The following is a 72,089-nucleotide window of genomic DNA, read 5'->3' as shown; positions in this document are numbered from 1 at the left end:
TATTGAGGAGGGCACGTTCTGCATGAAGCACTGGGTGTTATGTACAAGCAATGAATCATGGAACACTATATCTAAAACTAATGATGTAATGTATGGTGATTAACATAACAATAAAAAATAAAAAAAAAAAACCAAGCAAACAAACCAAGTGCATGACGGAAAGAAAAAAAAAATACCTTTACTGACCTCTTTTGTTAACTCCATTCCTCTTTCAAGATCTTCAGAACCTTATGAATCTAGTTCGTCCTCCATATGTATCTCTTTCAGTCTGTTTTGGTTAATCTTTTAAGATTTAAGGTGCAAAGCAAGCCAAATCTGAGAGGACTTCAGTCTCTGTGTGGCTTTCCTCTTGAAATCATTTCTCCTCTATCATTTCAGAAAGTAGCACTCAAGCATTCACATATTTACTAAACTGGAGGCTTGGAAGCCAGGGAATGTGTTCTGTTCTGGTCACCTGTGTACTCAGCACTTAGCACAGGTTCCAGCACAAAGATTCCTCTTCACGTTCCTGGATAACCAGCACCTTCCATGTGCCTGACAACCTGCCAGGCTCTGGGGACAAAAAGAGGAAGTAGGAGCTGCCCAGGGCTTTGATGAGCTCATGATCCAACTTCAGGCCACATGAAAAGGACAACTTATGATTCATTGTGATGAGTGCTATGACGGAAGCATGGACAAAGTGCTGGGGACACACAAAGAAAAAATCTGCCTGGGGAGGGTCAGTCAAGTTTCAGGAAGAAGGTGCCATTGGAACATGGCCTTGAAGGAGTTTCTGCCAGAAGGGAATCTAAGCAGAAGAGTTCCACAGACAAATAAGCTGTCGGAGCAAGGTGGAAAACAACAGTCTATTAAGAGCAAACATTCAAAGACAGGGGTCCTGTCTTTGTTATGTTATAGTCAAGATCTTGGATATGTCACTTATCTGTGTTCCGATTTCCCATCTTTTAAATGAGAACGACACTAACAGAATCCCAATCAGAACTTCTGTGAGGATGGGGGCACCCGGGTGGCTCATTGGGTTAAACGCCCGGCTCTTGATTTTGGCTCAGGTCATGATCTCAGGGTTGTGAGATTGAGGCCCACATGGGGCTCTGCACTCAGCTCGAAGTCTGCTTGAGATTCTTTCCCTCTCCCTCTGCCCCTCCCCTCCCCCCCGCACTCACACTCTCTCTCTAAAATAAATAAATAAATACAATCTTAAAAAAAAAAAACTGTGAGGATATTACATGAAATGATGCATGTGAAAACTCACTTGTAAATTTTAAAACACTATATGAAAGTACTTTAATTTTAATATATGCTGTACATATGCCATGAAAGTTTATATTCCCTACTTGAAAGCCAATAGACAACATTTATGATTATAAATGATTTTAATAATATATATTATTATAATATTATATAGGTTATATAATATATAGTTATATTTAATTATATAATTATATATATGTAAAAATTATATATAATTATAATCTGTTATAATTATATATAAATTTAAAAATATTATGATTTAAAACATCAATCCCTAGGGAGAGAAAAACACATTATTTAGAATTATGGATGCATAATAACAGAGGAAATATCTGAAAGTATATGCCTTTGGGGAAAGGGCTTGGTGGAGAAGTGTGGAGCAGATTAACTGTTAGGTCCTACTTGACCTTTAAAACATTTGATTTAAAAAAATAAAATACAGGGGCGCCTGGGTGGCTCAGTCGTTCAGTGTCTGCCTTCAGCTCAGGTCATGATCCCAGGGTCCTGGGATCGAGCCCCGCATCAGGCTCCCTGCTCAGCGGGAAGCCTGCTTCTCCCTCTTCCACTCCCCCGCTTGTGTTCCCTCTCTTGCTGTGTCTCTCTCTGTCAAATAAATAAATAAAAATTTTAAAAATAAATAAAGTATACTAAAATTAAAAAGTTGGAATGGAGAAACACAGAGAAGGAAGCCTATTTGTGATCTTGCACCCTCCATGCCCTCAGGCCCCCAAACAAGAGCAGAGGCCCCACCCCTTAGGACCTGACCTCACACCCAGATTCATCCCCATCCTGACTTTACTGAGAGGTTACTAAGGTTCTAGACTGGTGTTTCTTAACGGAGGCCATTCCATGCCCTCAGAGGGTATTCTGGTCTTTCTTGGAGTCATCATTAGTTGTCACAATGACCAGAAGCCAGGAGGTGGGTGAGACGGGTCTGGAGGAAATTACCGGCATTTCCTGGGCAGAGACCAGGGATGCTGGACATCCTGCAATGTGTGAACAGTCCCACACAGCGTAGCATTGTCCTCCATCTCTCACGACCTTCTCATGTCCCCACTGGACATTCACATAGATTAAAAAAATCCTGCTCATAAGTTTCTTTGTGATTTTTTTTTTTAAGGGGGTGGTGATGGTGGGCAGGGGCAGAGGGAGAGAGAGAATCCTAAGCAGGCTCCACACCCAGCACAGAGACCCACATGGGCTCATCTCACCACCCCGAGATCATGACCTGAGCCGAAATCAAGAGTCGGAGGTTTAACTGACTGAGCCTCCCACGTGCCCCTACACACTGAATATTCTGAATACCTTTTGCACAGTTTTAAACATTGCGCTTAGTTTGGAACTTTAACAAGTGTTGTGCACCATTTCAGAAAACTGCATCACCAACTGCAACATCATTGGAGTGTTTGAGTCTCCAGTGCGGCTGCAGCTGTTACCACCGGTGATTCCACGCATACTCTAAAAGTATTTAACCCTGGTTTCTAAGTTTCCAGTATAAGGGGAGTATGTTACTCATTCACTGAATATACAGTTATATATATATGTATATATATATATACATATATATATAATAAAATATATATTTTTCTTATAGCTAAACTTATTTTGTGCATCCATCTACTCCATTATGTCTTCTTGTTAAGTTATGATCAAACATTTACATGTAGAAATCATCTATTATAAATTTCTTTTAAATTCTTCTGCATTGTGCAGTTAGAACAGTATATTGAGGTTTTTTTTGTTTTTGTTTTTTTTAAGATTTTTATTTATTTATATGCCAAAGAAAGAGAGAGAGAGCACATAAGCAGGGGGAGCGGCAGGCAGAGGGAGAAGCAGGCTCCCTGTTAAACTGGGAGCCCCCGATGCTGATGTCAGGGCTCTGTCCTGGGACCCTGGGATCATGACCTGAGCCGAAGGTAGATGCTTAACTGACTGAGCCACCCAGGCGTCCCAGTATATTGAGTTTTTAAAATTATGCCTGTAGTATATTATCTATAAGCGTTAGTTCAGTATAATAAAGGGGGTGTTAACAAATATTTGTTATACAAAGTGGGTGAGGCTGACCAGATCTAGTACAACTGTTCTGAGAAGGCCTGGAAGTTCTTTGCATTTGACCTGGGTCCCTTCTGTCACTGCTTAATGGTGCATTCCATTGTCAGTCATTTCTCCCTCCCTTCGGGGATGGAACAGAGCTACTCAGAACCACCTTAAAATTGTCCTTTTTTTCAAGCCCAAAGTAGAACTGATGTAATATCTTATGCTCACTAGGTTTGGCATTACAAAACCTTTTTCTGGATATAAATTTGCATGGCTTATAGTTCAAAATCCATGTTCCTGTGCAATCAGCCAAAAGATGGCAGCAGTTTTTCTGCAGTCTTTTCACGGGCAGCCTTTCTTGAGTGGCCCCCACTGGCCGGAGGAGTGGTCTTGCTTTGGATCTGTGGGGCCTCCTCTGTCTCCAACCTCAGCACTGGGGCCTGCTGCACTCTGCATTCTGGCCTTCGTACTGCTAATTCACCAAGCTAATTAGGCTAGTTAAGGGTCCATAAAGGCAGAAATCTGTTGGAGTTTAGTCTCATTCATTTCTTTTTGAAAAACTTGCAAGGAAGCTCCTGTCAGCTTTTGGAACGGGAACAGAATCTCAAAGGCTTGGCATGAGAAACAGTTGAAGGTGCCAACCTTCCAGGCCAAAGATTCTAGTCACAAAGAGTCCCAATTCAACTTTTTCCCTTGAGGCAAACTTCAAAGTATGCAGAATCAAAAAACTCACATAATGAAAATAAACCAAGGAATAACACACTTATCTGAGACTTGCTGGAAACACATTTCTCCCACTGTACCTCAATTCTCTCTGCCTCTAGAACAGCCTCATGGTACTTAATTACTTATAAGGAGGACAAGCCAGGTTTCTGATGTTCACTCACTTTACTCTTCCTGTGCCTGAAAAGTTTCTTTTGCTTGTGTTAAAAAATTGTTATTAAACAAAGTTATATAGCTTACTATGTGCCAGGTACTGTCCTAAGCCCTTTAAAAATATTAATTCACTTAATCTTCACAACATCCCTATGCTATAGGCACTTTGATTATTTTATTTTATAGATGAGACGTGTAAATACCATTTCCTGTTTTCTTATGGTGGTGTGTTTTTTTTTTTTTTCTTTGTTTTGTTTCTCTTTTTCCTACGTAAGGTTTTAGGACAGTGCGTAATTATGTTTTAGAATCAAATTTTTTTAATGATTGAAAAAATCGGAAAATGATTATAGTAGAGATCACAGCAAAGCATAATCTCAAGGCACATTGTTTGGAGTTGTGGGTTTTATGTTTTAGATGAAATATAAGCCACTTAAGGAATTCCAAAGAGGGGCACGAACTAAAACCTCTTAAGAGATTCACTTGGCCATTAGACTCCAGTTAGCAGAATAAAGAAGCACCAGAGGTTTAATCTCTTGGATCTCTCTTGTTTTTATGTACTCTTGGCATTGCCTAATTTTTTCCCCCACTAGTGAATTGCTTACCTCCAGGCTTTTTGGGGGTGGCAAGAGAAGAATAGCATCCTCACAACCTGTGTAAGGGCATTGTTCACACATCAATGCACATATTCAAAGAGCAAATGCCCAACTTTGGTGACTACCGCAGAGAGTCATTCACACTTTCTGCTTGCACCTATAGAGTACCATTTGTCTGGAAGCTTTTGTAACAATTTGATTAAAATTTAACGCATATTCAGCTAGTTGATTTACAAAATTACCAAAGTGCTTGCAAAGTCTTGGAATTTGTGGCTTGTTAAAATTAGACCTTTCGAATTGGAGCATTTTGAATTGTGCAAAAGAAGAGTACATAGGAGCTTCACTTGTTAGATCTTTCCTCATATAATTTCTTTAGGGTATTGAAATTTTTGCCATTCCTATTTTTGAATTCTGAAGCACATGTCATTTGGATTTGGATTATTGTCAACTATCAATTAGTGGAGAGAGGTGTGGGACAGCTCTCTCTTTTAAAGCATTTTTTCCATGCCACTGAAATTTTATAGCAGGCCTCCTATTAACTAGACTGGTCAGAGAATGTGGAGGTCTTGCTGCTTGGATAAGGGGAAAGTTTATGAGAAAGCCCATTCTGTTAGAACTCTTGGACTTCTTTATAAAATTAATTAGTCCACTTAATGGCCTTAGAAAACAAAGTGTGTAGTATTACACATCCCTGAGTCTTTCTTTCGGGGCAGTGTCTTGCTGTGCCTCAGGGTGTTCATTCTGAAGGGCCATTGTTATTATTTTACATTTCTGCAGTTAAGAGAACCAGGACACAGGACTCAACCTACATTGCTCCCTGGACCTATGTACTCTGGAATTCTTTTCAGTCGTATTCCTGATGGAGATTTGTTTCCTGCTACAGCCTGCCAGGGTTTAGGTTCCAGTTCCAGCATTTACTCACTGTATGATCTTGGGCAAATTAGTCATCTGTTCCTAGGTTTCCTTATCTGTGAAATCGGCCAAATCGTAGGTCCTACTCCAATTCATTAATGCTTAGGTTATGAGTATTAAATATTTGTACAAAAGTACTAAGGAGAATGTCCGGGCTTGGTGTTGGCCAAGCTGCAAAGTCTAAGAGTACAATCCCCAAGACTGTCCTCACTTCTGAGATCAACTGCAAGTTCGAGGGATTCTCAAAACCACTCCCAGGGTTGATAATGTGATAAGATTGGAAGGATTCACAGAACTCACTGAAAGTGTGTTACACTCATGGTTATGATTTATTAAGGGAAAGGATACAAATTAGAACAGGCTATAGGAAAAGACACATAGGGTGGAGGCAAAGGCAAAGCGTCCATTTTCCTCAGGATGTATTACCCTTCTGGTATAAATGTGTAGATAATACACATGGAATACTGCCAAGTTGGGATGTTCACCAGAGCCTTGGTGTCCAGTTTTTATTGGGCTTTTATTACACAGGCATGGCTGATGGATTGATTGCCCATTGATTGATTGTCCATCAGTCTCTAGTCTTCCACCTCACCCCTCCCGTCCCAATTTGGGCTGATACCCAGGCCCACGGGGTCCACCAGGACTAACAAAAACACTTCTATCACTTGGGAAATGCCAAGAGTTTAAAGGTTACTTCTCAGGAGCTTTGGGTCACGCCAAATTTTTTACTTCACAACCCGTCACAGAATAAGCACTCTCTTGATGTGTATGAGTATCATTATTGATTATCATTATTAATTATTCTCTCTCTTGTAAGAAGATCAAAGAAAAACATTGTTTCCCCACTTCTTTTCCAACTTTTTATTATGAAAATATGCAAGCATACAGAAAAAAATGGTACAAGGAGTTCCTGTATACCAACCACTAGATCTGACAATTAATATTTTGTCATATTTGTTGTATCTATGTAGATGGATATATGTATATATGTGTGTGTATGCATCTGAATTATTTGAAAATGTTGCAGTTATCAACACTTCAACATGTATTTCCTAAGAATAACTACAATACCATTTTACACCTTAAAAAACTAACAATAATTCTGTAAAATGCAATATCCAGACTACATTCTAATTGAAGGGAAAATATGGGGTAATTGAGGGACCCAGTTAAGTGCCAGACTCCTCTTCCTTGGACACTGTGCTCATCCTGTCTCTCTTTGTGGAAGAAGAATCCAGAGTAGCTCCGTGTTTCTTGCTGAATCAGGTCCAAACACTGGTGACTGCCATTCAGTGCTTCTATGGCCATGTAGATCTCACATTCCTAGCCTACAATATCACATTCCCCCATACATTTACATCACATTTCCTGAATTGTTACTGTATGCTAGGCACAGTGCTGAGTGATTCGTGTTCCTCGTCTCAGTTCTCTCTGCTTCCCACCATCAACCCTCTATTCCGGTTATTATGTCACTCCATCTTTCTGCACAAACTGTGCAAGTTGATAGCGGGGAGGAGGGGGCGTCCTGTCACCCAGACCTCCGGAGAACCCCTGGTGCAATAGTCTTCAAACTGTGCTCCATGGGCTCAATCAATGAGCATCAGGAGCCACCCCAAGGGATGAGGCGGTGGTCAAGAGGGTGAGTCATACACCTCCTGCAGTTCCCCTCACCACTAACAAGACAGAATCATTGCTATCTTACTGCTTTAAAGATGGCTTTGCAAGCCATTAATCAAGTCTAACCCAATCATTTAACAGAAGAAATGGAAGCAGGCGATGGTGAATCAACCTATTCAGGTATCCAAAACATAGTTTTGGGAGACGAACCTATTCCAGATGTATGTGATGCTAGCCTTCTTAAAAGCTGTTCCCTTGTCTGACAGGTCCCTCTGCTCCTCTCTGACTCATGCAGACCTCCTTAAGAAATCAAGAGCCTCCATGCTTTCCCCACCATTGAACCTTCTCACAGCTGCTCAAGATCGTTCTGAACCATACACATTTAACACGCAATACTGTACGCTAGAGTCTTTTTTCTTCTTTTATGTGCCATAGTTGTGTCTTCCTTTGAGGTCAGTAGTACTTTGAAAGTGGAGAGAACAGTTTGGACTTTTAATTTAGTCCGCCTAAACATTTCAATAAATATTCATTAACTACTACGTACTGAGCACCACTTAGGTGCTTCGGAGAATAAGGATGAAAAACTCCCTGCCTCCAGATACTCCAATTCTACTTGACGAAACAGACACGAAAACATCCTTTTACAGTACCAGACAAACAAAATAAGTACAAAGCATAGGTCAGGAAAGGTGCTATGAGAATGCAGAGGAAAAGAAACTCATTGTGCCAGAAAAGGTCAGTAAAGTTTTCTTTTGTTGCTATCCACCATGGGGCACATTGTAGACATTCAACAGTTGTTGATTAATGGAGGATTTTACTGAAGGTCCGTTTTGATGAATCAGTATCCAATTTCTTGTAACAACAACAACAAAATCCAGAAATGCATATAGCCAAGGCCTGTTTTATCTCTAAGAGCAAAGCCAAAATTCACACCTTTTTGGGTTTGTTAGTACTTCTGCAGCAAAGTGCTCAGAACACTGCAGCTGCATAACAGTTGCTAGGTCAGTGCAGTTCCTGGGGCTTTGTATGTGCTCAGTAAACCAGTTTTTAAGAGTATGATTCATTACCAACTTGTTTTTTAAAAATTTCTTTAGTTTTTTTTGGAGAGGGAGAGAGAGTGGTGTGGGAGAGGATCTTAAGCAGGCTCCATGTTCAGTGCGGAGCCAGACTCGGGGTTCGATCTCATGACCCTGAGATCACGCACGACCTGAGCCGAAATCAAGATTTGGACGCTTAACTGACTGAGCCGCCAGGCGCCTCATTCATTATCAATTTCTTAAATTGAATTCCATCACAAAAAGTAAGCATATATTTTTTAATCCCCTTATTCTGATTTGGAGTCTACTATAAAAAGACCTCAAAACCTGGGCAGAAAAAAAAAAGCAATTTTTTTAGAATTCAAAGGAGACTAGGCTCTAAGAGGAAAGCTACATCAGATGCCCACCAAGGTCAATCCAGTTCTGTGATTCCTAACTCTGAGGCCACTCTCCTCCCATCCTCCACGTCTTCAAAAATCTGTTTCACCTGTCCAGTCATTCAAATTCCACCCACAATTTAAGTGACTGCAGTCTTGTAGTCAAAAAGACATCAGTAGAAGAGCCGTGAGAAGTACTCAGGACCAATTATTTCCTGGAAGAGCAACTGAACATTTATCAGGCCAAGCGCAAATTGACATTTTTCACAGTTTATAGCAAGCAGGTGAATTAATACTTTAGAAAAGCCATTCAGTAAGTTAGCTTAGTTTCTTGTGGGTTTGTTTGTGGTTAATGTCTTTCTCAAAATGGAGTCCGTTAGAGGAACTACATGAAGGGTTTACCATGAAGAGATTAGAATTCTGTAATGGCTCCTGTAAATACACATTTGTTTGTGTTACTAAGTAATTAATCTTGGTTTCCTCACTAGATTCTAAGCTCCTTAAGAGTAGGGACACTGACCTTCTTACCACTGAATCCCTAATGCCTAGCAAAATGCCCAGCATGTAGATGTTCAATATATTTTTGATGAATTGATAAATCTGGAAGACAGTATTTGGTGCAGTCCTGAAGTGCTCTTTGCCCTGTAAACATTAGAGATCAGGATGAACTCACTAATGAAGCTTCCATAAGGGGGAAAAACTGAAGAGAAGTACAGGTTGAACCATGTGAAATCACTGTTTTTGAAGGTCCGTAGAAGATAGGCATGTCATATAGTTCAACCTAATTGTTTTGAAAATTTTCTGCTTCCATTTCTCAACCATCTGAATTTATGAGACTAATTTGAATGCATTACATTTTTTAGAAAGGTCTATGTCCTCTGACTATAATCCATAAGGATGTGCGAGAGAGACCAAGGTGTTTCTGAGGCAATATAACAGCTGTTTTCAGATACTTGAGGGACTGCTGGGGGAAGAATCCGTTAGCTCTATGTGTCCCTGCACCTGGTGAAAGGTATATCTTGGCTCCACAATAAGAAAGTACTTTCTAAGTCTCAGAGCTGTTTGAGGGATAACTCCTTTATGACCAGATGTAAGTCTGAGGAACTCTTTGCTTGTCCTGTTATAAAGGGGAATCTAAGCCACATCAGAGAGGAACTAGATGACCTCAGGGATTCTTCCCCTCTTCAGAGTTGATGATTTGGCTTCAAGGAACTCAACAAGACCCATTAAACTAGGTCCAGGTGTATTTATCTCTAAGAATATATAATCCCTGTTTAATTGTTAAGTGCTTTGTGACCTAGAAATAAAGGCATTGCATATCGTGCGTGGTGTATTTTTCTAGGAAAGTGAAGCTGGGTCTAAATTAAAAGTATGTGAGTACACAGCTTAAACAGGTATTGTTATAAGAATAATACCACAACCAACAGAAAAATGTTCTTAAAGTTATGGTAGTAAAGGTGTGTTTTAAAAGGCATTAGCTTAAATACAAACTAAGTGAAATAAAGATGGTTTAATTTTTATGTTAATTTCAAGGAAGACTGACCAGAATTGTTTTGCATATTTGAGCTACACCATCCAATTAGCTTAATTTGGAGATGGATATAGCAATGGTAACAACCCTGAACTTGGTTCTTCCCTGTCTCTGGAAGACCACATTCATTGGGCTTCTACTACGTGTCACAAAGGAGAGTGAGACAATGATCCCTTCCTTCAAGGACCTAACATCTCATCTGCTTCATGTTTTAACCAAATATGATACTTCCTGAACACTTACTTTGTACCATTAACATTTACAACACCCTAGACAATAGGTACTATTTTTGTTTCCATTTACAGATGGGAACTCTAAGATCTACAGAGTATAGAGAGACTGAGTAATCTGTCCATGGTCACACAGCCAGTAAGTAGCAAAGAGGATTTGAACCCAGGCAGTCTGGTTTCAGAGTTCATAAGTTCAACCATTACACTATATTGCCTTCTTTAAGTGCAAGACAATTCTTCCTTTTAAACTGTTCAAAGGAGACTGACTGGAGGCTGACTGCCTAAAACGAACTTACATGATATACACTCATCAAAGCCTACTCGGCTCATTTGTATTCATCCAATTTCAGTTCAGTTGGCATCTATGGAAAAACCTACTGTATTTTAGGCACTGCACTAAGTGATTTCACAGTGACTCTCTCATTTGATCTTAACAGCTTTTGTCAAACAGATATTAATTCTATTTTGAGGATGAGAAATTGAGAAGCAGAAGTTAAATGACCTGTTGGGGTTCACACAATTAGTGAGACATTGTGCTGAGATTTAAAACCAGACCTCCTGATTCTCAGTCCTGTGCTTAACAGTAGCCTTGCAAACGTGGTTTTTTAAGTGTACACGTCTGTGCATTTTATTATATTTACAAGGTTGTGCAACCATTACCACTATTCCAGAACATTGTCATCACTCCAAAAAAGAAACCCTGTACCTATTAGCAGCCATTCCCCACTCTCTCCTCCCTCCAATGCCTGGTAACCATGTATCTACTTTCTACCACTATGAATTTGCCCATTTTGGACATTTCATATACATGACATCATATAATCAGTGATTCGGGGGGACTGCCTTCTTTCACTTAGCATGGTGTTTTCAAGGTTCATCCATGTGGTAGCATATCAGTACTTCAGTCCTTTTCTTGACCGAATAATTTTTCGTTGTATGGATATACTTACTATATTTTGCTTATGCGCTCATCAGTTAATGGACATCAGGATTGTTTCCAGTTTTTGGCTGTTATAAATAACACTGCTATACACATTCACGTACAAGCTTTTGTGTGAACATTTGTTTTCAGTCCTTTAGGGTACGTACCTAGGAGTGGAATTGCTGGCTCATACATTAACTCTCTAACATTTTGAGGAGCTTCCAAACTATTTTTTGTAGAGGTTGCATCATTTTACATTCCCACCAGCAATGAAAAAGGACTCTAATCTCTCCACTTTCTCTCCAACACTTGCTATTTTCCATTTTCTAAAGTCATCCTAGTGCATGTAAAATGGTATCCTGTAATGGTTTGGCTCACATTTTCCTAATTACTAATTGTTGAGCATCCTTTCATTTGCATATTGGCTACTGATGTACGTTTTTGGAGAAACATCTTTCAAATCCTTTGCCCATCTTAAAATTATTTTAAAACTGTTTATTTTCAATTCATTAAGAGTTCCTTACATATTCTAGATATTAGATTCTTATCAGATATGATTTGCAAATATTTTCTCCCATTCTGTGGCTTTTTTCTTGACATTTTTGTGATGCTAATTTTTTACTTGGTGGCTTGTACTTTTGGTGTTATACCTAATAAACCATTACTTAATTCAAAGTCATGAAGTTTATATAAATATCATTTTAAAACTTGGATTTCAAAGACTTTTTCTTCTCCCATGAAGAAGAGATAATCACAAAGTTCCCTTTGTAGTTTTAAATAAGCCTGAGCTCTATTTGGCATTGGAAAATTGGGTTCATTTTTACTAGGGGGTGGGAACATTAAAATAATACAGAATTCACAAGTTTTCTCCCAAATTATGTAAAGTACTTATCACACGGCATTAAATAAATTTTAACTATTATCTTTTTAAAAATATTTTATTTATTTATTGAGAGACAGAGAGAGAGAGAGAGAGGCAGAGGCAGAGGGAGAAGCAGGCTCCCCGCAGAGCAGGGAGCCCGATGTGGGACTCGATCCCAGGACCTTGGAATCATGACCTGAGCTGAAGGCAGGCACTTAACCGACTGAGCCTCGCAGGCGCCCACTATTTATTATCTTAATCATTAAAATTATTCTGAGAGATTTAAATCAATGTTCTGAATAAAATATTAAATAGAAAATAATAATAAAAATTTGGAACTCATGTTTAAGTGAAAGGCATTCAAAAGGCATGTTAGCATATGTGATAGCTAAAAGTTGAGATGACTTCCCTATGCCTGCCAAGACTGGCAAAAGGGTAGCACTTGTACCTTGAGTCAAGAGTGAAGTCCCCTAAAATTTGGGGACAGGAAAAAAAGCCTTTGTTTCATAACTTTGTTTCAAATTCCTTAATTATGTAAATGTACATTCAAGATTTTATGGGACAGTTCACCTATTGTTGGACCAGTGGATCTTGACTTTCAGATTATCTTTTCACATAACTTAAAAATGGGAATTTCAGGGCCACTTGTCTCTGAGCCCACTCTTATTCCAGCACAATCCATGGGGCCAACTCCAGGGAGAATATTAGGACTAGCACATAAGATCATACAAGCAGTGCATTGCTTAACTACAGGGGATGCCAATGACTCAGAGTCATTGTAGATTCATAGGGTTATGATTTTCCATCAGATTAGCAGACGTGTTTTGGAGAAGGAGGCCACTTTCTTTTTTTTTTTAAATTTTATTATGTCACCATCCATCATTAGTTTAAAAAAAATTTTTTTTTTAAGATTTTATTTATTTGCGAGAGAGAGAATGAGAGACAGAGAGCATGAGAGGGAGGAGGGTCAGAAGGAGAAGCAGACTCCCTGCTGAGCAGGGAGCCTGAATTACATCATTAGTTTTGATGTAGTATGCCACTTCCTAGCATGTATAAATTCACTGCTGGGGTAAGCAATGTGGCAGTCATGGGTATGACCAAAATTTCCATCTGTTCTCAGGCAGTGTATCCATCAGATCAAATTTTGGGGAACCAAACTGGGGCTCTTATGTTATTTTGGTAGCTGTCTGCCCTACAGTATTCCCTCACTTTGTTAAAATGGTAATGATAATACCCATAAACTTTATTTTTTAATAATGTGGGGCTTGAACTCATGATCCTGAGCTCAAGACCTGAGCTGAGATCAAGAGTTGGATGCTTAACCGACTGAGCCACCCAGGTGCCCCAATACCCATAAACTTTAATAGACACATACCAATGACCTAAGAATCCCTGATCTTTGTGTATTTGAATAAAAGTAATAGCATCAGTGATCATTGTGAATAATGATATTTTTTCACGAATGATTAAAACACACTGATCCCCGACAGAAAAGTAGAAAAACCTCATAATTCACAGAAGAAATTCAAATGACCATTAAATATACGAAAAGTTCAATCTTTTTTTTTTTTTTTTTAAGGTTTTATTTATTTGAGAGAGGATGAGAGCGAGCACATGAGAGGGGGGAGGGTCAGAGGGAGAAGCACACTCCCTGCCGAGCAGGGAGCCCGATGCGGGACTCGATCCAGGGACTCCAGGATCATGACCTGAGCCGAAGGCAGTCGCTTAACCAACTGAGCCACCCAGGCGCCCCGAAAAGTTCAATCTTACTAGTAACAAATCTAAAATTAAAGCAGTAATTATTTTTCATTTACCAGGTTGACCAAAATAAGAGTACTGGCAAAGGTAAGATAAGATGGCATTTATATGCTGTTGATGGAAGTGGATGGGCACAACTCTTTGGCAATAGTCAAAATGTCATATGTACATTCCCTTTGATGTAGACATTCCACTTCCAGGAAATTATCTAGTTGAGTAGAAATATCTAAGGCAAAGCTTTGTGCACAAGAATATTTATTGCAGTATCACTGACAGCACTGCAGTATTAGAAATAATCTTTATCTCCAATTATTGGTTTAATAAGTTGAAAATAGAATGTATATAATATTCTCTCCTTTAAAAATAACATGTGCATGTGTGTGCATGTATGTTCACATATATATGTGTGTGTGCATGTATGTTCATATATATATATATATATATACATATATACACACACACATATATATACAGAGAAAACAGTGTGTGGTGTTACCTCTAAGACACAAGAGTGGGAGAGAGCAGGACTTTGACTTCTTTATGTACAATTGTTATGTCTATTTAAAAAAAAAAAATCACCTGTAGCACTTTTGTCATTGTTTAAAAAGTAGACCTGTTAAGTTCATACTGCATTTGTGAACTGGTAGCTAGCCAGCAATATAGTTCAGCTGTGTACTGACTGCACACTGAAAATATTTTCATAAAGTATTCACAGGATACCAGCTATTTTCCTTTGGGTAAAAGTGGTGTTCAGCATGTCCAACACAAATTAAGGTACATTTTATAATCAGAAGCCAAAAACAACTATGAACAGATTAAGATTATTCTGTATATAATATGGCTGGCTGGTAAATGCAGTGGATTCACAACATACTTGGGACAACCTTGGCTCACAGGTTCTGAGCCCTCCAATATACGCTAAGGCCCTGAGGAACAACGGCCTTGGTTGCAAGAGTCCTGAGCAGTGCAGGTGCTACTTTCCATCTTAAAAGATTCAAATCTTCATCTAAGAGGAATCCCTAGAATTCAGCTTTCCTGGGGTGCTCATGCAGTCTCCAAACTTCTCAGGAATGCAAAGAAATAAAAACAAATTACAAAGTGATTCCTCTGTTCCTGGCAGTCCTATGTCCTTCCCAAAAGAGGACCCCGGTATGGTCTGAATGCTGGTGATCACCCCAAGTTCCTATGTTGAAATCCTACCCCCCAGAGATGATGGTATTAGGAAGTGGGGCCTTTGGGAGGTGTTTCCACGAGAGTGGAGCCCTCATGAATGGGATTACTACTCCTAGGCAAGAGGGCCCAGAGAGCTCCTTAGTCCCTTCCTCTAGGGGAGGACATAGTGAGAAGTCCACAACCTGGAAGCCAGCCCTCACCTAACCATGCTGACACCTTCAGCTTTGACTTCCAGTGTCCAGAAAAGTAAGAATTAAGTTTCTCTTATTTATAAGACACCCAAACCGTAGCATTTTGTTACAGCAGCCTGAACAGACCAAAATAGGCTATGTTTAAAATTCAACAAAAGACCAGGTTCGAATCCTGGTTTTTCTCATTCCTGAAGGCATATATATCCAAGTCCCTATATCTTAGCCTAGAAAGGAGCTCTAATATTAACTATGCCACCTCCTTTCTCCGGTTCACGCAAGGCTAAAATGTGGTCACGCTGGGTAAAGAGCTTTCATATGGTGAAGTCCTCAATGAATGGGAAAGTATTTTAGTAAAATGTGATTCAGTGTACTTTGAAAGTGAGAGATTTTCTTTTCTTTTTTTAAATTTTATTTGAAGAGAGTGAGAGAGAGAGAGAGCACACGAACACAAGCAGGGGAGTGGGAGAGGGAGAAGCAGGCTTCCCGCTGAGCAGGGAGCCCGATGTGGGGCTCAATCCCAGGACCCTGGGATCATGACCTGAGCCGAAGGTAGACGCTTAACGACTGAGCCACCCAGGCACCCCAAAAGTGACAGATTTTCAAGGATCAGCCCTAGTTTATGGTTTTTCATCAGCTCTGGTTTAACAGAACTCTGTTCTGTTTATAAAGACCTTTTAAAAAGTAGTGTTTTATTAAGTTTATTATATGGCGATCATTGCTGAGCACTTCTGGCATCGAGTGTTTCAGATGTAATTCTTCCACGCTAGCACTCATAGATGGTTTTATTAAAAATAACAACATTTTTAAAGGCCCAGTAATTAAGAAATCATCCTGTTTGACTTACTAGAGATACCATTATGGCACAAACTGTAACTATTCTTCACGTCTTCAGCAACAACAAAATGAAACACTGCCCAAGTTTAGTAAAGACACTACTAAGAGGCAGGTATTTTGCAGGCAAGAAAACCTTTTATTTTAAACCACAAATAGTCAGCAGGTGGCCACAACTATCCATGTTTCATTAAAATCACATAAAACCTAGGTACAAAAGCACCACTGATTATTGCTCTAGAAAAACTGCGTGAAAAATTTAAATACACACAGTAAAAACACCACAGTATGCACAGGACTTGATTTTTAAAGCAAGCGCATGGAATGCTGAATCAATCTTACACACAGCTTCCAATATCAAACTGGTATTTATTTCACTTGAGGATGATGGAAATTTCCAAAAAGCACGACTATGAGAAGATAAAATGTCCATCCTTATATATTTTTGTATGCAACTAGTAGAATCCTAAAAAATTAGCATTTACAAAATACTCGGTAAAAATAGCTTTTAAAAGTTGCCCCGAGATGTACATAAAATCAACCCCAATTTTTCACGACAATTCATTCTCCCTTGTTATCTACAGATTCAGTTTTCTGTGCCTGTGAAAAAGAAAGGGGAAAAAAAGAGAGACAGTTACTATTAAACGTACTAGAAGCCAAAGAAAAGTCTCCCCAGCCAACACACACGCTTTGAACATCTGTTTTTTAGCAGCTCTATTGCAAAACCTAATTCGACTCTGGGTGTAAAACAGACAAGGCAGGAATACAGTACGCAAACACTTTGCTGCATTGATTGCTCTCTGCTTTTCAAACGGCCACAGAAGCTTTACCTGCAAGCTCCCACTGTTCATGATAAAAAAACACCACACTACTACTATCTGCTTCTAGCCACTGCAAACATGCAGAATTTTCTACTGTACCCTTAACTCTCACTGTTTCAATCTGCCCCTTTACTGACAGTGTGCTGGGTGGGGTACCTCTGGAGGTTGAGACATTAACAGTTGAGCGAGAGATGTGGATCTGCAATAACATTATGGGCAATAAAAAGAGACATTATGAACGTGCTATCACCGGCTGAAGCATTGAGCAATTTCTTTTAAGGCATTGAGTCAGTCAGTGGGAGGTATTCATGGAAAGTACCTCTTCAGCTTTAGTTTCACCATTTTCAGATGGTGCAGTACCTTCCTTTCCAGCTTCTTGCTTTTCCTCCTTCTTCCCTTTAGCACCTTTGTTAATCTTTGTTCCCGGTTCTTTCTAACAGAGGGTCAGAGCACAGGGAAACAAAGCATGTTAGACAGGGTGTGAGGTCAGTGAAAATCCGTCAGCCTCGTCCAAACACAAGGCGGAGTGCAACCATGGCTGACACGGTGGCTTTCAGGTGGGGAAGGAGAAGCCAAGTCTGCAAGGCTTCAAGTGAGTTACATTGAGGCTCTATGAGAATGTTAACGGGCTGCTTAGACGGTCCACTGACTTCCTCTTCTGAGGAAAAGATGATGATTCTCCTCATGCATTTGTTCAGTGGGCCTCCTCACTCGCTACAGACAAGTGGTTCTGCCGCCGAGAGCAGTGGGGAACTGAAGGATGAGGCAGAAGCCAGGGAAGAAGCCAGCAAGAGAAACACCTCACGTGGGGACATGGGGCTCGAGGGACGAGAAGGCTGAGAAAATGCTTGAAAATGAAGCCCCACGTGAAGAAAAGTTCCTGAATTTAATACAAGCCACAGAAGTGAGTTCTGCTTCAGAATCATCTACTCATGCCACAAATACACGTAGTTTCTTTTTTTTTTTTAAAGATTTTATTTATTTATTTGACAGAGAGAGCGACAGAGAGAGTGTGAACACAAGCAGGGGGAGTGGGAGAGGGAGAAGCAGGCTGCCCGCCCAGCAGGGAGCCCGACGCTGCGGGGCTCGATCCCAAGACCCCGGGCTCATGACCTGAGCCGAAGGCAGACGCTTAACCGACTGAGCCACCCAGGAACCCCCCAAATAACATGTAGTTTCAAAAAATTCACAACAATGCTCTGAAGGGCAGAGCACAGAAAAGCTATTTGGGATAAGTTTCTTAATAATTCTGTGCTTTTCTCCTCATTAGCAAACCCGGGTGTGTGTACCTACCTCAGTAGGACTGATGTGACGGCTTCATAAGAAAAGCAATTAGAACAGGGTCTAGCATAGTAGGAGAGCCACGAAGTGTTTGCTGATGTTGATTATTTGCTAGTATTAATTATTGTATGATGAGTCATCAGCCCAGCCTAAGACCAGTTACAGGAAGTCTGGCCCCCTCCCCCACCCCCTAGAGCTGCGGGCCACTTTGTGGCCAGGGCCCAGCCTCACGCTTTCCAAGCCGCCATGTGAATAGCATGTGGCTACCAAACCCCTCTTGGACATGAGGCTTCTCGGAGCAACATGCTCTGACTACCTTTGCCTTTACTGACCGAATGAGAAACACATTCCTGGTAAAGCATAAAACTGTGCTTTATGCCTTTTGAGAAAGAATGTTAACAATGGTGATACTTTCCTAATCATACGTTTAGCCTGAATCAGTAAATGTGATCTTTCCCTGGATGATTTTTAGATATGGAATTATAATTTATTCATTGTTTTAAAAAAGGCCAACATGGGGGAGGGACCACCTCTTACCTTAGCAGATGTTTTCCTTGGTTTAGGTTCAGGTTTGGGTGGAGCAGGTTTCTGCAAAGATAAATTAAATTATACAAATACTGAAAAAGACAACCCTGAGGACCAAAAGGCACACAGCAAGACTGCAAAAGACAACAGTCCATTTTGACTCCGATTCTGTTCATTTAAAAATATTTCGTTCTATTTTCAGCATCAGGTAACAGCATAAAGATCTGTGCATTTCATAACTATTTTCATCCTGGGTTCTCAAGTGAACAGCAGGTGAGATTTAAAAGCCGACTCATTATTCCCCAGTCCAGAGTAGCTCTCCAGGAACAGGTTTAAGCTTCCATCTCTGATGTCTCTGTACTTCCTTTGATCACAGCACAGCAGTAAGAGGAATGACTCAGGCCCTCAGCCAAATGACTCAATGAATTCGGTCACACTAGCCTTCCCAACAGTCTAGAAATCACAGCACAATCGCAGGCAAAGCCCATCCGGTAATGAAGACTGCTGCCTGTGAAGTATTTCAAAATCATTTCCACATCCTTCCACCTCTGATGTTGATTTCAAGTTCTGTAGCCAAGCTTCTTCTACTTTCATCCTCTCCAATGCCAGCTCAAGGTGAGAGAAGAATCTCTCACCCACCCAGACACTGGGCTCACTTGCTCCTAGAGCTCTTTATTAAGAACACAATTATAATAATAAAATGTCCACTGTTAGCTTCCAAAGTTTAAGATTTTTCTTAAACTTAGCCAAAGAGTCCACAAAGTGACTATTTTCCTCTTGATTCATGTGGTTCTCTTCCCCATTGCCCTGAGCAGTGCCTATCCTGTGGCCAAGGTCCCCTCCATATGGGGCTTCAGCCCTCTCCTGCTTACCAGGGCTCCTAGACCAGGGTGCACGTGGGGACACTGGGGAAGATAACGGGTTTAAGCCTCTGGTTTTCTATAGCTATTTTAGGGCAAATATTTCTCTCATCAAGCTAGAAAAAAATAAGTGTACTTCTCTCGGAGCACTAGGGAGAATGGCTTTTAAGCAGAAACCACCACCCAAGGTCTTCCCCTCTGGAGAAAAATTCCTCCGCAATGCCTCTAGGTGGTTCAGGTTCATATTGAATCTGGCCCTGTTCATCAAGGGCATAAAGGGAAATCGTAGACAGTGCAATTCCAGAAGACTGGCTGTTAGACATGACTTTTCAAATACAAAAAGAAAACGGCCTGAGAAATAAGGGGTGTTTTTATTAATCTTACCACCCTAAATCTGTAGTCTATTCCCCAAATACAGCAGCTTGCAGAGCTCCTACATTTTCAGGACTTAAAAAATTGTGTTGTATCAGGCTTTGATATATTGTATTAACATATATTTGTTTTCACAGTTTACAGCAAATAATTTTCTTTTATATTTTCTGTAAGAGATTCAGCATTCAAGCGTGTTGATGGGACAAGAAAGGATGAGGTTCTGCAGTCTGTAGTCCCACTGGCCACTGAGGAGGCTCTGTGTCAGCAGATGATCTTGGTGGAAGGTGCTCAGGCAATGATCTCGGTGGAAGGTGCTTCTACTGCTGGTTCACGGTGCTCAGGAAAAGCTTGGTTTTAAATTTTGGTTTTTATTTGATTTAGGAGGTCTACTCCCTTAATGGGCTAGAGATCCACGGACTATAGGGGCTTGTAGTATAATCTATAGTTAAGCCTAACAAAAGTTAAAATGTAACTACTGAACCCTGGTGAAAGTTAATATTGGACAGAGCACACCATCTTGAGGGGGCTGCAGAAGAATCCAGTTTAACTGTGTACACACACACCTCCCGGCTCTTAATCTTTCGGGCGACTCTAATATCGCTTCCTTAGGTTGGGACTCACGTGAAGCACTGCCTTACCCAACCCAAACTCGGCTACACCTCTGAACTTGTCAGTGCCCTAATTAAACATTTCTGCATTTATTCCCTGCTCTGTGCCAGGCACAGGTGTTGGCCGAGGATGGAAGCCATGCTTCCCTGAAGGCCAAAGGAGCGAGCAGCTCCTGGCGGCCAAGAAGCCAACGCCTTTCTCCCTACATCTCAGTGCGCAGCCTGGGGGGCAGCTATTTTAACCAAATTCCTCCACCAGTGAGCGGAGTGAGGACTGGTACACCGGCAGGACAGCAAGGAGGAGCATGAGAGCCACCAAGGAGCACAGCACGGTGAGAAGGGCTGGAACCCATTCATGGCCAAGGCTTGGTCACACCTAATGATCTTAACCCTTGTCTATTCCCCAGGCCTCACCCACAGTGGGAAACTCTTGAGTGGCAAAGTGGAATCATTACTTTTTCAAAGATTCTCTGGTTCTGAAATGAGGCTACAGCACATGGATTCTGATAGCTTTCAGCACATTCTGATGGAAGCATGAGCCGCGGAGACTCCGAATTCTTGTCCACCTTAGCACATCATGTGGAATCAGGAGGTAGGACTTGGCTTAATGTGCTTCTTTTGTTGCAGAGATCTAGGAATGTCCAACTACTTCCCGGGCTTTATACTCTTGGTAATGGGGGTGGCTGTGTGACTTTTCAATGACCTATCTGCTCAAGTAAATTGCTTGGCAACACTGGTCACGTTTGCTAGAAATTCTGACCCAGGTAATTTCCAAAAAGGAAATAAAAAAACTCAAGGGAAATAATACCTTAATCTTCCTTCTGCTGCTTCGTCCTGAACAGAGGGAACATGGACTCATAAGAACTAACAACAAGGGGGTTCTAAAGTACTCACCGCGGACAATCTGGCAGACCGTCTAGTGGGCTACAAAGGAAATGAAAAAAATATGTATTCGTATTATACCAAACCAAGTTGGTTTTTAAAAATTCATTCCTGATATCTGACTTTGTTGAAAGAGTATTATGGTATGGCTCCCATTACCCTCTCCAAGTGGGCACTTCAAGTGCCCTGGGTACCACAATACTCAAGAGGAAGTTTTCTAAAGACATGTAGACACACTATTCAAAGAAACGGCCCCTCCTAACTAAGGGTGTTGTGGGCAAGAAAAAGAAAGGAAGATTAATTTAGGTTCTGACCCATAATCTCCTTTTGTGATAAAATGAACAACAGGAGCATTGAGGAGCTATTTAAGAACTTAGTTCCAGTCTGACTCTTGTTCCTTACAAACAGAACTAAAACTTAACACATTAATACAAAAAAAGACGTATATAATTGTGTAGAAACAAAAGTAGGAGTTCCCTGACTTGTTACTATGCTAGAAAGGAGAATGATGATAAATCTTAGGCAGTTAACAAGAAAGACTTCCTTTTACCTGTAACAGGTATTTATATTTATTTATCTGCTAAATGCATACGTTTAATTAAAGATTTAAACAGAGTAAAAAGCCCACTAATCTTTTTTTGATAAAGATTTTTAAAAATTTATTCATTTGAGAGAGAGAGAATGAGCGAGAGCACGAGCATCGGGGGAGGGTCAGGGGGAAAAGGAGAAGCAGACTCCTGGGTGAGCAGACGTGGGGCTCCATCCCAGGACCCTGAGATCATGACCTGAGCCGAAGGCAGATGCTTAACTGACTAAGCCACCCGGGGGCCCCCAAAATTCACTCATCTTTTAGTTTGGACGTTTAGAAAATTTAGAAAAACTGGATTGAGATCGGTATTTTTCAGGAAATCTTTTCAAGGACAGCACAAATTAAGCAAATGAGACTGCAAAGAAAATTTAAAATAGCCAAACTGTTGTAGGCATTTCAGAAAGAAGCACACAGAACTGATACTCTACTTACCATCAGCAAAAGATGGCTCCCCAAGGGATTTCACATTCTGAAAGTACAACTGCCTTTCTTTAAAAGTGTTCCAGAAATAAATACTCCATACTTTTTGTCTGTTGTACTCACTGCTCTGTCTCTGGCAGAACACAGTGTATGTTCCACCTAACACATAGTCGATTCTCAAAAGGATGTGCTGAAAAAATGAACTCGATCTTTTGCCTAATCCTTGCTGCCTTATGCAGACTTTGCCTCATTACGATAGCTTAAATGTTTCAAATAATTGTTTTAAGGGGGTCAGCAAAAATGGTCAGTAGGAACCCATGCCACAACTGCAAGGAATTATGGAATTCTTTTTTTTTTTTTTTTAAAGATTTTATTTATTTATTTTAGAGAGAGAGAATGAGAGAGAGCACATGAGAGGGGGGAGGGTCAGAGGGAGAAGCAGACTCCCTGCCGAGCAGGGAGCCCGATGCGGGGCTCGATCCCAGGACCCTGGGATCATGACCTGAGCTGAAGGCAGTCGCTTAACCAACTGAGCCACCCAGGTGCCCCGGAATTATGGAATTCTTGAAGCCGTGCTTAGGTCAGTGCAGGTCAGCTGGTCAGGCCAAACTGGAAGAAATATTTCTTGCCATCTTCACATCTAAGAACTTTCTTCCTGAAAATAGCCGGAGGAAGCTGAATTCATCTTCCTTTCAACTACAGAAGGAAACGAAGGGCCAGAGCCTCCATGAATAATTTTAACCCTGGGGTCTCAGGGAAAAAAGCAGAGCTGGACTTCAGGCCAGCTAACAGAATATGCAGAGACTGGAGACGGGGCCGGTGAAGTGGTAGCCGTGATATATTCACTGCACAGGGTAAGAGGATGTACAGCTCGACGCTTAGTATGGGAGGAGTGCCTGTATCAGATGCTCCATAGGAAATACCATGGTGTCTGCTAGGATTATCACGGATGCATTCATGACAATGCACCCATGAGTCACAGGGAACCAGAACCCAAATCCTGTGATGCCTTTCTCAGGATGGTGAACTGCAATGAACTGGGTATCACCAAAAAAAGACAACATTAGCAACTGAATCAGCCAGCAAGTAACTTGTGCTTCTTCAGAATGCTCTCGGAGCATCCACTAATTACCAAACAGAGCTCAGCTTTGATGCTTCTGTATGGCCTCAAGAACTACCCCACCCTCTCCTAGGTGAAGCCCCACTGGTAGAAGAGTGCTCAGAAAGAGACACTCTGAGAGAAAAAATGGCCACCTCTATGCTCAAGACGGGTGAACGGACCTTATCTGAATCCCTCTCCAGCTGGTGTCTACGTATGTACGGCATCGGCCTTACCTCACTGGTCACCTCATCTGTCTCCTGTCTGTACCCCTACTGCACAAGACCCTCTTGTCTGGCAGTTCCGTAGCTCCAGTGCCCAGCGGGGGCCCTCACTAAATGCTGAGGTGAGCAGAATGCATATGCACCAGAAATGTGTAGTAGTGGGAACTGGAGGGGAGCCGTGCGGAGGCCACTGCTCAGCTACCGTCCAGGATGGGATCTGAAAAGACGCCAAATACGCTACTACTTAAACTGCCTTCCTATCCACCAAGTAGTGGTCGTGAGTAAAATCTCATAGAAGCGAGGCCAAATCATGTGAAAAATTTCCCAACTCTGGTGCTGCAGTTCCTCTGCTCTCCATGTGAACCCTTGAGCATACCGAAGAGGCAGACGTCAGAGATCGCTTTGGGATTTCCAGAGATACTCCAACCCCAAGCAAGCACTATTCTGCTGGGCCCAAAAGCCGTTCTGATCCAGAGGACTCCCTACGTTTTTTTAATTCAGGCCCAGTACAAGAGTTTCAAAATAACAAGCCTAGGAAATTAATGCAAAAACAAGGTCTGCCTCTCCAGGCTGTTGAAACCAACCGTCTCGAAAAAGCACATCTTTTACTGTAAAATCATTTCATGACTTTCTGTCTAAAATTTACTGGCTCTTCTTTCTATGCTATTTAAAAAGGACTTTTCTTAAATTTCCCTTTCCAGTGACCATAAGAGATTTTCTTTTTCACTGCAAACAGTGGAGGCTGAGACAGACCTTGCACTTACAGGCAGCAGCTCATGCATGCAAGTTTGTTCACCTTCCTGGAAGCTTCCATCAGCTTGCACAGCCTTAAAATCTATAAATGACCAGGCTGTATTTATTGGCTATAACGTGGACAAGACTGCCAGTTTTTTCTCCTTAAAGCAGTAGCATTTTAAGTATTCATTTGAGACTCGGACCGTTGGGCAGGACCACTATGAAAAAAAAAAAGTAAGAATTTCTCTCAATTTGTTGACTGACTCCTTGTGAGAAGTGGCCAAAAGAGTGGTTCTCAGAGGAGGAAAGAAGACTTTCAGAATGACACGTCACCAAGAATTACAGAGACAAGATATGGGAGGGTTTGTCACTGTGGTGTATAGGGGCTGGGCACAATGAAATTCTTTAATAAGCATTTGAGTAACTGATCACTCCCTGGGTTGGAGCAAATTCTGGTGAAAGCTACTCTGAAAGACACAGAGTCTTTTACTTTAGCATCCTGGTTGCAAAAGAACGTGGAAGTCTAAGTTCACTACAACTAAATTCACTGGGATAGCTGGATTCAAGTAGAATCACTGGACTTTGCTGAATACTGCTTGAAACATATGGGCCATTCCAATGGGATTTGGAAGTATGTTTATTTTTATAAGATTTCTTAATGCTCCTAAGCCTGACCGTGTACAGATCTTCCTCAACTTCCAATGGAGTTACATCCTCATAAACCCATCGTAAGTTGAGAATGCATTTAATACACTCAACCTACCAAACATCATAGCTTAGCCTAGCCTCTCTTAAACGTGCCCAGAACATGTATATTAGCCTACAGTTGGGCAACGTTATCTTACACAAAGCCTGTTTTATAATAAAGTGTTGAATACCCCACGTAATTTATTGAGTACTATCCAGAAAGTGAAAAACAGAACGGTTGTCTAGGTACAGAAGGGTTGTACACGGATGGGTTGTCGACCCTTGTAATCGTAGGGCTGCCTGGGAGCTGCGGCTCATGGCCACCTCCCGGCATCACAGGCGAGCGTCACACCACATAAAGATAGCCTGGGAAAAGAGCAAAACCGAAAGCATGGTTTCTACTGAATGAGCATTGCTTTCTCACCACAGTAAAGCCAAAAAATTGTAAGTCAGACCATCACAAGTCAGGGACCATGTGTACTCAAAGGCAAAGCCAGAAGTCAAGCTGCTCTTAATTTCCAAAGACGAATGAGGAGCCAAATAGAAATTACCTTTTTGGAAAACTGGGAAGTGGGGAAAGATGGATAGCAGAGCCTTGGCTGGGGAATGGAGAGGACAGAAAAATGGCACTGGATAACCAGATTTATGATTACCACAAAAGTGGCATGAGGACATAGGATTTTGAATCAGGAGACTCAAATATTTTCCTGGTTTTGCAATACACAAGTTGTGACATCTGTGGAAAATAATGTATTTCTCTCAGGACCTTGTTTCCTCTAGTAAAAAGCTGGAAATAATAATGTCTGCCTGTTATCAAACATAGCATTTCCCTGATATTCATTATTCCCTTTCCTGGCTTTATTTTTCTTCATAGCAAATATCCAGTGATTTTATTTTACTCCCTTTCTCTTTCCACTAAAATGGAAGCTCCATGAAGGAAGAGATTTTGGCTTCTTTTGTTCACTGTGGAATCTGCAGAGCCTAGAACAGTGCTTGGCACATTACAGGTGCACAGTACATTTCTGTTGAGGAATGAATGTACTCTACCCTCATTTCAGGGTTATTGTAACGATCAGATAAAATAGTGAACGTGAAAGGGCTTTGTAAACTGCCAAGTGTGATGCTTTTAACATATTTTTGTGGTCGCTTATTGTCCAAAAACTATACTCTGTACCATGCCCTTGAAATATCATGGCAGTGGAAGAGGATTTTCAAAAGAGGATCCCTCTTTGTAACTGATACCTATTCCCCATAGTCAAGCCTGTGCATATTCAATGACATAACTAGAAAATTCAGTCAATTCAGTGGGGGGAAAAAAATCAATCAATATACTGTCTGACAGTTCTTACCCTAACCCACCAGCTGACTGACTGACCTTTTCACTTTTCAAACAATTGTGTTGATGTCCTGAAGACAAATCATGAGTTTTAATCTGGTCTTGGCTTAAATGACATGGTAAGAGTTTTTTCTAGGAACAATTTTTGTTAGCAATAATATATATAATAACATAAATTGTTAAAAATAATATAAAATATATAAATAACACAAATAATTAAAATTGTGAGGCTAAAATAATACGTATAAGACAGCTGGATAAGCAAGAATCTCTTACATGTATTCTAACCAGCTTGACTGCTCTGTGTAGAAGGATTGGAAAGACTGTTTATACTATTCAAGATCTATTGTGTGTAATGGTTTCTAGGTTTTCTGACTGACAGATCAATTTAAATAGCAGTTCCTAAGGAAAAATCCAAATGCGGTTTGTGTCCAAATCTAAAAATTACATTAAGATTTGTTACACTTAGCCAACTGTCCTACAAATTACATTTTGCCATTTTCAGGAAAATCCATGCATTTGTCATTTTTTGGTTGATTCTAGTGTTTGTTTAGTAACTTGACATGGGACCACAAACTTCACCTCCCACTGAATGCTGGAAATGATGGTGGGGCCTTGGTTACAGGCAGTTTTGTTTGTTTTGCTTTTAAATTAATTTAGTTATAGATTCTGTTAAAGATTTTCCATTTGGCAGAACAAATTCCCTTGTACAAATTTTGTGGAGGGGTTCTGCTATCATGACAAACTCCTCTGAATTATTAAACCACAGTATGAATCACCCAAAGAATCTATAACCAGATACTGTTTCTGACTTTCACATGACCCTTTTAGTTTATAAGCTCAAGGGTAAGAGCTGCAGTTTTTTTACACACTGTGAAGCTCTGTGCAAAAGTGAATGGCTGTCATCAGAGTTAGCATCTAATCTGCTACTTTTTCATCCATCTCCTTTTAGAAGTTCATATTACCACGGTGGGTAAATGCAACCATCTCTCTCCATTTCTTAGCTTTTTGGAGGTTTCTGTACTTTATTTATTTATTTTTGAGTCCATTTTTTTTTATTAATATATAATGTATTATTTGTTTCAGGGGTACAGGTCTGTGATTCATCATTCTTATACAATTCACAGCGCTCACCTTAGCACATACCCTTTAATACACAGTTTCTTTGAATTGTTACCTAATTAACTATCCTAAGCCCTAAGAATTTTACTGATTAAAAAAAAACTTTAATATTTTGACATTTTGTGTGTCTTTTCACAGTTTTTTACTTTAGAGATGACTCCTTTTAGGCAAATATTCAGCATTAAAAAAAGGAATTTATAATTCACTCATCGGAGCGGAGAATTTATTAAATCAACAGTCTTTCAATTCCTTGCTGTGAAAGGCAGACTTTGTTCTCCTTGATGAATTTACCTATTATCTTGCTCTTTGCCCAGAAGGAATTCTCAGTATCCACTTTACGAGATAGTAAGACCGACAGGTAGAAACATAAACAACATAGTAAGTGGAAAATGCTGCACCACTGTACCCAACTGAAATTTACCTAGGCCAAGAGACACTCCACAGTGACACTTTTATCTCTGGTTTATGTAGTCTCAACAACCTTATTCAGAATTGCATTCACTCAGATGTAGACAATCCTAGCAATATTTAACAATTTCAGTTAAAATAATTAAATACAGGATGTCAAAGATACACTTACCTCCTGTTTAGTTACTTTGGATCCATCCTTGCCCTCTGTATTCTCCGGAGACTAGAAAGAAAATATTTCAGTGAATTGTATTTAAAAGGGAAAGCACACATTTGAGGCAGATTTGAAAAAAAATAGCTATTTCAATTCACAGGACCACATAAGTCAACAGATATTTTGTGGAGAAAAAGTTAAGTTTGTAAGAGGATACATTTCACACACATGCACACGCGCGCACACACACACACACAGCATTTATCTGCACAACTGCTCTAGTCTTAAAACAGGAGTGGTGCAAGAGCTGATATGAACCCCTGTTTTTAATGTGCACTCACCCTACATCATTTTCATTGATTTTTGATGATTCCACCATGAGTTAAAGAACAGAGACTCAGTGGCCAGAGGCAGCGGTGCCAGGAACCACCACACGTTCCAGGAACTTTGTTTCTCTAAGATGAGGGCAGGATGCTAAGAAAGCTCAGCCTGAGCACAAAAGTGTATTTTTGTCCCATACTCGCCTCGCTTTGATTTCTAGCCCGCTTCTTGATATGACTTGACAAATGTGTCATGGGTTATTATTCTTTCATTATCAACTCCAGCATCTCTACCGAACTCCTAGCCTTGGCCGGACAGCCCAACGCCAGGCCACCCCAGCTGATTTGTTTCCTGATTTTGACCCACCCCCTGGGGCAGCACCTGTCACCCTGGTGACAGCTCAAATCTGACTCCTTTATGTAAGTACAACAGTGCATACAACTGAGGGAAAAATATCCTTAGATGTAGGTGACACACTGCAGATCCCAATATATTTTTACTGGCTAAAGGCAGTAAATAAGATGAAAATGATTAAGCTAATTAGAAAATTAAACTATTTCACATATTTTAAAACCATATAAATGTGGAAGGTGATTACCCAATCTCTATGACAGGTGGGCAGAAGATATGAATAGAGTTTCTGAGAGAAAAAATACAAATAGCAAACTGACATTTGGCATACTGCTTGGCTTGAGCAAAATGAAACGGCTATGTGATAATGCCTCATCTGATAAAGTGAGGAAAAAATTTTAAAGATAATAAAACCCACTGTTTGGTGGGCCTCATGACGCTGTAAATTAATATGATATTTTCAAAGAACAAACTGCCAATCTGAGAAAGAAACACAGGACTAATCATATAATGATCCAGTAATTCCAGTTTTGGAACCAGGACTCAAAGACAGACTGTAAAAATACCGTTTTAGTTGTACTGTTTTTAATAAGGAGTAACTGGAAACCACTCACATGATTAGTAAATAATAGAGAAATATTTAAGTAAACTATGTAATTATTAATGCAAGGGGATTAAAAATAGTTAGGCTGTGTGAATACATAGAAAGTCCACATAAGATAATGCTAAGTTAAAAAAAACAGGTTATAAAACAACATGTAAAACAGAGATCAGAAGTAGATAAAGTCTTTTAGAAACTCAAAAGCTTTTCTTCAAGGCAGATGACCTAGTAAACCTTCAGTTCTCCCTGAGGCTGTCCACAGCCTCTCTCTCCACAGTCTGTCAGTTCACCTCTCTCCAGAACCTCGCATGTGCATGGAGTTCTTTTCTTTTCTTCTTTCCCTCCCTTCCTTCCTCCCTTCCTCCCTCCCACCCTTCCTTCCTGATTTATTTATTTGAGAGAGAGAGAGCGCGCGCACGCACCCGCACAAGCGAGGGGAGGAGCAGAGGGAGATGGAGACAAGCAGACAAGCAGGGAGCTGGAGGCAGGACTCGATCTCACGACCCAAAGATCATGACCTGAGCCAAAACCAAGAGTCAGACACTTAACCAACTGAGCTGCCCAGGCGCTTCTCATGGAGTTCTTGTTTACCAAATGCACCAACCATTTTCCCCTCTTCCCTGATACCTTCTCTATCATGAAGGGAAACAGAGCTTCTCTTTTCTGTTCCCCACTCTCTTGCACAGGAATTTCTAATTCACAGATCTTGCTGTACCAGCCGGGCAAGTTGGAGAGAGCAAAACCTTACAAAGTGTGAGCATATGAAGACAGTCCATGTATGGACCATTTGACTTTGCTCAATTCTTTGCTACAAACTCGACCCTCTGGCCACAAATGAGATCCTCTGTCAAGAAGTGCTGGGCTCTCGGGGGCGCGTGGGTGGCTCAGTCGTAAAGCTTCTGCCTTCAGCTCAGGTCATGATCTCCAGGTCCTGAGATCGAGCCCCGCATCAGGCTCCCTGCTTAGCGGGGAGTCTGCTTCTCGCTCTCCCTCTGCCTCTCCCCACTGCTCCTACTCTCTCTGTCTCTGTATCTCTCTGTCTCAAATGAATCAATAAAAAAAAAAATTCTTTAAAAAAAAAAAAAAGAAGTGCTGGGCTCTCATTCACACCTGTTAGGCCAGTTGGTACCCCAGTTCAGTCTGGGGTATCCTCCACCTGTAACTGGTAGGCATTTAAAGAAGTAGCACACAGTTATTCTGATGTTAACTGACATTAAAAAAGTTAAAAATGGATGTTAATGACATAATTTCCAATATTCTTCTATGCAGTGCATTATTGACAGCAATATGATTGGGGGATCACTTTCTAAACACTGACCTAAGTCAAATGCAAATAACTGGGAAAAAAAAAAAAAGAAACCTGGAAAGATGCCACACACACAAAAAACAGGTATAACTGAAAATGTTAATGGCTTCAGATGAATGAATGTAAGAGTGGAAATGTGAAGAGTTACAACTCAAGGCAAAGCTGGTTTCTCTGGCAATCTCTCCATAAGGGCTTTCTATTAACAAGCACATAACAAATTTAGAAACAAGCCAAATGATCTTTACCCTGGGATCAGTGTGGTACTGTAGCATGAATGCAGGTCAGGACAAGGGCTTGAATGCTGGCTCTCTACCTAGAGTCTCTTCATCCGTGAATGACAGATGATAATGACATTGAACTCCCAAGCATCATGCTTAAGACCAAGTGAGATGTTAGAGCATTTCATAGACAGTGAATTGTTATACAGATGTTATGCAACGAAATATGTATCTTAATGAGTCTTTAAATTATCAAATGTCAAATTATATTTAACAGAACCTTAAAGGTGAACACATCCAGATTCCCTGTAACCTTGTCATCGGTTTTTGAACAGGGTAACATAGAGTAATTTCAGAAGGACTTACCATTTCAGACTGTCTTATCACACACCCTGTCCACCTTTAACACTTAGCCATGAGGCTGGGGACAGGAAGGAGGGTATGGTATGAAGGGATTGAAACAGAAGCCCAAAGTTTTTGTCCCAAGAGATTGTGAGGAATAAAGACAAAGGGGGAAATGGGGATTGGGGGTGTACACTGATGATCTCAGACGTCCTTCAACCTTCTAGCGGGCTGATGGGAAGGATGAGGTCAGTGTGAGGAATTCCAAGGCAGAAGGGTTCTCGTCTCACTTCCCAGGACAGAGCAGGCTTGTGCTAATCCAGTTTGAATCCAGAATGGTCAAGAGGGTAGAGAACCATAGTCAAACAAAAAGGTCTCATTCACATATGTGAGGCTACTTCAGTACCTGAATGGCAAGGGTAGCGAATTGAGAGCCAGGAGGGGGGTGGCAGACAAACATGGTGGCCAGATGGAAGGCACAGCAGGGATTCTAGAAGTTTGGAGTACCACTGAGAGCTGATCTGAGGGCAAGTCAGCAGGAAGGTGGAACACTGAACACCTGGTGACCAGATGGGGACAGAGAATCGGCCAAGAAGGCATGAACTTTGGCAAAAATCAACAGGTAGTTGAACTTGTTTGAATTACAGATTCTGAAAATAAAAGTAGGCTCATTGAAATAAAAAGGAAAAAACCCTCAAAACATAAGCTCTAGACCAGGGACAGAAGGAATAATAAACTATCATAGACTGCTGAGTAATTAGCTCAGAGTGCAACAAAGAGCAATAAAGTAATGAACACTATGCAAGAGAGGTTAGCAGACACGGTTAATTGAGAAGCTCCACATATACCTATTAGACAATTCAGAAGCCAGGAACAGAGGTACTAGTAGCAAGGCAAAGATATGGTGGCTGAGAATTTTCCCAAATTGAAGTCATGAGTCTCCAGATTGAAAGCTTATGCCAAGGAACAAACTGGAAGCAAAACAAATAAATACAATGAAACATGAAGTAGTAAAACTATAGTAAAGTGAGAAAAATCTTAGAAATTATCAGTTAAAAGATGGATTATCTACAAAGAATTACTTCTCACCAGCAACTACAAATGTAAGAAATATGGAGTAATGTTCAAGTAGTTGATGGTAACTATCAACCTAGAACCTTATACCCAGCTATCATTTAAGAATGAAGGAAAAATAAAGATATCTCAGAATACAGATACTTAAGACAGTTAACCATCAATAGAACCTTCCTTTCAATGAGGACCTGTTACTAATGGATCAAATTTAGCAATTATAAAAATGAATTCAGATGGAAGCAAAGTATATATGAATTAAGTATGAAATACTGGTAAATCTAATTAACTATTACTTGTAGATAATACCTATTTTTTGTGTGTTTAAAAAAGCTTCAATAGAAATCCTAGACCAGTGCTGTCCTATAGAAATATAACATGTAATTCCAGATTTTCTAATAGCCACATTAAAAAAGTATGAAGAAACAGATGAAATTAATTTTAATATTTAACTGAATCTATCTAAAATTGTATCATTTCAATGTGTTACCAATTTACAAATTATTGAGGTATTTTACAAAGCTTTCTGATACTAAATCTTCAAAATGCAGCATGTACTTTACACTTAACATAAGCACATCTCCACTCAAATGCTAGGTTTTCACCGGAGTACCTGATCCATATTTAGAGTTCATAAAGTTTATAGTAGTTTCACATATCCAGGTTGTTCCAAACGTATTTAAATTTTTTCAATAATTTAATCTAATACAAGTTTTTGAATTTAAATTGATCAAAATTGAAATTTAAAAAATTCAGCTCATTTTTTTTTAAAGAGTGCTTAACTGCCTCATGTAGCTAATGGCTACCATACTGAACAGCATAGTTCTAGACCATAATAACCACAAAAAATGAGAGCAGAATGAATAGATGAGAAGTTAAAGCATGCTAGAGTCCTGGTTTTGTTCTGAGGATGATACAGACACAGAATCATTTTAGACTTTGTTAAAATAAAATTTAAAGGGGCGCCTGAGTGGCTCAGTCGTTAAGCATCTGCCTTCGGCTCAGGTCATGATCTCAGGGTCCTGGGATCGAGCCCCGCATCGGGCTCCCTGCTCCACGGGAAGCCTGCTTCTCCCCTTCCTACTCCCCCTGCTTGTGTTCCCTCTTTCACTGTGTCTCTCTCTGTCAAATAAATAAATAAAATCTTTAAAAAAAATAAATAAAATAAAATTTAAAGATAGCCCTTAAAATTTTTAACGTAAGGAACAGAATCTATAAACTTCCAAATCAGGAGGAGTGGAATAAAGCACATTTTAACAAAAAATTGAGGAAAGAAAAGGACAAATAATAAATAAAAACCATAAAATAAGTCCTTAGAAAAAGTCCAAATACATTAGTAATCACAATATACCTAAACAAATTATACTCATCCATTTTAATGTCAAGTGACAGAAGGAGAAAAACAGAATAATATATGTATATGATTCCACTTTTACAAATTTTAAAACATGCACAAATCAATATTAAGGATTTATATATGACACACATATCATAAAAGTATAAAATCATGGACTGGAAGGATACACAACAAATTCATGATAATGGTTACCTCTAGGGAGGCTGATAAGGGATGGGAACCAAGGGGATGTTTCTAAGGAAACTTCAACTTTATCTGTAACATTTTATTTTATTTAAAAAATATCTGAAGCAAAATGATAACATTAAAATTTGTGAAATTTGAGAGGTGGGTAAATGAATATGTTATATTATTTTCTGGATTTTTCTGTATTTAAATTTTTTCCAAATAAAAATATTAGCAATGTTGAGGAAAAAAAAGACTAGAAGCAAACTTGTTCCATTAAGTCTAGTTTAACTGTGCCCTAACACAAATTCATGACTAGGTTTATCCACAGCATTTTCTGCACTTCTTAAGTGACTTATAAATCTGGTTTATATACTGCCTCTTTCTTTTCTGTTCAAGACATATTCATAATTGCTTCAACTGGGTTCATAGGAAGGCACTGGAGTGGGCAAGATGGTTAAGCCAAGAGCAAGACCCCATGAATGTGAACACTCCTTGGGCTAGTGTAGGAGGAGAGCTGACAGGGGAAGGCTGGATTCCTTCAGCAGCTGACCAACTGTACCATCCCCATTCTTTCCCTACACAGACATGCCTGAGCCCTGCATATGAGGATGCAAAAATGTACTAAGGGGACACAACCATTCTCCTGAAGACTAAACAAACCACCAGTCCTTATCAGGAAACCAAGAAAAGAAACTTGGAATTTTTATTCCACAGATGATCCATAAGGAATCAACAGGAAAAACTGCCTGATTGTCTTCCAGTAAAGAGCAGTTACCACCAGATAGAGGGGCACCAGGGTAGTGGTGGTGTTACACCAGATTTTCTCCCTCCAAACTCAGGAAGATATCAGAGAGGATGGGAAAGTCCTTATATCCTTCAAGAGTTGCTTGGGAACAATTCAAAGGGCATGAGCCTGTGGATTATCAGTGCAGAGAAAGACACTGACCGTGTGGTCGACAGCTGGGACATGTAAGGCTAGTACCTGGCTTGCGCCATCGTTCTAAGCCACACAAGACAAGAAAGGGGAAGGCTCAGGATTTTTGCAACAAGTGCAGGGCCTTATATTAAAGATCCAAAAATTCTTTATTGGTAAGTGTCAGCCCTTAGCGATTTTCTTCTAAGATTTTAAGTGACATGGGATATTGCTTTGTAAGTTAAGTGAATTACTTGAGAGCCTAGAGTATGTATGAAATTCAAGTAACCATTTTCCAGCAGCCATAGAACAAATCCAGTCTCAACTCCTGGGTTGTCCATGCTAATGTGGGAAAGCTGGGAGCAGATATAACAATGCACATAAACCAATAATTACTTCTTTTAACCTGGGGAATGCATTACTTTGAGGTGATTCTTCTCTAACTTGCTCGCCAATATTTTTTAAGCCTCTTCATTATTATTTAAAATTTCTTTAAAAATTAAATTACATTTTCTGTTACAAACCCAAGGCTGGAGAAAAGAAGCAGTCTAAGAGTGAGCTGGCTAGCAGAGGAAATATCCAAATAACCCACCCAGAGAAATGTGCATATAACGAACTCTGCTGCTCTTCTGCTAAAATGAATATATAACTCAACTATTTGATTAACAGTGTTAATTTCCCCCCCCAAATGGGGGCACTGCCCATGAAATTCTTTTTTTTTTAAGATTTTATTTATTTATTTGACAGAGAGAAACACAGCGAGAGAGGGAACACAAGCAGTGGGAGTGGGAGAGGGAGAAGCAGGCTTCCCTCGGAGCAGGGAGCCCGATGCGGGGCTCGATCCAGGACCCTGGGATCATGACCTGAGCTGAAGGCAGACACTTAACGACTGAGCCACCCAGGCACCCCTACCCATAAAATTCTTGAGGTTTTCTAAATAACAGGTAGTTCTCTTAAATTCAAATATTCCATGACACATGAAACGGACACATGAAACAGACACATTTAAATTTTTATTTAAGCCACCTGGATCATTATTTAACATTAGCATGGTTGTTTTCATTCATTCTGTAGGTCTGTTTGGGATCCTCCAATACTGCATAACTTTTTAAAATAATCTTTAAAAACCCAATACTTAGAATTGAGAGATCACGTTAAGAGGGTTAATAATCAAACTAATGTTAAATTCCTCTGCTACCTCCTCCCTTGCTTATGTCTATTAATTTCATCAACTTCTATAAACCCAAATTCATTTACTGAGGTCACATCAGGCTAGTATGTCTTCCCACAATGTTATTTTGTTGTTAGAGATAAAAGTAATTGAGTTAAAAACGCTGTTGTAAAAGACTGGATGAACTGAAATAAATAGAAACTACCTTTTTTTTCTGAGGGATACCTTTAGGGAAAATATCTCACATTGTATTCAGGTATAAAAGGTAACAAAAAGTAAAAGAAAAAGCCATGTTCTAGGATGTTCGGTGAAATTTTATTAGCGTAAATATATATAATGCAATAATGGAAGTTTATCTTTAATATGAAATAAACGTTAAACATTTCACACATCTCTTTGGTCTGAATTGCCTCTTCCACCTGAGTTACGTTTTTCGTGTGAGTGGTTTTGTACAGATGGGAAAGCACCTGGTTGAAGTCAGAAGCCTGAATTCCGGTCTGGCTCACATCTCACTTCCCTCTGCCCGAGTTTCTTCACAAGTACAACTGAAAGATGATGGGCCTGAAGATCTCATTTTCCTGACTTACTTAGCTGCTCGTGTACTTATTAATCACACTACAGAAGTGTCACTGTGTATATTATAGGGATGCCTATAGGTACTGGGGTCTTGGAAAAGGACAAAACAATGGATCCTAAATAATAATAATAATAAATAATGTATATATTGCACTTACGTGCAAGGCAATGATCTAAATTTTTAATCCTCACCACAATCCCGTGAAGTTGGTAAAGTAGCATCATGTCTGTTTTATAAATGAGGAATTGAGACCAGAGAGGTTAAGTAATTTGCTCAAGATTACCTAGCTGGTAATCTTGCCGGTAAGGGGAGACCTAGGATTCAGAGCCAGGTAGACTGTCTCAGAGTTCATTCTCTTAAGCACTACACCTCTCAGAGTGGTTTGTGTTAGTTTTCTGAATTTCAAAATTGGCTGCACATCTAGGATGCTAGAAGAGCAAAAGGTTTCCCGACTGGGAAATATTTTAATATGTAGATCAAGTGGAAGAGCATATAATATGCAGTGGAATGTTTCCTATCCCCCCTCATTGGTGAGCCTCTTGGAATAATAAACAATTCCCCATTAAAAATACTCTATGTTGAGATGCACAAAAAGTACCATTCTGGGTTTCTGAATGGTCACATAGATAAAAGTATTTTCACCTTACTATTAAAACTAAAGACAAAACACTAAATCATTTCTATTAGTTTTTATAGTGCTTGACATTTTTCAATGACTTTTACTTGTTGTATTTGGTCCTCTCAACAGCATAGGAATATACATGGGTGACCTTAATTATCATTCCCATTTTACAGACAAAGAATAAAAGTTCAAAGAGGTCAGGTGACTTTCCCCTGGTAAAGAGGAGGTGGAGTCCACACTAGATCCAAGTTTTCCAACCTTTATACCAGGGATCTTACCAGATGGTTACTCTGTTTTCCTATTTGCCCAGATATGAATTAATTTCTAGCAAATGGTAAACACAGTTATGATGTTCCCTGCATTTTTGCAAAACTGATATTCAGCGAGGTCTGATGTGATTGACATGTGACCACGAAAAGGGGGATAAAAAAATTAAAAATTGTAATTAAGAGGAGGTAAAGGAAAGCAATGAGAAGTAGAAAGAATATAGTTTTAAAAAATGTATTCTATGGAACACATATAGAACTTCAGAAGGAGTCTTCAAACTTCACATTTTGATCACCTCAAATCTTTGGTATGTTTATCTCCCACATACACCATGCTTAATACTCATGACTTCCCACAAAGTAGAATTTAACTAATTCTGTCCAGTATTGTAAAAAAAACACAGCTTATACCCAAAAAGAAAAAAAAGAAAGAGAAAGAGAGAAAATAAAAATAAATAAGAAACCCAACACCTCTCAGGGTAGACTTCCTATTTATCTTTGCATGGGGTCAGAATAATCAAAATATAATTTTAAAATAAAATCACCTTACAGTATACCTCTTAAAAATAACTTTTGTAATTAGGAGTGCCTGGGTGGCTCAGTCAGTTAAGCCGCTGCCTTCGGCTCAGGTCATGATCCCGGGGTCCTGGGATCGAGCCCCGCATCGGGCTCCCTGCTCAGCGGGAAGCCTGCTTCTCCCTCTCCCTCTGCCTGCCTCTCTGCCTACTTGTTCTCTCTCTCTCTGTCAAATAAATGAATAAAATCTTAAAAAAAAAAAATAACTTTTGTAATTAAACATTAATCTTGGTAATCCAGAACCTGAAATAAATTCAGTCCTAGGTCCAAAAGATTTTCTAAATTATAAAGCTTTTGTTCTTATTCTTATTTGAAGAGTTCTAAAAACAAAAGCACCTGCTCATTTTTTAAAATCCAATGACTAAGTAACGGTAACATAATATTTACATTACCACCTCTCAATATATTATATACTATGCCAGGGTACTTATGTGTTTCTGATCACAGGGGAGTATCCCTGTTATTCTATATAGAACAAATTAATGAACACAATATATCTTGGAAATAGTAAATCCAGCAGTTTATGGTAACTGGAGAAAATAATTGAGTCTTAGACCCTCGATACTCAAATATATCAATACTTGGGTGAGGACATTGTGCATATACGTATTTTGTATATGACCCTACGATCCATTAGTTAACTGAAATACCCAGAAGGCTTCATGGCAATGTGCCTCTCCAATGGAGCAGATGCCTGGACCCTGACACCAACCTTAGGGCATGATCACAGACAGTGATGACTTGGGTAAGTTGGGACTGGAACCTGGAAAAAAAGGCATCAGCCTAGGTCTTAATAAAGACAACATTTAATCAAATGAACACTCGCGTATTTATATAACTCTTGATTCTTCCTTGTTTCATTCACTGGGCATTTTAGTTTAAGTAAAAATACATGAGGTTCTCAGAAATAAACATTTATGGGAAGTACTGTGGTATAATAGTTAAGAGCAAAATTCTTGGGTAAAGAGGTTGGCTTAGAATTCCTGGTTCTATTACCTCCTCGCTGCGTGACCTGTGGGGAATTCCTTCATCTTACTAAATCCTAATATTCTCTTGTGTGTATGAGAAAGGCCGTAGGGCTTGGCAGTTAAAACCACAGGCTCTGGAGCCAGACTGCCAGGACTGCAGTCCCAGCTGGGCCATTTCTTATCACTGGGGCCTTCTTTAAGATGGCAGTTTGAAGAGTACATATACCTTACTGGGTGGTTGGGAGGATTTCGTTCATTAATGCAAAGTGCTCAGACAGTGCCTGAGTTATAGGAAGCCATCTAAATGTTATTTATCGTGGCTGTCATTATCGTATCTGTGAGATGAGAATAGCATCATATAACTGTTATGAGAAAAAAACATGAAATGATATGAAATTACACCATAATAGTTCCCCTATATGTTTGTTCCTAATAGCTTCACATACTTTGGTTTAAAATAAGATGCCTAATGAATACAAAGCATATAATACCTAAGGTCTGGTACATCCAGGCATTCAATAAATGGTAGTTATTTAAATTTTAATAGTAATAAATATATTTATATGTTGTTACTGATAGGTTTCCCTTAAAGTATTAAATTTTGCAACCAATTTTGAAATTTAAAACTGTTTTTCCTGTTTCCCTACTTCTGAATATGTGTATCATTTACTTTATGTGTGATCAAATATGTATTTGCCTTTGGCACGTCTAAATGGCCCTGTTTTCTGGATGTGTCCACAAGATATAATAATACAGGACTCAAGGAACCAATACTTGATGTGACTGAACTCTTCTAAGAAGACAGTGAAATGGGCAAAAAATAAGCAGCCAGTGAAGAAGGAATTCAACATTTTGATTTGGTTTGTTATCTTCAACACTGATTTTTAAATTACTCAGGAGACTAACATCATATTTCAACATACTAGGTACTGTGAAAGCAGACAGCTAAAATGGTTTTTATTTCAGTCACCATTTCCAAATTGTACCCTGCAGGAAAGTGGAATATATTTAACTTTGGTGTAAACAAAGCAGTGTTTTAGGTGGAAAATACAGGAAAAGAGGATCACTTGATAACTGATTTGCCAAGGGAATTTTAATGTTATATGGAGATATTTTTAAATATATTTTTTTTCTTTGAGAAAAACCAACCATGTAAAAATGCACCAGGTTAAAGCTTATGTTCCTTCAAAAACACTGCATTTGTTATCTGTGTGTTGAACATCTACTTCTAGAACTGCAGTTAATTAAACATGCAGGGTGAGATCTACCTGCTCCCCATCCACTGTGTGTGCCATTTGTCCTCCTACAAAATGGAAGCATGGGGCTTATCATAAGCCTATTTCACTGCAGTTCTCTGAATAATTGAAAATATCATTTTTGCAATAATGAACATCCACTGACTGTTTTACACACACCAGGTGTTATGCTAAGTACTTTGCATTCACCATCTCATTTAATTCCCCCAACAACCCAATGAGGTAGAACATATTTGTATCCCTGTTTTACAGACAAGAAAACTGAGTCTTAGAGAATTAGGAATTTCAAAGTTTAGGAAGGAGTTAAGCAATGTTCCCTAAATCATACAGCTAGTAAACAGTACATGTCAGAACCATACCAGGCTACCTCCTCACCACGTATATGAAATAATTCAACTTACTCCTTTCTTCCCTTGAAAACGATTCACTCGTGCACTTGTTCAACAAATAGTTCTACTACCTGCGCTAGGGGCATGGGATATTAGAACCATCAGAACCATCTCATGGTCAAGTCAAATTAGGACGATTACGAAGTTAATTCCAAATTAGGTAATTAAATAACGTGTGCTAATTTAGAAACATGGTGCTTGTCAGACAACCACCTTTAAAATACAAGACGGTGGTTAAAAGAAAGGCATAAAGGCCATGAAGTCACTTAATCTTTACTAATGAGGGAGGGCAGTTACTGCACACAATGTAATCTCAACTGCTAACAGGCTTGAATTTAACTTCCTTATACTTCAAAGAAAGCAAGACTTCACAGAAAAGACCAATGACAGATCACCTTTAATAACAAACTAGCACTGATCCTCCTGAGATTTAAAAAAAAGCTATAACCTCCAGCCCTTTTAACCAAACAACTTCTTGTCAGTGTTTTTTCTTCGGACATGTGGTCTGGCTAAACCTTTGAACTCTCATAGCCTTTCTTGTGGCTCATTATCATTTTTTGCCATGAATTATAAGTACTTACATATGTCTATTACCTACCCTATCAGACTAAAAGATCCTTAAAAATGAGGGCATTTACTTATTCACTTCAAAGAGGGTTGGGAAAAAACCCAATTCACTTATTTTCCCAACATGATGGTGCTTTGCATAAAGGTGATGCTCAATAAATGTTTATTTAACATGAAAGTGAATCAATGAATAAAATGTACAAGCCTGTCATTTTGGAGCCTTTACTCAAACATAGGTACCATATCAATATTAACTCAATTAAACTCAGCAAGCATTTATGGATAGCATACTACATGTAGTTAGGCCCTTTCATATTCATACTAGAAAACTCAATATCGTTAAGAAGGTTATTCATCTTAAATTGATTTATAGATTCAATTCAATCCCTATTAAAATTAGGGGAGGTGTTTTTGTAGAAGTTTATAAGCTGATTCTAAAATTTATATGGAATTGCAAAGAACACAGTAGACAAAAGAATTTTGAAAAAGAAGAACAAAGTAGAGGACTGATAGTACCAGAATTCAGATCTTACTATAAAACCATAATAATCATGATAATGTGGTACTGACATAAGGGCAGACTTACAGACAATGGAATATAACTGAGAACCCAGAAAGAAACCTTTACATTTATGATGGAATTGGTTTTCCACAAAGGTACCTAAGCAATTTAGTGGGAAAAGGATGGTCTCTCAACAATTGGTATTGGGAAAACTGGCTATCAACATGCAAAAAAACCAAACAAAAAAACAATGAGACAGAGTGAATTTAAACCCTATCTCACACTAGATACAATATTAACTCAAAGTGGATCACAGAACTAAATATAAGAGTGAAAACTATAAAACTTCTAGGAGAAAATATTTTTGACTCTGGATTAGGCAAAGATTTATTAGACGTGACGCTAAATGGATTTTATCAAAATAAAAAAACTTCTGTTTTTCAAAAGACATCATTAAGACAAATTATTTTACAAAGTCACAGACTCGAAGAAAGTATCTACAAACCATACAGCTAATAAAGGACTTGTATTTGGAGTATTTACAGAACTCTAACAACTCAGTAAGACTAAAAACCTAGTTAAAATATGGGCAAAATATCTGAATAGACACTTCACCTAAGAGATACATTATGCTAGCAAGCACATGAAAAGATGCTCGTCATTAGTTATTATGGAGATGTAAATTAAATTTATTAGAATGGCTATAAGCATAAGAAGTGACAATACCAGGTATGAACAAAGATGTAGAGACACTGGAACCCTCATCCACTGATGGTATGTACAATCACTTTGGAAAATAGTTTGAAAGTTTCTTAAAATGTTAAAAACAGACTGTCATACCGCCCACCAGTTCTATGGTTAGGAAACTTCCCAAGAAAAATGAAAATATGCCCATGAAAGACTTACAGATCAATATTCACGGCATCAATATTCATAATAACTGAAAACCAGAACAATCCAAATGTCCACCCATTTGTGAAAGGATAAACGATGGAATATCATTGGGCAACAGAAAAGAAAGTAGTACTGATTCATGCTACAGCATGTATGGACCTCAAAAACATTATGCTGAAAGAAACCAGACACAAAAGGCTGTGTACGCTTTGATTCCTTTTATGTAAAATTTCCAGAAAAGGCAAATCTATAGAGTCAGGAGATTAGTGGTTGCCTGGAACTGGGATGGGAGCAGAGACTGGATGCAAACAACTCGAGAAACCTTTTCAGAGTGATGGAAATGGCTCCAAACTAGATTATGGTAATGTTACATAGCTCTATAAATTTACTTAAAATTACTGATTTGCACACTTTGAATAGATGAATGGACATTATGGTAAGTAGATCATACTCAAATAAGGCCTTTTTTTTTTAGAGTGAAATTGTACTCCCATCCACACTGCTTGATTGTTGCTATGGGGTGTCAGTATCATTCAACACTTGGCAGTGATACTTCCAATATTTTTTACCAAATTGGCTTTAAAAAATCACATCTCCTTATTCTTAATAATATACATTTCTTTGATCTCTAGCAAAACTGAACACTTCATCTATTTGAGTCTGCTATTTTCTTATAAGGATATACATCTTTTCCATAAGGACATGTGAGACTCTACCTTTTTAAAATAGCAAACTTTTTTCAGTGATATGTGATACAAATACTTTTTCCCAGTTTTTCCTAAGTTTTTAGATTTTGTTAACAATGGGTTTTTGTCATACTGAAGTCGTGAAGTCATGAAGTCACATCCATCTGTATTTTCATTTATAGAGTCTGTCTCTGGTGTTATGACATGTGATATTCTTTTGAAACATGAATCAGAAACCTTGAATATTGTTAGTTAAGCATCCCTTGTGCCCAGCCCAGAACTACTAGGCCTCTCCACTTTAAGAGATAAAACCTAATTTCAAATTTCAAAGAGGCAGACAGCCTTTTCTTCCTTAAGCCTTTGAGTGTAAAGAGACACTAATGTTTACACCCCAAATTCATGGAAAATTGCCTCATTAGTGTATTTCTGATGTGATACACTAGACATTTCCAATAGTTCCAGTGATGAGGTACTGGAAAAATTTAAAAAAAAAAAAAAGATGTGAAAATGTGTTTGCTGTTGCTAATCATGCCAGGACCATGACTCTAGGCCTCACTGGCTGATCTCTCTTTGTAGAACATCATATCATCACATAATAATGTGACCACAGCAGGCATTCATGGCTGTCTGACCAGAACAGTCTAGAACTCAGTCACTCATGATCTCAGCACCACCTGCATTCATGCATATTATCATTTTCCCTGCTATCCCACTCACTACTAAAAAGTGGTGGGTAGCCCATCACCCATTAGGTAATAAATACTGGAAACTGAACTTTTTTCAAATTTAGCAAACTCAGAAAGAGATCTAATGTTAACTAAAGAACTCCTTACTGTTAAGTGCATATTGCTTCAAAAAATTCTACTACAGTTATAAAAAAAACCATTTGGTTTACTATAATTATCATACACAAAGATAGAGATAAAACAAAGATATGATTAATAAAAGAACGTTTTATATTAATGTGGGTATTATGGCCTTTAAGTTGTTTAACTGAGGCCTGCTTATATTAAGATACAATCAGAAGAGGCATTCAAATGCCTGATAACAGAAAATGACTCTGTTTTTCTCTGTATATATTTGAGTCCTACCTACACTTGCAAGATCCACCCAAATTCAAACTTCTTTTCCTATCAGTCCTACAGCGTTTAGAATCTATACCTAAACTGTATATTCTGGAATATATGTACATATATATATATATTGTGTATATATATGTATATTCCACATATATATATATATATATGTATAGTCTTAATGTTACTCAAGTGCTTTGTGCCTGCTACTCTTATCATCTTCAATGAATTGAATATAAGCTCCATGAGAGTGAACTATGTATCCCCATGACATTAAAGCAGTGCTAGGATTCCAGATCTTACTCTGCAGAACAGCCTAAACAGGTGTTTATTAAATAACTTTTCTTGATTTCTGGAAAAAGTTGAAAAAAGGGGGCCAAGACGGCAAAAAAGTATTGCGGGGGCACTTTTAAAAAATTTATTTTAATGTAAAACAGGCAGTCCTTTAGTCAAGAAAAATAACGTGGAGTAGTATATAAATGTTTTAGCAGGTGCCCCAGCTTTATAGCTCTTGACGTGCTAGGCACAGATTGTCTTCAGGTCTTTTCTTTGCATCTAGGCAGGCTTTACCAGTAAGCTCCAGTGGCCTCCAGGATTCCATGAGGCAGCTCTAAGTTGTGACTGATAGATAGGATGGCGTGGTAACTATGTTAAATTTGTGGCTGCTTCTGTCCAGGTATCAACTTTGGGCTCCAGGTATAAATGAAAAGCCTTCCTATTAATCAAGGTCAGGTTTTCCATCTCTGAAGAACATGCTGATGTCCTGAGGGATGACATTCAGGTGCTTGTATGCAAGTCTGCCCCTAGTCCCAGGATGCCTGGCTAGCTTCTTCACAGGAACTCCCTGCCTTCCAGAGAAATAAAATAACCAAAAGCCAGTACTGTTCTTTCCTTCCCCTCTGTTTCCTTAAGAGAGATGGACAATGAGAGCAATTAAGAGTAATGGTTTCACCAACTCTGGCCCTTCAATAACAACAAGGACTCCAGCACATCAGGGTCTAATAATAGGTTTGTGCACATCTAAGTTACTGTTCATTTAAATTTGCTAATAATTCTCAGGAAAAGGGATGGCACAAATTCACTCCATAACTCATCTCTTGATGACTGGTTCTTTTGACTCTAGTAGAATTCCCAACGTAGTCATTAAACCTCAGATAAATGTTGAAAATGGTGGTATCATTTTAAATACCCTAGTTCTAGTAAAACAGGCCTGGAAAGCAATATTTTCATAAACAAATTTAAATAATGAATCTCAAGTATTAGTACTCTTAATATGCCATCCATCTTCTCAGGTTCCTAATCTCTTTGCATTTCCTAAATTCGACTTGACCCGCCCACCACTAAATCTTTTGGTGCTAGCTATTGGTTGGTGAAACGTTGGGGAACTCAGGTATTCAAACCCTAGTTCAATGGCGTTAACACCTCTCAAGATGTACCGAGGAGTAAATAAAATAATATAAGTCAAACTCTTCCCACAGTATGAAGCACACAGTATGTGCACAATAAACTCTAAGATTAAGGAAAAAAAAACACAAACTTTTGTTGTGTTTTTTAAAAAGTGTAGGAGACAAGTTCCCATCCAATTCTTAGTAATGGCGGGTAAGAAAGCAAAAGCTTCTCTATTTTTATAAAATAATGCCACAAATCAGGCCACAGTCTTTAACTGATAAAGCAGGATATTATTTGTAATTTTGCCTCAAATTTAAGACACACTGATTTACACTCTTGGCAGGCAGTGGGAGGGTGCAAAACATTTTCTTAGGTTACAGCCGCCACACACCGGTTTTCTCTGGGTGAAGGAAAGCCTTCCCTTCCCTCCCCAGGACAATGACCCCGAGGGAAACATGCAACGCGGTGCTAGATACTTCGTGTCCCGGGCCCGCGCGGAAGGGGACGTAATAGTCCTCAAGGAGCTGAAGCTGGGACGAAAATGTCCCCAGTTCCTTGTGAGTACCGAGGGGCGCGGGAGCACGCGCACCCCGCCTTTCCCGACTGAGTGTGGGCTTGGGTCGCCGGAGTGGACCCGGTGGCCCCATTCCTCGGCAAGCCACAGTGGGCGCCACCGGCGCTGTCCCGTCCTGCGCGTGGCTAACTCCGCCGCTCCCGCCGCGAAAGGCCGGCAGGTCCCGGCCGCCCGGCCCCGCCTGCGCCGTCCCCAGCCCTGATTGACACGGGAGTTGGTACATACGGGTCTGCAGCGGAGACGAGCAGGGGGGTGAGTGCTATTTTAAACATGGCTTTCCCTTCCCTTGGCCTCAGAGCCAACGCGACGCGCCCAGCCGTGGGCTAGGCCCACCTGGGAATAACCCCAACATCTGCCCGACTTATTTTTTTTTTTCGATCTCCCTATGCATGGACTTGTTCTCCCCCCCTCCGCCCCCATCACTGCTTTCCCTCCACACTAATCACAACCCGGCAGTTTCAAAGAGGAAACTCCCCTCCTGGAAGGGCGAATGGAAAGCTCTTTTGCTTCTTGTTGTTCGAGGTGGAAACCATTCCAGCTAGCATGAGTTCAAAAAGAAGGGAAGCCGCGTCGCTGGAGAGAAAGTATCAGTCAGAAACCGATGAGGACGGAGGGAGGGAGAGAGGGAAGGAGGAATGTCCGCAACAGGCATCTGAAAAGCGTGGAGAAGCAAAGAGATTCGCAAACGCCGAGTTACTACCAAGCGCATTCCGCGCAATCCACCGCAATGACAAGATCTGCTGTAAGCACAATTTGAAGGCCTCTGAATCTTTTTTGGTAAGACTTACCTTTCTCTTCGGCATAATGACTACGTTCGTGCAGCTAAAAAGTAAAGCAACGGGATGGAACTGCAGACACCGCCGCTGGATGCCGCCGCCGCAGCTGCTCACGCGCAGGGCACGGCGTAGCCCGGCCTCTCCGACCTGCACCTCCGCGGCTCCCTCCAGGGGCCCTCTACTCGCTCGCCTCTCCGCTCCTCCAATGAGGAGCCCCGGCAGCCGGCCGCGAGGCCCCATTGGCTGCGGCAACATTCTAAATTCCACGAGGGCACGCCCACCTCAGCGCACACGGTAAGCGCTGTTGTAGTTTCCACTTCACCGAAAAAAAAATCTGCCTGGTGACTGAGCATGCCCAGTTCAACTAGTAACCCCCAAGCCACACGGTCCTGGAGTTTCATCGTTTTGCTGCTCCCTATTTGGATCCTGTCAGTAGGAACAGTGTGGGCCTTTATAGTCAGGAAAAAGAGTAAGGCTGGACACATCAACTATATAGTATAAGTATATGCACAGCAGGCACTTGATACGTTTCCTACCCCGTAAAGGCTTGTAATGAATGTTAGGTGATGGAGACCTGTAAGAGTGAGAAGATACCCTGTTCTGGGAGAGTGTGGCAATTTCTAAGGGTCTCAGTTTCCCTTTCTAGATATCTAATGACAATAATCTCAAAAGTTACTTAGCTTTCGTTTCCTAAAAATCTGTGATTACAAATCACTCACTAATTCAGCCAACTTCAAACTAGGCTTGAAGATGAATAGGATATGTTTGTTATGGAAATTAGAAAAAGAATGAACAAGGTCAGAACAGATTATATTTGAAACATATTTAAATAAATATATTTAAAATAAACATAATTTAATATTTCTCAAAGTTCTGCAAGGCATTAAACTGACATTGCAGAGACACTTCTGAATTTATTTTATGAGATCAGTTTTACCCTGATAACAAAACCAGTGTAAGATCTCAAAAGAAAAGAGAGCTATGGACCAATATCCTTTATAAACATAGACACAAAAATCTTGAACAAAATTTTAGTAAATCAAACCCAACAACATTTAAAAGGATAAGACATCATGACCAGTGAGGTTTATCCTAGGAATTCAAAGTTGGTTTAACATCTAAAAACCAACCAATGTAATTCACTATATTAATAGAATAAAGTAAAAAACAAATATCATTTCAGCAGATACAGGAAAAGCACTAGTGAATGGGTAAGCAAACTGTGGTAACCATATGCAATAGAATAATACTCAGCAATAAAAAGGAACAAAATATCCCTACGTGAATGAATGCCAAAAACAAGATGCCACATGAAAGAAGTCAAATACAAAAGACCATAATGAATAATTTCATTCTTAAGAAACTATAGGAAAAGCAAAATTAGGCAAGCTTAGTTTCATAATCATATTAGAAGGCAAAAGTTCACATCATAGGAAAATATATTGAAGTCTTACACCACATACATGGCTAAGTTCACTTTGGTCATGCAGAGGCTGCAAATATGCATTAAATGTCATCAAGTAGTTAATTTTACACTTGATCGTAGCCAAAAGGCTGAGAAGCGATCAAGTAAATTTTAATGCGTGGCTTTTTTCTTTATTTTCAGAATAATGAATTGGCATCCCAGCAAACTCCAGAAGTGGTCAATGATTTTATTTTTGTAATATCTTTAGGAACTGATGGATTTGTATATATTTGATATGATTCAACCTATTGCCATTATTACTATTTTTTAATGCTATTATTGCCCCAATAGGAGATCTTTTTCAAATTGGTCCTTTTGACAGATTTGTCTTTGGTAGATTTCTTGCTTTCAGGCATTCAGTGGATCACAATATGCTCAAAATAACTCGGATAAAACCAGTTCTTTGCTTGAGAATTGGATAAAAACTTTGAGGTTAATAATTTTACCATAAAAATAATATTTATAATGGAGTTGTCTTGGAAAAGAGTTCATTTGCAGAATGCTTGGTGGTTAAAAAAGAAAAAAAGCCAGTGAAGACATTTTTAATAAGATATGTGTGGGAAGGATGCTGGGTAGCACTTGTAATCTGGGTCGAAAATTTTTTCTTTATGGAGATCAAAATGTTTCACAACAAAGGTAGTCTAGGGTGAATTTTTCCCTCTGTGAGGAAAAGCGGCTCACAATTTGGCATCTTTAGTTTATATTTTTCAAGGCTAAGGCAATCAACAGCAAACAAAATTGTGAATGTTTTTACTGCACATAATAAAATAATTGCAATGAAAATGAAATTTGCTAGTTGGATAAAGAAAGTTGATTGTGGGAACCTTGGGTCATTTGAGCCTCTTAGTTCATTTACAAGTGACAAAAATAACAGATTAGTTTTGAAATGAATAACAGCATTGATCCTCTTTCCTTTGAAGTGGATTGCACCTGCCTGAGGAGAACACTCTGGAATGGAGGGTTCTCCCTGTAGCTTCAGTAGCTTTAAGGTCTGAGAAAATAAGCACAGACCTGTGGAGGAAAGAAGAGTAGGCAAAGAGAATAATTTAGTGGGTAGGTAGAATTCCAGGTTAGGAGATAAAGACAACTGAGCAAAAATGAGCATGCCTCATGCAAGACAGTGAGGAGGCAAGGTCAACCTGGTAAGAAGTAAAAACTCATGTGTTTATCAGTATATTCTGCTGAGTGTTTCACTTGCTTCGAAACATCAGCCTCTAAGCCAGTAAAGTCTTCTCTACAAGATGTGGAGACTATCTTAGCCAAGATGGACAGTGGACAAATAAAGGGAGTTACTGCCTGAGGAAGAAAGAAAGAAAAATTAGTGAACAAACTTCTTTTCCAATTCCAATTCCTCTCCCCTTCTTTTCTAGTCAAAACAGTTGGAATCTTATACCTACTCAGCATTTTTCAAAACAGCAGGGCAAAGCCATTGGTGGTATCATGACTATCATTAAGGAAGAGAGCAGGAGAAAGGAGAAGAAAAGAAAGGGCAGAGCATGGAAAATATCAGGCTGCATTTCACATGGTAAAGATAAGTAGTGTTTTCTAAAATGTTTCCATTTTTCATACATTCCCACATAAACACACAGCACACATGTACGTATATAGTTGGCATGTATGGGCGTGTGTGCGTGGAGGCGTGTGTGAGTGTTCTAGGTTGAGACTTGAAATGTATTTTTAGGATAGGTATTGGTATATTTAGGATAGGTATTACTGTGAAGTAAAGCTACTTCACAGCCCTAATGAATCTTATGGATCTTTGGGCTTCCAGCAATTTCTTCCTCTGAAGAAGGGTGCTTAATCTTCAAATCTTGAAAGGAAGTTTTGAAGGGAAATTATCATCTCCCTCTTGATCTGTTCATTCTTCCCTCTTTCAGTCAGGCATAGGAAGGGTATTGCTTTAATTAATGGCAAATTGCTGGAGAATTAATATCTAGAATCTATTGTTGCTTCTGATAACTCTGTAATTCTGGAATAAACTGTTCTTCAGCAAATTGGCCAAAGATTTCCAGAGGTGAATGATTTCAGGAATATAACAAAACATCAAAAACAACTGACAAGAGGTGGCAAAGGAATACTTTATTTTGTTCGTATTTTTATTAGTCAAATCTCTAGTTTGCTGAACGCTAACTTTTGCAGAGACCATGTTATAGTTTTTACAAAGTAACCAGGTCTAAGAGCCACCAACCTCAAATCACAGGAGCTGCCTGATGCAGGTACCTAGACCCTAAGCCCAAGTTATTGAATCAGAATTTTTAATGACTAGACCTGGGAGTCTGCACTTCAAACAAGTTCCTCCTATGATTCTTTTATGTGTGTATGTATGTATGTATTTATGAGAGAGAGTGTGCACACACAAGTTGGGGGGGGCAGAGGGAGAGGGAGAGAGAATCTCAAGCAGACTCTGCGCTGGGTACAGAGCCTGACTTGGGCCTTGATCTCCCGACCCTGAGATCATGAGCTGAGCCGAAACCAAGAGTCGGACAGTTAACTGACTGCACCACCCAGGCGCCCCTCTCCTATGACACTTATACTAGAATTTGAGAATTTTAGGCTAGGCCTTAGTTCTCAACGACCATTTGCTGAATGCCAGTACTTAGATTCGAATGCTGTAAAAGCCTGCTGCCTACTTAACACACTTGCAGAGAAGGAGCATAATGCTGTGGGTGAAACTTCCCTACCATGGACCTCCCCTTGTGCTTCTACTCCATCTTCCTCGGTTCCAGTTTTGCTTGGCACTACATGCTTACTCTGCATTCTTCTCCCTCCTCTTCTCTACTTGAAAGGAGCATGAAGGGCCATTAAAAACTGTACACTTTGAGATCCCTAGAATAGCACCTCCTCCCATCTTCGCTGGCAGTGCTCTGGGCAGCTCCTTGAGCCCCTGACAAGATTAAATTCCCGGGCCCCACATCCTCAAAGGGAACCTAACCTGCTCAAAGTTCCACAAACCACACCCTTTCAATGTTTTATTATTTCAGTGATTGTACAAGCATACCTTGTAATTGCATTAACAGCAAGGGGGCCAGGACATTCTGTGATCTTCTAACAGGAACCAACTTGTTGTTTTTCCCAGCTTTCAATCAAATTTAATCTGTGCGCAGATTCTTTACCCTATGTATGTTCTACACAGTTTTCCCACCCCTAGTCCTTTTCAGGTTCAATCTCTGTGTTATTTACCTCTCCTTCTTCTTATTGCTGCTGCTTAAACTCATCGGAGTATAATTAATTTGCTCTTTGTGACTCCCAAATTACTCTTTGGGGATGAATTAGCCATGCTCAGTAGCTAGAACCAGGGATTGGGCTACATTTGTCCAGCCATCACTTTCTGCCAGATTGGTGCCAAGAGCCAGCCGTGTACAAGGAGTGAAAGTTAAGGGAAGGGACTCCTGAGGCTTCATGGTGAGGACGCAGCAAAGTAAGGACACCACTCATCCCCTTAGGGGAAAACTCACAAGCTGCAAAGTGCCAGAAACTCGTTAGGGGTTGTTGCAGATCTCTCAGATGGAGTTATATATACATTCTTGTAGATTACTGCCTTTGCCAGTACACTCTCAGACAGAACCGCACCCTGCCTTCGAAGCTGGGGATCTTGGCTACCCATTTCTAATGTCTTCTGCATTTCTTCAAACCTCAGAATCCTTGGGATCTTGCAAGAAACACCCAATAGCCCCTTTCCTGTCACTGTGCACAGTGGTCCTGCCTTTCAGGGCAGATTGAACCATGTTCTTTCCTCAATGAAAACAAATAAACAAAATCCAGGCTTAGGGAAATGAAAGTCAAGTGAATCATTCTGGAAAACACTGTATGGCAACTGGAGAAGATTTTTCAGGTTAGCTTGGTTAATAACTGTCCTAATTCTCAAGGCAATACATTTTTACCCAGCAGTGGAACGCTAGCCTGAAAAGTGCCATAATCCTTAAGGCTGCTTTTACACAGAGTTGTTGTTGTTGCTTTTTTTGAGGCATGGAATTGTGTTATTCCCACAGAAAATCTCATCCTTCCCCCCTTTCTCATTCCTACTCCCACTTCTGGTCTTTGGAACCTTTAACAAATTTTTTAAAAATTTGCTTTCTGAATAATCCAATTTACCTCTTTATATATAGGATATGTCAAAACTTTTCTGAAGTTTTAACTATTCTTTAAATAAATCCTCATCAAAAAGCCCTGAATTTGGAGCCATTCGGCTTGAACTCAAATCCCAAGTCATTGAGCTGCAATCCCATTACTTAACCTCTTTGACATCCGCTTTTTTTGTTGCTGTAAAATGACAATAATGATGTTGATTCAAGGTAGACACTGCTAGTTACAAACCCAATATTCACACTAGTCTTCCGTCTTACTGACAGAATTCTGATTTTTGACATTAGACCTGGCCAAAGCAAAACAAAAACTTTAGTTCTCCACTTCCCCAGCAGAGAGAGGTTGCTACGTGACACTGTTTTGGTGAATGAGATGTGTGCAGACGTCACAAGGTCGTAGTGTCAACACCACCTATGACAGGGCAGGGGCAGACCCAGCCCCACAGCTGCCTTTTGCCTTTGTTCTTCTCCTTCTTCCATCCCGGAAGTTGGTAATAATGTCTGGACGTAGAGCACTTATCTTACGTCCAAGAGGATGAGCGGAACAAGTCAAGAATGAAAGAGAAAGACAGGGCTGCAGGTCTCTGTACTGGCCCTGGATTGTACCACTCCACTACTTTTTATGCATGGAAAATAAGCACCTGCTTGATTAAGCCATGGTAGGTGAGTGTCTGTGACGTGCAGCTGAATATAATCCCTAACGAATACACCACCTCATAGAATTGGTGTGAAAATTGGAGACAATAAGCTATAGGAATGCGCATGTGCCTGCAGCATAGTACTTAACATATTTTGTTTGAAGAAAGTATATCAGTGTTGTAATGAGCACTGGGTATTATATAAGACTGATGAATCACAGACCTGTACCCTGAAACAAATAATACATTATATGTTCATTAATTGAATTTAAATTAAAAAAAATAAACTAATACAGAAAAAAAGAAAGTATATTATATTCCCCCATAGATTATAAAATAGAACACAGAAAAATTTTAACTTTTCCTGAATCCCTAAGGGCCTGATTATGAATGTTTAGTGTAAACCTCTTAAAATTACTTTAAAATAGGCAGAGATAAACATTACAAACAAGTTTTATTGTTGCTGTAGAATGTACCGCCCTAAACTATGGCCTACTGCCATGTGTTAAGGGATGGATATGTTGGCTTGTGGCTCAACTCCATCTTTGCTGTAGTATGCCTCCCTGTACTGTCGATGCTAGAGTCTAAAAAACCACATCCCAGAGCAGCTCGGGTTCTGGGTGTGATTTGGATTTGGCCAATTAGATGCACTAGCATGAAATTTGTGGAGTGGCGATTAGGAGGAGGCCACACTAGGCTATGTCTGCTGTGTCTGCTGCTTTCTCTTTTCCTGCAACAATATCCTCAGAGATCCCAGGCACTGGCTTTGTGGGTTTTGCTAGGCAGGACTCCCTGCATCCGCTCTGCAGACATAGACTGTAGCAGGTGAGGCATGGTCTGGAACTGGGAGCAGTGGTGGCTTCCTGATTGAGAAAGTACTTTTATTCTCATGGAGTCCTGACGCTAGTGGAGTCCTGACTTCAGAAGAAGCAGAGCTCCTTCGATGACCTGGTTCTGGGGTGTGACTTTGGGAGTTTTCTGAAAATTAAAGGTAGAGTCTGTTTCTTTAGTCCTCCTAGCTGTCCACAAGCCATTGACTCCTTGAATGTATCTCTTCCTCCTTAAATTAGATACAACAGGTTCTGTTCCCTGCATCTGAACTCAGAGCTATAGAGCTTCTATTAGTATTGTTTAGAAAATATTTCCAGCTTTATTTCCATCTGAATCTGATTATGGACGCAAATGTTGAGATGCAGACTGTCTATGTGTGTCCCTGAGTGACCACTGTGAATGGTGCCCTTTGAAATCCTCTCCAATGGATATGGGACATAAGTGAAAATAAACCTTTTATTTAAGCTGTTGATATTTGGGGAAATTTGTTATCACAGGATTATCTACCTTATTCCAAAATGACATAGAACTTAGAACATAAGAGCTTGGGGTACTGTTTTAATAATAAAATAAACCCTAAAATATGTGGCATTGGCTTAAGAGCTGGTCAGAGAGAATCAAAGAAACTATTGCTGAAGACTGGAGGAATGGATTTTTCTGGTGATGAAACATTTGGAAAAAGTGTTGCCTGCCTGGAAGTTTACCTTCCAGGTAAAAGGCATACCTAACTTTAGGGAAGAGATTGAAAACATTAATACTACCATTTAATTGGCTGCTATCAACTGCAGTCCCACAGCTGCCTTTTGCCTTTGTTCTTCTCCTTCTTCACAAGAAAGAGATATGTTTGGAGAAGAATTGGTCAGAATTGTCATTGTCATTGCAATGACAAATAGAAAAGACTAGAGAGTCTACAAATTCAGGGATTCAAATGCAACTGGTTCTCAACCCAAACAGTAAAGGATAAAATTGATACTTTGAGCTACAAGGGACCACAAGGCACCACAAGGCACCACAAACTCAGCTTTGTAGCAAGGATCAAATCACTGAGCATGGGTTAGGGTGTGCTGGCCTGAAATTCCTTTCAATTGGATCAAATAGCTCAAAATAACATACAGTGGTTCAGGAGGAAAGGTGTACTCACTGCTAGGCTCAAGGAACCTACAATTAGGAAGGGAAGGAAGGAGAGAGAGAAGGAAAGAGAGAAAGAGCAGGATAGGGACAGAGATGGAGACAGAGAGACAGAGAGGGAGAGGAGGAGGGAGACAGACATTGGGGCAAGAGAGCAGAGAAATATGACAAAGTCATATGTCTAGAAAGGAAACATGGGGGTAGGTAAGAAGTCAAAGAAGTTTAAGTTGGGAAGATGGTTTCACTGCTAAAAGAGGCACCAAACTGCATTAAATGCCATTGTGGCTGTTTGAGACTTAAAATGACCCTTGGACCCTTGGACAAGAAGTATGCTGAGAAAACTGCTCAATCTCTAAGGCAAATAAATATATTCTTCACTGCCTACTTCAGACAAGGTCAAGAAGAATAATGGAAAAGGAGGAACCTCCCAAAGGGAAAATCCAAGGACCGTGGAGATAAATACCAGGGGAGCCCCTCCTAGGAAACCTACATGAAGCCTATTCAGGGACAATTCCTCAGCTTTGGGTAGGAGGCCTAAAACTTCTGCTCAGTCTAATATCAGAATTATAATAGGCCAGTGACTGCCATGCGTTTCCCAATCTTCCTTTTTTTATTAAAGGATTATTATATTAAAGCATTTATTAGTCACCCTGATCCTGCTCCCCCACAGGGAGGGTCAGGTCTCTGGATCAAGAGGAGATGTACATGGACCCGTTTTAGAGGCTAGTATTCTCTGAAATGAAGACCACCATGCATCACCCAGAGATCCTGGGCTTTGAGCTTGACGTCATCACTGGGATTTTCGAGTTCTCCTTTCTCAAAAGGATTGAGTAAATGCATTTTGTTTGCAGGAAGGAGGGTGAAAGAAATATTTCATGCCCAGAAGAGATGATTATGGTAATAATCAGTACTGTTCATTGGCTTTACTTCTAATGGGATTATCCTTCTCCTCCTCCCACTTTTACAGGCCTAGCTATGTAAACTTACTTTGGCTAATTAGATGTGAACATAAGTGATGTTTGTCTTTCCTGAGCACCATTTTTTTTTACTGTGCTGAAAACCACATAACATAAAATTTACCATCGTAACCACTTTTAGGTGTACTATTCTGTAGTGTTAAGCATACTCACATGAATGTTCTTATGAAACCCGGAACATTTTCATTTTGCAAAACTAGAAACTCTGTACCCATTAAATAACTTCTCCGTTTACCTCCCCTCCCCCCTACCCTGTGACCACCATTGTACTCTCTGTATAAATTTTGCTACTGTAGGTACCTCATATAAATGGAATGAATCATGCAATATTTGTCATTGTGGATTGCTTATTTTACTTAGCATAATGTCCTCAAGGTTCATCCATGGTATAGCGCGTGACAGGATTTTCTTCCTTTTTAAGGCTGAATAATATTCCATTGTGTGAGTATCCTACATTTTGTTTGTTCGTTCATCCGCCTGTGGACATTTGGGTTGCTTGTACCTCCTGGCTCCTGTGAGTAGTGTGCTATGCTGAGCACCATTTTTAAAAGTCAGTGTATAATTCACCATACTCTCTTTTTCCTGCTGTCATGAAGAGAGGCATACAGTAAGATGAGCTTCTCTCAGCCTGGATCCCTGAATTATCGAAATGAGCAGTGTTCCCTGCTGACCTGCAGCGAACATTTAGTGAATGAGAAATAAGCCTTTGTTATTTTAAGCCACTGAGATTTTCGGGTCCTTTTTTTCCCTCAGGGAAAATTGATAAGGTTTTAACTTTTAAAATTAAAATTTTACTCTTTCAAAGTTTACAGGGAAAAACAATGAACAGAGGCTCTCACAGTGAAAAGGCTGCTGTGTTTGAACCTTACACCTCCATTGCATTGCTTTGGTTACACCTTCTTCTTGAGGTTTTTTGTTTGTTTGTTTGATTGGTTTTTTGTTCTTGTTTTGTTTTCTATGGCCACATCCATGACTTCTCTTTCTTTAGCTGGCCAAAGCCTGGAGAAATCCCAAGTCCTCATTTCTCATCCCTTATCTATTTATCTTGTTTTCTATACTTTGGCTGGTCAATGTCATTGCACCCTATATATTTGATAGGAATACATTTGAGCATCTAAATCCCCTAATAACAGAAGTTAGGAAGATGGAAGTTAATTTTCTCCTTCACATTAAAATCACAGGGTTGAGGGGCGCCTGGGTAGCTCAGTCAGTTCAGTGTCTGACTCTCGGTTTTGGCTCAGGTCATGATCTCAGGGTTGTGGGATCAAACCTCACATCAGGCTCTATGGCCTGGCCTGGAGTCTGCTTGGGATTCTCTCTCTTCCCATCCTCCCTCCCCCTCCCCCTGCTCTTTCTCTCTCAAATAAATAAATCTTAAAAAAATAAAATCACAGGGTTTATATGGTAGCACCATGACCAACTGGGATGCAGTCTCCTATTTCATCATCCTGTCATCCTCATTATACAGCTTCTATGTCATCTTCTAAGATGACTGATCCAACTTTATTCCTCATGTGTACATTTTTGCCAGCAGGAAGGATAAAAGAGAAAGAAAGAAATGCTTTCTTTCTTTAAGGCAACTTCCAGAAGCTGCATATAGCACTTCCACTTATATCCCATGGTAGAATTTAGTCACATCAAACATATGAAAGGAAGCTGGGAAGCATGGTTTTCCTTCTGAGCAGTGATGTTCCCTGCTTCCAGTAAATAACATGGAGGTTCTACTTTTGAAAAAGAAGTAAATAGATATTGAGGTTTAACTAACTATGGAAGGCAGAATAACTGTCCCTCAAAGATATCCACATCCTAATTTCCAGGATATTCCTATGAATATGTAAAAACAGAGAAAGGACTTTGCAGTAAGGACCCTGAGATGGGGAGATTATCCTTGACTATCTGGGTGGGCCCAATATAATCACATGGATTCCTAAAAGCAGAGAACTTTTCCTGGTTATGGTCAAAAGGTAGATGTAACCACAGAAGGAGTGTCAGAGAGGTTCCATGTGAAGAGGACTCAACCCACCACTTCTGAAATTGGAGAAGAAAGGAGACCATGAGCCAACGAATGCAGATGGCCTTTAGAAGCTGGAAAAGGCAGGAGAACAGAGTCTCCCCTCGAGGCTCCAGAAAAGAACACAGCCCAGCCAACACCTTATTCTTAAGCCAGGAAGACATGTTGGACTTATGGCCTATAGAACTGTAAGACAATAAATGTTTGTTGTCTTAAGCCACTGTTTATGATAATTTGTTACAGCAGCAATGGAAAACTAGTACACTAGCATCTCAGGCACCGTGCCTCTCTTTAGCCACCCAAATGTCTGTGCACACTCTCTGTTCAAGGGAGAAACCCCTTAAATCCTGTCCATCTCTTCCATTTATGAGAACCCATCTCTAGATCTTTAATCTAGTCTGGTGTTTTACACTATTTTGACTAACATCTCTTGCTAGACCAAAGAGAAAATACTCTAATATGAGGCTTCATGTTTGCTTTTGACTCTATAAGGAAACCAGGAGAAAATTTAATTACAAGGTGAGGATCAATTGACTTTACGTAGGAAGGATTTGAAGAGCTCTTGTCCCACAATCTAAGAATTAGCCTTGTCCCCAACATTGTAGCCCATTTCTAAGAATTTCATTTTGGCTACTTCCCTGTACTGAGACCCCTTACAGAATACATAACCTAGTATATCAGTGCCTTTAGACTGGAGAAGTAATCTTCATTTCGGATGCTGACATGTCCCTACTTCCATAAAGGTTTAAATCAAACATATAAAATCCCTGTATACTATTGATTTCTCCCTTTATCAAAATGGCAAAATTAAAACAAATGGCATTCTGTTCCAGTTAGGATATAGGAAATATGACGATCACTTCCATCCTTAAATGAAAAAAAAAAATTACATAAACTTAGAAACTCATATTTTAAAAGAGAGAGCGATTAAATGGAAAAAAAAGAAGCTGAAAGAAACTAAATTCCAGAGAAGGGTCAAATTCTAGCAATACATATAAATACATAATAATGATAGCAATGTAGCTGAATTTTTTTCAGAAATCACTCAAAAGTGTTACTTTCCAGCAAAAGTAAAATTATTGAAAAATTTAAAATAATTTCTTAATTATTTTTAGTAAACTAAACTTCAGGCTTTTGTTTGGTGTGAAAATGTAACTTTTAATTTAGCTGCTAATTTATCATGCAGATATTGTTGAAAGTTTTCTTTTTAGCACTTGACATAACTGATAACGTATCAAATACTTTTTATCAAGTTAAGCAATAAAATATGCACTATTTTTATTTAATTTTCAAACTCCACCTTACACCTGAAAGCATGAGGAACAACATCACCAGATCAACAGCAGCCCGTACCCATGTTCAGGCTACCTCTTGAAATGTGATTTTTGAGATCAAACAATTGAGCAAGAGAAAGTCCTTGATTCACAGCCTTCTATTAGACATAGTTTTGTAGAACTGACCTGGCATACATTTGGTACCTTCCATGAATCCAGTGTCAATGCTGCTCATGTGATACCCCTAAAAACCCAAAACTCAACAAGAGGAATGAAATACTAAGGAATAATATTTAATTAGGTAGAGCTGCACTTTGGAGAGCTGCATTCCATTGTAATATTAAGTTTTTTTCTTAACACTCCCCAAGGAACGAATTTTGTCCTGTTTGGTGCAACAGTGCCCCACTGAGAATGCATAATCTAAATGAATTTAAAATATTGATAGAAAATATTTATAAAGTGCATATTTGCAAGAAAAATATATTTTCCCTTGAACTATATAATTTCATTTTTTTCTTACATATAATTTTATGTGTACAAGAGATTACTGCTCGCCTCCTAAAAAAATTTCCTAACTTGATTAAAGAAGTCAGCGATCCCAAAGTTCATTTAATAGAAATTCATTTTGGAGTGCACTTTTTCTAGGGACTTCAGGGATCATCTTGTACAGTGTGTCTAATCTGAGATCTTTGAATAATTACAAAGGTAATAATGAGATGTCATGTGCTATTTTCAATATTTCAAAATTCCTTGACAAAATCATACTTCTGCTGGGCTTTTTTCCCCCTAATGCGCTCAGTTTTATAGGTCTTTGTTCTATAAAAACAGCACATCAAATTGTTTCTTAATTACCTGATAAAATTGACATCTCCTTCTGGCCCAATCACCTACAGTGCCCTCTGCCTCCCACAGCTTCCTCCATCTGTGTGGCCACCATTCCTAGTCCCCCTTAGAGATTTGTCAGAATTTTTAACAAAACAAAAAAATGAAATAATTGTTGCTCACTAAGTGATTTTTTTCTAGACATAATATTTTGAAATACAAGGTCCATGGTTAAAAATTATTAGCAGGAGAGTTTGGTAGTGTCAGTGTTTCAACCTCTCATCTGGTTTAATTTCTACAGAGGTCTAATGAGGTCAAATGCATTTTCCAAGGTCATGCAACTGGTTAATGATGGGGATAGGACTAAGTCCCAAATTTCTGACTAAAACCTGTCATACTACTCACTACATTAATGCCGTCCTCAGCATCATCGACAGTATTAAACGCTTGTGCAATAGGTGGCATGAAGGCCATTTTCTGTGGATAGAGGTTAGTAGCTGCCTTCACACCCTAAGGCTTGTAAGGGCTCCTTCTCCGTGCCTGCTTGTATGCCAGGGTATTGTCGTCAGCCCAGACACAGCACAAGGCTGGGAGGCAGAATACTGGTGCAGCATTTTTGACAGATCGCTGAAAGCAAGCACGTGTTGTCTGTGACTGCTGAGTTGTGCTGTGATAATTGTGGTTTGCAACAATGTCCCTAAGGCACTGCAGGTTCTCAGGATGTGATCTGAAGTATCAAATAGTTATTACATTTGGAACAGTTTTAGCATTTACTATATTTGATAGCATTCCTAGGTGACAATATGGCAACTCTCAGTCAAACACAATTTGTTTAATTGGACTTTAAAGTAAGATTTCTGGAATACAATTTAATAGAAGACTCAAGGTCTAGAGTCATATTGCTTGTTTTTATAGTTTATACTTGTTATTATAGTTTCACTTTTGCCTCATCAAGCCTTTGCAGACAATTATGGTATGGGTCTCAATGATTTTTTTTTTTACTCGTTCAAACTACTTAACCTTTTGAGTTCTTTAAAACACAATTAATTCATCAATTATGCATTCGTTCAATAAACTATTGAGCACTTACTATGTGCCAGATTTATGCTAGATATTGGGGAGATACTGGTGAAAAAAAAGACATAAAACTTAGGGACTATAGAACTTACAGAACAAAGAAAATTACAACTATAATGAGTGTCACTGAAGGGAAGGTATGGTCATGTTACAGTTTATTAAAGGTAGATTTGATGAAATTGGGAATAACAGAAAATGATCCCTTGAGGAAGGAATGATTAAGCAAAAGTCTGAAGAAATAGCCTTTAAATAAGCAAAGAAGGCAGAGAAGAGTCTTCAGGCAGAACAGCACGTGTAAAGTCTCTGTGGCAAGAGGGTGGTTCAGTGAAATAAAGGGCAGTGTTGCTGGTGTGCAGAAAGGGTTGGAGGTTATTATATGAGATGATGTGAACTAGGACCAGATCATGCATAATTTGTAGGCATTGTTAGGTCTTTTTGCTTTACTTGGAGAGCTGCTGAAAGCATGGAAGGAGGTGGGGTGATTAAAGTTTGTTTAGGAAAATCATTCTGACAGCATTGTAAAGAAAGATCAGAGAGGTAAGAAGGAGGTATTGAGTAGGAATACAACTGATAAATGCTGATTGTTTAGACCATGAACTTTTTTTTTTTTAAAGATTTATTTATTTATTTAAGAGAGAGAGAGGTGTATGCCTGGGAGTGGGGGTAGGGATAGAGAGAGGGAGAGAGAGAGAATCCCAAGCAGACTCCCCACTGAGCATGGGAGCCTGACATAGGGCTTAATACCACAACCCTGAGATCATGACCTGAGCCAAAACCAAGAGTTGGCTGCTCCTCCAACCAAGCCACCCAGGCTCCCCAACCATGAACTCTTAATAGGGGTGATATCACCCCCAACAGGGTGAAAATTGGTTCATTTGGGGGCAAAAAAATGTTAGCTATTATTATTATTATAGTTTGTGACCCTCCAAAGCTCAACTCTGATTGATAAAACCTTTTTCCTCAGTATTTAATATCTCTCATTGGTTTTTAGTGTTGTTTTGAGGTATCACATGAGCAACCTTGGCATTGGATTTTTGGATGATGTACAAAATGTATGCAAAATCAGTGCTACCTAACAACAGGGAATAGATGGCTGTAATTGGGGACTTTGTCTTGCAAGATTATTTGATCTTGAATGCATATTACAGGAGATGGTCTGAGCATGGGTATGGGCTGCTTTTGGCTACCTTAGATGCTGTTTATGTTTGATCTTAATGCTTTTGTGTGTGAGTTGGGCTTTGAGAATTAAATAAAAGCAGTTTATATTATGTTATTTAATTTGACAGAAGTTAATCAACTCATCATTCATCTTATCAAATGATAAAAAAATGGCAACAATATCTGAATTGGTATCTAGCAGCTAATTAAATTAAATTTTATATTCCAATATCAGGCAAAAGTCAAAGTCAAAACTAAAATAACTTTAAGAAATTAATTAAAAAATTAATTCAGTTTTTTTTTTAAGATTTGATTTATTTATTTGACAGAGAGAGACACAGTGAGAGAGGGAACACAAGCAGGGGGAGTGGGAGATGGAGAAGCAGGCTTCCCGCCGAGCAGGGAGCCCAATGCAGGGCTTGATCCCAGGACCCTGGGATCACAACCTAAGCCGAAGGCAGACGCTTAACAACTGAGCCACCCAGGTGCCCCTAATTCAGTTTTTAATTATACTTTTGCTGGAAAATACAAATTTACTTATTTATTTATTTATTTGAGAGAGAGAGAGAAAATAACCAGGGGTCGGGTCTGAGGGAGAGGGAGAGGCAGGCTCCCCACTGAGCAGGGAGTGGGACGCTGGGCTCAATCCCAGGACCCTCAGATCATGACCTGAGCTGAAGGCAGACACTTAACCGTCTGAGCCACCCAGGTGCCCCTGGAAAATACAGTTTAATGGTTTTTTAAGAAAAACTTGATTACATGTCTATATTAGTATGTATTTATATAAATCGCTCATTTACATTTATGCATATATTTGATACATTGCAATTTACATAAGCATGTAAATTACATTAAAATTTACCTAGTGTAAATTGGGGAATGGAAGGGGGATAAAAGTAGAGGATTGCTATTTTCCATAGTAAGCTTCATTTAACATTTAAAACAATGTACATATACAAGTTTGATAAAAATTAAAACTTATAGATAAAAGTTTAAATGACATACTGTGTTTCAAAATCATCAATCAGACTACCTGGTTTGTAATAAATAGCTAATAAATTTTTTTATCCATTAAAAAAGAGTTACTCAGCAAATATAGTTTTAAAGTTAAGTTAAATGTTGATAGCTTTCTAATTTACCTTTTAACTTCAAAATTTTACTTAGCCATTCTTAATTCTATAGTGAATAAAAAACTCCTGTATTTAATATATTTACTTTTTTTATATATAAATCATAACTATACAATATATTTGTGGTGCTTACATTTTGTGGATAGGGCAATTAGGAAAAAATGTTGAAAAAGGCTTCTTAGGACATAATAATGAGGAAAAGATTAATAAAAGTTGTTTAGATTAGGATGATGGAAGTAGAAATGCAGAAACAGAAAATTTGGGGGGAGGTAAGTCAACTAGGATTTGATAATGAATGGGATTTAAAGAGTGAGAGAAAGGAAGTTGTGAAAGATAATGCCTAGGTCTAGTTTACACAATAACAAATGATTCAGTGAGACACTGAGATATGGAAACACTGGGAAAGTACCAGGAGTTTGTCATTTGCTTGTTTATTTTGTGGAATCTTATGTGTGTGTGTGTGTGTGTGTGTGTGTGTGTATGTGATTATGTATTTGTGGGCAACATTTAATGAAGAAGTTTGCAAATACTGACTTTTAGGTGCCTATAGTAGGCAGAATAATGGTTTCCTCAAAATTTCCACATCCTCATCTCTGGAAACTGTGAATAAATTATGTTACATGGCAAAGAGGAATTAAGGTTACAGATGGAATTAAGGTTGTTGATTAGCTGACCTTAAGATATTAATGGTAATCCCCAAGGAAACCAATAAGAAAATAACTGACATATATAGTAAAAGATAAATTCTATAAGGGAATTAAAATAGAACACTAGAAAGTATCTATTTAACATAAAGGAAGGCAGTAATTGAGGAATTGAAGAATACAAAAGACACAAGGAACATATAAAACAGCAAAATAGAAGAATAGAATAAAATTTATCTATAGACCTAATAGATGTCTATAGATAGTAAATCCTAGCTTATCAATAATTATATTAAATGTAAATGGATTAAATTCTCGAGTTAGAAGACAGAGTGGCAGATAGATTTAAAAACAAAACAAAACAAAAAAACAAATTAAAAAACCCCCAATGATCCAACAGTATGTGCCTAAGAGACTCACTTTAGGTCTAAAGACAAAAATATGTTAAAAGTTAAAGGATAGAAATGAGATACTTGTAACCAAAAGAGAGTTGTAGTGGCTATACAAATACTAGACAAAATAGACTTAAAAATAAAAATTAGTTTTCTAATTTATAATACTAGAGAGAAAGGTGGACATTTTATAGTGATATAAGGTCAATATGCTAGGAAGATACAACAAATATAGACATCTATGTACTTAACAGAGACTCAATATGTATGAAGCAAAAGCTGACAAAATTGAACAGAGATATAGTCAATGTGACAATAATACTTGAAGACTTTGATATCTCACTTGCCATAATGAATAGGGAAATAGACAGATCAACAAGGAAATGAATTTGAACAACAGTATAAACCAACTAGACCTGACATCTATAGAAAACAACCCAACAACAACAGAATGTATATTCTTCTCAAGTGTGCATGGAATGTTTACCAGGATAGATCATAGTTAGGCCATTATATTGAACACATTTCAATAAATTTAAAAGGATTGAAATAATACAAAATATGTTATTTCAACTACAATTGAAGGAAATTAGAAATAAAAAACAAAAGGAAATTTTGAAAATTCACACATATGTGGGAATTAAATAACACACATCTGAAGAACCAATGATTCCAAGAAGAAACCACAAGGGAATTTAGAAAGTATTTGGAGATGAATAAAAGTGAAAGCACAACATACCAAAACTTATGGGACACATACACACACAAAAAAAACACAGTAATTAGAGGAAAATTTATAGCTGTAAGCTATGAGAAAAAGAAGGAATATTTCAGATCAACAATCTAAACTTCTAACTTAATATATAAGAAAAAGATGAGCAAGTCAAACCCAAAGAAAGCAGAAGGGTGGAAATGATAAAGACTAGAGCTGAAATAAATGAAATAGAAAATAGAAACATGATACAGGAAATCAAAGAAACTAAAAGTTAGTTCGTTGAAGAGATCAATAAAACTGACAGATATTTAGCTAGACTGATCATGATAAAGAGAGAAGATTTAGTTACTAAAATTAGGAATGAAATAGGGGACATTTTTACCAACCTCATAGAAATAAAAAAGCTTAAAATTAAATACTATAAATAATTATATGTGAACAAATTAGATTACCTAGATAAAATGGACGAATTCTTACAAAGATACAAATTACCAACACGACTCAAGAAGAAATAGAAAATATGTTATTGATCTATAATAAGCAAGGAGGTTGAATCAGTAATCAAAACCTTTATATCAAAGAAAAGCCCAGGACCATTTGGCTCCACTGGTGAATTCTACCAAGTATTTATAGAAAAATTAGCACCAATCCTTCACAGACTCTTCCAAAAAATAGGAGAGAAAGGAAAAGTTCCTAACTTATTCTATGAAACCACTATTACCCTGATACAAAAGCCAGGTAAGGACATAACATGAAAAGAAAACTACGGACCAATATCCCTTGTGAATCTTCAACAGAATACTAATAAGCCAAATCCAGCAACATATAAAAAGAATTATACAACATGATCAAGTGGGATTTATTCCAGGAATCCAAAGTTGTTTCAACATAAAAAATGAATCAATGAAATATACCGTATTATAGAATAAAGGGGAAAAAAACCCTCAACATGATCATTTGAATAGAAGAAGAAAAAGCATTTTCTGATAAAAATATTCAATAAAGTAGGAGCAGAAGGGAATACCCTCAAAGTAATAAATATCTATGAAAAACTCATAGCTGATATCATACTTATTGGCAAAAGTCTGAAAGCTTTCTCCCTAAAATCAGGAACAAGCAAAGAATGTCTGCTTTTATGACTTCTATTCAATGAGAGGGGAAAGGGGAGAATCTAATTGGGGTGAAAGAAGTAAAACTGCCTCTATTTACAGAAAAGCTATTATAGTAAGTTCAGCAAGTTTGCAGGATACAAGATCAATATACAAAAGTGAGTTGTGTTTTATATATTAGAACAAACAATACAAAAATGAAATTAAGGAAAATTATTTCCCTTACTATAAAAGTATAAACAAGAATAAAATACTTGGGAATAAATTTAGCCAAAGAGGCACAAGATTTGTACACTGAAAACTGACATTGCTGAAAGAAATTAAAGAATGCCTAAATAAATGGAAAGACATCCAGTGCTCTGGAACCCCTCTGAAATCCTCAGTTTGTTTCCTGGAGTCCATAGCCTCTCATGGTTCGTCTCCCTCTCTGATTTCTCCCCCTTCAGATTTCCCTCCCTACCCCTATGGTCCTCTATACTATTGCTTATGTTCCACATATGAGTGAAACCATATGATAATTGTCTTTCTCTGCTTGACTTACCTCACTTAGCATAATCCCCTCCAGTTCCATCCATGTAGATGCAAATGGTGGGTATTCATCCATTCTGATGGCTGAGTAATATTACATTTTATATATGTACAACATCTTCTTTATCCATTCATCTGTTGAAGGGCATCTCTGCTCCTTCCACAGTATGGCTATTGTGGACATTGCTGCTATGAACACTGGGGTGCATGTACCCCTTCTTTTCACCACATCTGTATCTTTGGGGTAAATACCTAGTAGTGCAATTGCTAGATCATAGGGTAGCCCTATTTTTAACATCTTGAGGAAATTCCATACTGTTTTCCAGAGTGGCTATACCAGTTTGCATTCCCACCAACAGTGTAAGAGGGTTCCCCTTTCTCCACATCCTCACCAACATTTGTTTCCTGTTTTGTTAATTTTTGCCATTCTAACTGGTGTAAGGTGGTATCTCATTGAGGTTTTGATTTGTATTTCCCTGATGGCTAGTGATCTCAGGGTTGTAAGTTTGAGCCCCACACTGGGTGGAGAGATTACTTAAAGATAAGATCTTTTAAAAAAAATTAGAAACTTTTTTTGTGTCAAAGCACACTATCAAGAAAAGTGAAAACACAACCCACAGTATGGGAGAAAATATTTTCTTATCATAAATCTGACAAGGGTCTAGTATCCAGAATATATAAAAAAATGAAAAGATACTCAACATCATCAGTCCTTAGGAAAATGCAAATCAAAACCACAATGAGATACTACTTCACAGCCATTAGGATAGCTATAGAAATAAAAAAAGAAAAGAAAAGAACAAGTGTTAATGAGGACTTGGAGAAATTGTAATCCTCTCCCAAAAAGTTAAATACAGTGTTACAATATGATTTTACCCCTGGATCTATACCCAAGAGAACTAAAAACATGTGTTCATACAAAAACTTGTACATGAATTTTCATAACAGCATTATTCACAGTAACCAAAAGGTGAAAACATCCCAAATATCCATCCACTGTTATCAATGGATAAACAATGTGTGGTATTTCCAAACAATGGAATATTTTTCATCTGCGAAGAGGATGAAGTACAGATACATGCCACCACAGGGAAGAACCTTGAGGTATTGATATGTGCTACCACGTGGACGAACTAAGTGAAAGAAACCAGACACAGAAGGCTATATATTGCATGTTTCCATTTATATTTCCATAATAGGCATATCCACAGAGACACAAAGTAAATTAGTGGTTGCCAAGAGCTAAAGGAAAGAGGAATGAAGAATGACTGCTGAGGAGTGTAAGATGTCTTTTTGGGGTGATGGAAAATTTCTGGAATTAGCAGTGATACTTATATGACTTTGTAAACATACAGCCACTGAATTTTATGCTTTAAAATGGTGAATTTTATGGTATGTGGATTATATCTAAATGTAAACAAAAGTGAAGAGGGAGGCAGAAGAGAGTCAAAGAAAGAGATGCAATGCTGCTAGCCTTGAAAAGTGGGAAGGGATCATGAGAGCAGGGAAGGTGGAAGGAGTGAAGGTGAAGGAGTATGGTGAAGTTAGGGGTTGCAGCAGTGGCAGCCACAGCATTGAATCCAAATTTTTTGAAGAGAGTGAAGAAATCTTGAATACTCATGTTGGATAGTGGGAGAATAAATTGACTAGTGGATATAGTAGTATTTTTGCCCATTTCAAGAGCCTATTTAAGGATTTATCTGGTTTGCTACTGTTGTCTTAAGTTGTTCACAAATTAATACATCTGTCTTAGACTTTTCACCCCCAATGTATTTTATTTTATTTTATTTTTTTAGGGATTTTAATTTTTTATTGTTATGTCAATCACCATACATTACATCATTAGTTTTTGATGTAGTGTTCCATGATTCATTGTTTGCATATAACACCTAGTGCTCCATGCAGAACGTGCCCTCTTTAATACCATCACCAGGCTAACCCAACCTCCCACCCCCCTCCCGTCTAGAACCCTCAGTTTGTTTTTCAGAGTCCATCATCTCTCATGGTTCATCTCCCCTTTTAATTTCCCCCCCTTCATTCTTCCCCTCCTGCTATCTTCTTTTTTTTTTTTTTCTTAACATATATTGCATTATTTGTTTCAGAGGTACAGGTCTGTGATTCAACAGTCTTGCACAATTCCCAGCGCTCACCATAGCACATACCCTCCCCAGTGTCTATCACCCAGCCACCCCATCCCTCCCACCCCCCACCACTCCAGCAGCACTCAGTTTGTTTCCTGAGATTAAGAATTCCTCATATCGGGCGCCTGGGTGGCTCAGTTGGTTAAGCGACTGCCTTCGGCTCAGGTCATGATCCTGGAGTCCCTGGATCGAGTCCCGCATCGGGCTCCCTGCTCGGCAGGGAGTCTGCTTCTCCCTCTGACCCTCTCCCCTCTCATGTGCTCTCTCTCATTCTCTCTCTCAAATAAATAAATAAAATCTTAAAAAAAAAAAAGAATTCCTTATATCAGTGAGGTCATATGATACATGTCTTTCTCTGATTTACTTATCTCGCTCAGCATAACACCCTCTAGTTCCATCCATGTCGTTGCAAATGGCAAGATCTCATTCCTTTTGATGGCTGCATAATATTCCATTGTATATATATACCACCTCTTCTTTATCCATTCATCTGTCGATGGACATTTGGCTCTTTCCACAGTTTGGCTATTGTGGACATTGCTGCTACAAACATCGGGGTGCACGTACCCCTTCGGATCCCTACATTTGTATCTTTGGGGCAAATACCCAGTAGTGCAATTGCTGGATCGTAGGGTAGCTCTATTTTCAACTTTTTGAGGAACCTCCATACTGTTTTCCAGAGTGGCTGCACGAGCTTGCATTCCCACCAATAGTGTAGGAGGGTTCCCCTTTCTCTGCATCCCCACCAACATCTGTTGTTTCCTGACTTGTTAATTTTAGCCACTCTGGTGTGAGGTGGTAGCTCATTGAGGTTTTGATTTGGATTTCCCTGATGCTGAGCGATGTTGAGCACTTTTTCATGTATCTGTTGGCCATTTAGATGTCTTCTTTGGAAAAATGTCTGTTCATGTCTTCTGCCCATTTCTTGATTGGATTCTTTGTTCTTTGGGTGTTGAGTTTGAGAAGTTCTTTATAGATTTTGGATACTAGCCCTTTATCTGATATGTCATTTGCAAATATCTTCTCCCATTCTGTCAGTTGTCTTTGGGTTTTGTTGACTGTTTCTTTGCTGTGCAAAAGCTTTTTATCTTGATGAAGTCCCAATAGTTCATTTTTGCCCTTGCTTCCCTTGCCTTTGGCGATGTTTCTAGGAAGAAGTTGCTGCGGCTGAGGTCGAAGAGGTTGCTGCCTGTGTTCTCCTTTAGGATTTTGATGGACTCCTGTCTCACATTGAGGTCTTTCAACCATTTGGAGTCTATTTTTGTGTGTGGTGTAAGGAAATGGTCCAGTTTCATTCTTCTGCATGTGGCTGTCCAATTTTCCCAATACCATTTGTTGAAGAGACTGTCTTTTTTCCATTGGACATTCTTTCCAGCTTTGTTGAAGATTAGTTGACCATAGAGTTGAGGGTCCATTTCTGGGCTCTCTATTCTGTTCCATTGATCTATGAGTCTGTTTTTGTGCTAGTACCATACTGTCTTGATGATGACAGCTTTGTAATAGAGCTGGAAGTCCGGAATTGTGATGCCACCAGCTTTGCTTTTCTTTTTCAACATTCCTCTGGCTATGCGGGGTCTTTTCTGGTTCCACACAAATTTTAGGATTATTTGTTCCATTTCTTTGAAAAAGGTGGATGGTATTTTGATGGGTATTGCATTGAATGTGTAGATTGCTCTAGGTAGCATTGACATCTTCACAATATTTGTTCTTCCAATCCATGAGCATGGAACGTTTTTCCATTTCTTTGTGTCTTCCTCAATTTCTTTCATGAGTATTTTATAGTTTTCTGAGTACAGATCCTTTGCCTCTTTGGTTAGATTTATTCCTAGGTATCTTATGGTTTTGGGTGCAATTGTAAATGGGATCGACTCCTTAATGTCTCTTTCTTCTGTCTTGTTGTTGGTGTATAGGAATGCCACTGACTTCTGTGCATTGATTTTATATCCTGCCACTTTACTGAATTCCTGTATGAGTTCTAGCAGTTTTGGGGTGGAGTCTTTGGGGTTTTCCACATAAAGTATCATATCATCTGCAAACAGTGAGAATTTGACTTCTTCTTTGCCTATTTGAATGCCTTTGATTTCTTTATGTTGTCTGATTGCTGAGGCTAGGACTTCTAATACTATGTTGAATAGCATTGGTGATAGTGGACATCCCTGCCACGTTCCTGACCTTAGGGGGAAAGCTCTCAGTTTTTCCCCATTGAGAATGATAGTCACTGTAGGTTTTTCATAGATGGCTTTTATGATATGGAGGTATGTACCCTCTATCCCTGTACTCTGAAGTATATCTTGATCAAGAAAGGATGCTGTACTTTGTCAAATGCTTTTTCTGCATCTATTGAGAGGATCCTATGGTTCTTGTTCTTTCTTTTGTTAATGTATTGTATCACATTGATTGATTTGCGGATGTTGAACCAACCTTGCAGCCCAGGGATAAATCCCACTTGGTCATGGTGAATACTCCTTTTAATGTACTGTTGGATCCTATTGGCTAGTATTTTGGTGAGAATTTTTGCATCCATGTTCATCAAGGATATTGGTCTGTAATTCTCCGTTTTGATGGGGTCTTTGGTTTTGGGATCAAGGTAATGGTGGCCTCATAAAATGACTTTGGAAGTTTTCCTTCCATTTCTATTTTTTGGAACAGTTTCAGAAGAATAGGTATTAATTCTTCTTGAAATGTTTGGTAGAATTCCCCTGGGAAGCC

At 39.0% G+C, this 72,089-nt stretch overlaps 1 protein-coding gene across 5 annotated transcripts; it reads right to left on the bottom strand.

The window, feature by feature from the left end:
- Positions 1-16,316: 16,316 nt before the first annotated feature.
- Positions 16,317-47,673, bottom strand: HMGN3 (high mobility group nucleosomal binding domain 3). Of its 5 annotated transcripts, none has more exons than XM_021693274.1 (6): positions 47,271-47,665; positions 28,340-28,390; positions 21,560-21,589; positions 18,838-18,888; positions 17,380-17,452; positions 16,317-16,798 (listed from the first exon to the last, which is right to left on the bottom strand). In XM_021693274.1, exons 1-6 carry the CDS (start codon positions 47,511-47,513, stop codon positions 16,785-16,787), a joined length of 462 nt encoding a protein of 153 aa, XP_021548949.1. In that variant the 5' UTR covers positions 47,514-47,665; the 3' UTR covers positions 16,317-16,784. The 5 variants fall into 5 exon arrangements, with proteins under 5 accessions (XP_021548949.1, XP_021548948.2, XP_021548946.2 ...); XM_021693273.2 differs by having other exon boundaries at positions 17,339-17,452; positions 47,271-47,410; XM_021693271.2 differs by having other exon boundaries at positions 16,317-17,218; positions 17,339-17,452; positions 47,271-47,373.
- Between the last annotated feature and the right edge of the window lie 24,416 nt (positions 47,674-72,089).

Source organism: Neomonachus schauinslandi, chromosome 8 (genome assembly GCF_002201575.2).
Source record: "Neomonachus schauinslandi chromosome 8, ASM220157v2, whole genome shotgun sequence".
Lineage (NCBI taxonomy): Eukaryota > Metazoa > Chordata > Mammalia > Carnivora > Phocidae > Neomonachus > Neomonachus schauinslandi.
The sequence above is the reverse complement of the archived record's forward strand: the minus strand, read 5'-3'. Positions and strand labels throughout refer to the sequence as shown.

Coding starts and splice junctions, on each gene's coding strand:
- HMGN3 (XM_044917366.1), bottom strand. CDS start 47,513: ATGTTGCCGCAGCCAATGGGGCCTCGCGGCCGGCTGCCGGGGCTCCTC. Junction 18,889..21,559: donor GGTCTGCCAGATTGTCCGCG/GTGAGTACTTTA, acceptor TTATCTTTGCAG/AAACCTGCTCCACCCAAACC. Junction 17,453..18,837: donor CAAGGAAAACATCTGCTAAG/GTAAGAGGTGGT, acceptor ACCCTCTGTTAG/AAAGAACCGGGAACAAAGAT.